Consider the following 60,948-nt stretch of genomic DNA (forward strand, 5'->3'; position numbering starts at 1 on the left):
CATCTCGTGTTATAAATCCATAGTTGTTTTTGACATTGTACCATTTCGCAGTTCCTGTGACTTTCATGGCTACAACTCCTCCTATCACGTGCTTGCATGTTCGTTGTGGCTGCTGGTCCCGCGTGGCCGCTGCCTCGCCGACTCCGATGTCTCGGCCGGGCCCCCGCGTTGTGGCTGCTCCGCGCTCTCCGAGCAGCGCTGCTCCGGCGTGTCTGGGCTCTGCGCGGCCCCGCGTTGCCATCGCCGCTGGCTCCGTGCCCTGTGAGCGGTTCCGCTCCGCAAACTCCACGCTGCTTTGAGAGCGGCCCCGTTCCGGCTCGGCGCTGCGCAGCTTCTCGTGTCGCTGTGGAAAGCGCCGCTTCTCCCTCCGCAGGGCTCTCCAAGCCGTGTGCTCAGAGCGGGCTGCCACGCCGATGCCGGTTCCTGGCTGCTCGTGGCCCACGGCACCCGCGGCGCCTGCGGCATCGCTCCCTCACTCGCGGCCGCGTGTCCGGGGACCCCGAGACAGGGATGGGGTCCGCGATAAGGCGCGTGCTCCCGAGGGGGCCGGGCACATCCAGCGCAGGCACCTCCGCCGGCATGGCTGCAGTCATGTGCTCCTGGGATGGCCGCCGTGTGGTCTCAGCCATGGCATTATGGCTATCCTCTGCTTTAGGGGTAATGGGACCATACGAATGCTCCTCAAGAGCTTCGCTGATTACAAGGGATGCATGGAGAGATTCTATCACTAGTGCATGTTTTGTTTGATCCCTTATTTCATCCCAGATCTCGTACCAAAACCACCCGTGATTGATTCCAGTAGTTCCAGGAAGATTCATATCAAAAAGTAAGTCTCTAGAAATATAAAAGAAATTTTTGAAAAGCCAGTTAAAAAAAATGTTCTAGATCTCCCGGAACAAATACTTTCTTGTTTTGTTGTTCAAGGATTCCTTTTACTTCTAGATACATTTCTTTCTGTGGTTCAGAGAGCCACATTTCCCACGATTCTTCCATAGTCCAGAGAGAATATCCAAACCAAGGTGAGAAGAGAGAGATCTAGAGTGGGTTTTACTCATGAATTTTCTGTCCTTAGGGATCGGCATCTTGTCAGCAATTCCCCACCATTTGTTACAGTGCAGATACTGCAACACGTGTATCAAACAACAAGGCCCGTGGAAAGAAATAGATCTGGACCGATTCTTGGTAGATGTTTCAGAGATGTTTATTTCTCCAGCTGCATGGCCAGAGCTCTGTCGAGGAGCTGCTCAATCACGGGACCCGAGGGTCCTTGCCCGCGCAGGGGAACACAAACCAACCAATGGGGAATGAGGCTGACCAGGGGCCAGGGAAATGCCGCGTTTGTCCCCTCAGGGTCCCTCTCCCAGGACCCCACAGCAGGGAGGAGGGCCCCAACAAGTACGAACCTGCGTTTAGCAACTTCCTGTTGCTAAAATATCTTTAATGAACATGAAAACAGCTGTTGAAGGTGTCATATGCCATCTTATTATGTTCATACAATATAATAAAGTACACAGATAGGATGGCACATTTCCCTAATTTTTGCCACCTTTATGTGACAAAATTTCTTTGGATCACCACAGCCGAAGCAACACCACAACTAAATAACTCTGGAGATCTGTCTCAGCATTCCTAATGGAGGATAAGCAGGAAAAACCTCACAGCTTCCTGAGCAGCCCTCCTGTCTGAAAGTCATGTAGGAAGGTAAAATCAAGCTGTACTTGCACACACAGACTAACCCTGGACAAAGTCACCAATAGCTCCATTTGTGCATAAGCTGTCAAATTGAAGGCCTTTGCTTAGTGTTCAGGCTTTGGAGGTCTGGATTAAGGTGTGGGCTGTGCGCCATACTTAAAATTCTATTTGAAAACCTGGTCTCCTTGAATGTTAGCATATCAAGGCAGTATGATACACCTGGATATGGAGATGTTTACAAGCTGTGGCAGAAAGCATCTGTTGGGCCATGCTTCAAGGCAGAGCTTTCTGTCCTTTTACATTTACAGCCTCAGGGGAAACAACTGCTAGCAACTGTTCCCAGTACTGTTTGAATTTCCAGTGCAAACAAAAACTAGAGGAAAAGAAAAGAAACTTTTGAAACTGCACCTTAGACTTCAGTTTTCCATTTTAAAAAATACATAAATTCAAAACTATTTTAATCAGATCTAAAACTTATCAATTTTTAACCAGTATTTTTCAAGAAATGTCTCAGTGAAAATCCAGAAGAGTACCTCTTGATCCAACTTCATAAAAAGTAGCTCTGGTAGTATGAAGGCACATGATTATTTTGGATTTTTTTTTCTAAAACAGTGATTTAGAGCTGTTGTGTTGTTTGCATCCTAGCTACTAAACTATTGTGGAAGACAGCTCACAAGATCAAGTCTTTGCTACATAGAAACAAACCAGGTGTCTCCTTCTTGTCTTTTCTATCAAGGGTTTTTTAAAAATTATTTTTGGCAACAGAAATAATGTTATTGCTGAGAGGAAAATTAGTCTTGTAATAAAAACAACTTCTCACCCATTCCACCTATAAAATTCTTCATTCTTACAATAAATTCTTCTCTGGGAACTAATTAGAAAATTCTTTAATTGATGAGCATTCTGACCATTAGGGCATTTTCAATTTCTCTCATCATCCCAGATGACACTGTTACAGAAAGGCATAACTGAAAAGGGACTAATTGGAACAATTAATTGAAACAACATACAGTTAATTTCAATTATAAGAACCCTGAGTGCTCCCTTGTCCTGTGTTGTGTGGCCTGGTGAACTGGGGTGGTGTTCCTACAGACTCCTCAGCAAAAGCTGTGTGAAGATCCCATCTGCTGCTGATTATTCCTGTATTTACTATTTGTATTATCATAACACACATCAGTGCTGTGGCTGCACACAGTTCCCAGTGTAAGGGGTTCTGTGAAAAAAAGCAGAACGGGAAGATTCGTGACTGTAGACAGGAGCATGGCCATTGCATGCTTGCATTATACATTCAGTCAGGAAAAAAGTTAAGCGACTCGCTTGAATGCTTTGGGTTTTAAATGTTCTCCCCACAAATTTCCTCAAGAAATATCAAAGAAGGCTTCTATGCAAGAAGTCTGTTTCCAGCTAAACATCTAGCTCTGATACTTAATAAGCTCTGGGAAAATGTTCCAAAATGTGCTTTTTACAGGCAAAGGTTTCATGCTCCAATTTGGAGGCTCCAATTTGAGCTACAAAGTCTTACCACCTGTTCATCCTCAAGCAAGAGGCTTCTTGCTGTCATTTTTACAAGAAACAACTGTGTATCACTGTCTGTGGCGCCCTGCAAAAGGGTGTGTACTCATACCATGTTGGCCGATCTCAAAGTGATCACACTCCCTTGCTCCACCAGTTGTTGATAACAATTGCCATAACAATTAATAAATTTAGGATTCTGTCAAATGTGTGCCAAGGGTTCCACTAATTTCTGTGGGGTTAGGATTTCCGGCTGCATCATCTAGTGGATGCAGTGGCTTTTGTGCAATGTGCACAAATACCATATTCACCTGCAGAAATTCTCCAGGCTGTAGCTTGAAACAGCACATGACTCTTTCATCTTTATATGGCTGGTTTTGACCCCAAGAATTTAGCAGTGCTACAGCTTCTTATGGTAAAATGTTTGATTTTTTTATACTAGCATTCAGTTCCTATGCCATGACTCCTAAGTCTGCTACAGGGATCTTACATAAACAGCCTACTCAGCGAGCTGTGCTGAGTATGGGACATGACTAATTATAATTTTATATGGTTGAGAGAATCAGGACTGTACCGTCAAAGAAAGGGCTGTCTGGAGAGTTACATTTATTCATAACATTCACCAATATTTTACCTCACTTTCTTACATATTGTCCTTCCTGCAACAAACTAGAGAAACCGTTCTTACTCACATCAAATTAATTTTTCCTTCTGTGTGATTCCCCATGCCCTTCTCATGGACTTTCACAGCTCCCTATAGGAAATACCATAATTTCACAGTTCCTTTTGCAGGAAATACCATCTGAAGCTTTGTTTCACACTGATAGAATCTCTTCTGCTGGTAGAGAGTGAGCAACCATCCTGATTATCAACTGTATTAACAGCTCCTGGACCTTTGAATCACTGTGAAGACATGATCTGTGGAAAGCCTGAATAATGATACTGTCTTAAATGTATGCCAAATCCTAATCTTTTATTTTGCAAACCCCAGATCACTCTCCACTGAAAAAGTAGCATTTCTTTGTAAATGCAGGCTATGCAGATAAGCTTTACACTGAAATGAACCTAGTCACGTAATGACTTTCTGAGTGAACAAAATTAACCCTAATGCCTGAGAACCTACATCAGGAATATGGTCTTGTATAATGAAATGTGGCAAACATGATTATTGAGACAGGTCATGTTGGTCTTATTGTAAAGTACAGTCTTAGGTAAGACAGTGATGGTGCACTGACGACAGCTGGCTGCCACCTGATTGCTCTCTCAGTCCCCCTCCTCAGCAGGAGAAATGACAAAAGGAAGATGAAAAAGCACCTGGGTTGAGATAAAGTCAGTTTAGTAAGCAAAGCAAAAGTTGCAGCTGGAAGCAAAGCAAGAAAAGGAATTTACTCACTACTTCCCATCACCAGGCACATGTCCAGTGCAGGGCCTTGGCACCCATAAGGATTACTTGGGATGACAAATGCCATAACTGAGAGTGTCCCTGTATCCTCCTCTTTTCCCTCAGTTTTTATTGCTAACCATGGTGCCATATGGTATGAGAGAACATCCATGTGATCAGTTTGCATCTACTATCCCAGTGGGTCACCTCCAAACCTCTTGCTCATTCCCAGCCCACGGGCCTCATGAGATGGAGGGGTGGTTTGGAGGGAAGGCCTTGACACAGAAAGACAATACACACGGGGAGTGTTCCTAGATCAACAGAAACCATATAACTGCCATGAGAACTTGTCCTAGATCCTCTGCGGGCAAAGGGAAAACCTACATTGCAGTGAACTCTGCAAAATTCCACCTGTCAGACCTTAGCAAAATTAAAAATCACAGGGAATTGAAAAATGGGATATAGGAGATTTCAGAGTTTAATTAAGCTAAGGTATCAAATAACAGGCTACACACTGCCTAGCAGGTAGCACACTGCATCTTCAAACACAAAGGGGAGCTTCTATTGCCTTGTTTCCATCATTACTTTTCCACTTTTTCACCTAGTCTACCACATTTCTATAGTTAGAGAAACCAATTGGAATGTCCAGTACAACTGGCCTATGAATGAGCTTTGCAAAAATATCCACAGCTTCTGAGCCATTAAAAACCACTAGGAAACTGACTGCAGAAAAGGAAATACATTGTGAACTGAAAAATCTAAATGAAAGAATATTTCATACTTTTGTGTTCATGAATGCTTTCAAGGGTTGATGAGAGGGTCAGTGTTCTGTAAGCTTCTTGGCTTCTCTGTTGAATACAGCCTGAAGTGCAGGATCAGAGTGGGAGATTTCAAAAATTGCTAAAAATCTGCCAGTGGCATCAGGTATGACTGAAATAGACGCCACTTATTTGTCATATGTTTATGTTCATATCCAGATACAACAGCACTAAAGATAGATTGCTTTACATTTATTTTTCTCCTACCAATGTGTTTCATGTCAGCAGGTCTCTGCTATTCAGTAGAGACAAAAGAAAATTGAGACCTTCCAGTTGTTCACACAAGAAGCAAGATAAGGACAGTAAAATCTCATTTACTGGCATAAATGGATTGATCACTCATAGAAGGAATTTGCTCTGTGATGTAGTCCTGTTGCACAGTTGGTTAGATGCAGACAAGAGCAGCTGTCTTTTAAAACTATAATAACTATTACAACTGATGATGATGAATGGAATCAATAATCTGACCTGCAAAGCCAAGCCATATGATCTTACACTTCCAAGGCAGTATTTAATGTTGCTCTATGTTTACGATACTATAATCTAGGTAATATTTCAGAAATACTGATTTTTCTTTTGAGGTTTTTTGACAATCTGAAATTTTAGGCATATATTACTTCGATTATAAATAGCCCTTCTCAAGTAAGCTAACAGAGCAGTCACTTGTATATGTGATCATGAGTACTGTGTAAATTTAAAAAATTCTATAGTAGCTAGAGTATTTTCAGGTTCTATAACAGGCTTTCATGACTTCCAGTAGTCTTAACCAAAATGGAACATTCTTAGATAGTGGAAAATATGTTGTTATTTCAGTTATTTAATCCATTTATTTTGCTTGTGGACTGTACGTACAAGAAACAGAATCCATGCTACTGGTTAAAACACAAAATATTTATGAATGATTCATTGATCCAGATGTAATGATAGAATGTCACCTAAGTGAGCAGCAAAACCAGACTGTACAGAACTGGACATCAAGTTTTGCTTTGTAAAAGATGTCTCTGGCAGAGTGCAGCACATGAAAAATGGTGGAAACCTGGTTCACTGCCAGATAGACATTGCCTGTCTTTGGTATGTGTCAACATTTTGCTCTTCATTTTTTCAGTAACTTGGTTGTTGTGGTCAGCTGCCTATCCCATTCCTCCTCTGCTGATGCAGGCATAGGCACCAAGTCCTCCGTCTCTCCTTGGCACTCTTACACTACACTGCCAACATAAAGAACCTTGATAATTCAAAAGTTGTAAACATAATTTGACAGAACTCAAGTGCATCTCTTGCCACCTTCACTATGCCACAGTGATATAAGGCGGCCTTCTTGTCAGTGAGGTTGGTTACTATGCAGCTTCTGTGCTTGTGGGTAAGACATAAATAAGAAGAGCTGAAAAACGTTACCCCCAGAGACAAGCCAATATCCAGAACACAAGGCTAATCATACCTTTTTGTTGAAACACATTATAAATATGAACATGAGTAGATCAAGAGTCATTGCAGCACTGTGTGGAAAAAGAACAGTCCAAAACCTGATGGAAGAATCTGGGGCATGGTGCAGGCACTCCCATGCATAGCATTTCATTATTTTTTGAGTTTCTATGCAGACCTATGACCCACTTCGGTTCCCGCTGAAATCCATGGCAGATTTAATAGCTGCTCTATTTCTTCATTTTAATAGGCACTCTATATATAGAAAAATGTGTAACTCAAAACTATGTGAATTCTAGTCTTGCTTCACCTCTATTTCTCAAGGGATACTTCTTACTGAAGAACTAAATACTATTCCACAGCATAACTGTGACAGTAACCATACACAGTGCCTTAAATGCCTGTCATAGTGTGTTCAGCATATTATCTTACACTGGAGAATAGATTTTATTTTCCAGCTACTAAGATACCATGATCATAGTTTGCCATTAAGGCTGTGCCTGCTTTTGAAAGACCATCCATCAAAATAAAATCAAGTTATTATATACTTCCTCACCTTCAACTTCCACCAGTCGGTATTTATCAAAGCACAACACTTTCAGAAAAGGCACTGATGACACATGAAAGCTGCAAAACGTGGAGCTGTTTCCCATTAGTGAGTCTTTCTTTTACTCTTTTCTGCAACAACAGGTCTTAAAAGTTGATTCTCTGATACACTTCACTTTTTAATTTTTTTTAATATGATTTGAAAAAAAACAAACCTTTCCTGCTACTACATCTAGGAAATATCAAGGCTATTTCCCTACAAAAGATTTCACGCTCAATATCACATAACTCAAAGTTCAGTTCCTATGATGGGCCTAATACAGCTTTCAGGACTTCAGAAAAAGTAACATCAGGCAAAAAAACTCCCAACATATGTGTTTCATAAAACTAAGTAATTATACAAGAGAAGAAAAAAAAAAAAGGCCAACAAAGAAACACCACAGAGATATTGTCAGGATAAATTGTAGTGGCACCTAAGCTTAGACTCCAGTTATTCCTATTTCTTGCAAATCAGTGCCTGGATCCACTGCAAGCTAGATTGGAATTCAGAGGCAGTGCCCACAACACCTGAGCTATGATGTACCTCAGGAGGGGTGTAATTTGATGTTGAGCCACAGAGCCATACTCTAAGAGTGTTAGGCAGTATGCAGGGATGGCTGCAGAGGCAGAAGGGTGAAAGTCGGTGGTGCACTAGAATGAGTGGTTTCATCCTCTCCTTCCTGCCCACAGCCACTTTCCCTCTCGTGCCTGTGCCATTGCTCATGTGGCCACACAGAGGGGCTGGAACTCGGAAGCTGCTCAGCTGAATGCCAGCAACAGGGAAACAGCTGGGGTTTAGCCAGGTGGTCCCCCAGCCCAGTTCTCCAAGTGCACAAAACCCATGCTTGCAATGGGAGGACATGGGGAGGAGCAGTCAGGCACAGGGACAGGCACGGTGTCATCTCTTCTGGGGCAGCCTGCACTGCAGCTGAGTCACGAGTGGGTAAAGCTATCCTGCAGGTCAGGTGTGCCTGCAAGCCCTACGCAGGACAAGGCTGGCATAGCAGTATTTTAAGTGTGAGTTAGCCAGCCTTTAAGTAAAAGCCTTTAACCCTCCTTTCCATGGCTTTTAGAAGTATATGAATGACCCAGTCTACAAGTACTGTACAAGCTTGCTTAATTAATTTTGTTCAAAAGAGCTCCAGAGCATTCTATTCATTTTTCTTAACCTCTGTGTTACTGCTGATCCTCATAAGCTCTTACGGGATGTGGATAAATGAGCTGCGAAAAGTACACAGGAGCTCCCTTTGCCTGCACACCAATCTAATGGGCCTCTAGCCAGCGCCGAACTGAAAACCCTTGTGACCTTGCTGGGGTGACACTGAGCCCAAGCTAATAAGCTATATGCAGAGGCTGACTGATCTGGGCTGGGCTTCACAAACATGCTTTTGAGCTGGAGCTGGCTGGTGTCCAGGAAGCCAAGCACACATGCAGAGGGCATTCGTGCATGAGCTCAGCCAACCACAGAGACATATTCACGGTGTCATCAGACTGCAGGCTACAGCTTCTCTCCACAGGATCTCAGTATCTGCAAAGCCTCTATTCTAGATTTCAACATATATGCAATGTATTCTGGCATTGGTTATTCCCAATAGACCATAGGATCAATTTGGCTATTCCTTGCTGCAGGGACCACCCATTTCCATGTGGTTTGAGGAATATCCCTGTTATTACCATTGTTTTGCAAGACATACAAGGCATGATGATGTCTCTTCCAGTTTGTAACTGCTGTGTCTCACAAAGCTAAAGTCTGGCCATATTTTTTATTCAAGAAAACATGCATCATGAAAGTCCTGTTCAGCTAAGATTTTATTTTTAAGACAATCAATAAACCTATACAAATTATGACCATGTAATATAGTTAATGAGTGTTTCAGTTCACATTACTTCAATCACAGTTCAACATAAATAGAGTCTAATATGTTTTCTAACTTGGCCATCATTGGTTTAAGCCAGTTCTTACTGCACACTTCAGCTGGGCTGTTGCAATTATTTACCACACCCCCACTGACACAAAGGAAAGTATTTTTACTACTTGCATTATTTTACAAATACAACTGGAACTTAGCTCTTTCGCTCCCCCCACCCCTTTTTCTCTCCTCTCCAAGACCTATTGACAAAGCTGGATCCCTAAAGCTCTATATATCTGAAAACATGTAAGGTTATGCAAACAGAACACAAAATAAATGTAGAAAAAGAAACTGAAAAGCAAGACTATTCTCTGTCTATACATAAGAATAAAAGACTATACAAAGTATAGAGCAGAAAATGGCAGCTGTAATTAAATGTTAGAGAGTACTTCCAGCAGGAACAAGCAATCTAAATGTCATAACAGGAATGGGAGGGAGAAATAGGTCTACTATTGTGTAAGTCAGGCAGAAATCAAAATGCAGTATTTCAAGTGGGGAATAGGCACACCATGTGTGTTAGGCAGCTATTCTGACAACTTAGGTGTGTCTGGAAAATAAATGCATGCTAGATTAATGCTGAAATTTCCTTTGAGAAGTAAGCCTGTACAGCTAACACATGTAATATGTGAAAAAGAAATTCAGAGATTTTTCCGAATAAGTTATGATATAATTCTGTGCCTTTATTGTGCAACATCTATCTAATGTTAAGAAAGGCCAGTTAGGACTTATTTAATTTCACGTATACTGGGTCACAAGCAGTTGCTTCATTTTCTTAGAAATCATCTGCATTATTTGCCATTATGTGTCTTGCAGCCTTCTCGGTATTCATAACACCTTATTAGATTGGAATTTGGAAATGTGATTCACAAGCTTGACACTGTGAAAACAAACTTCTATTTAAAAAGATACCATTATTTATGTGTTATTAAACAGCTGGAAAAACTCTACTGGCACCAAAAAATATGTATTTAAGCAACACAACTAGCAAAATGAAAGCAGAAACTTTCAAATTATTTAATTTAGCTGCTCTAGTTAATGGCTGAAGTTTGCCTGCACTGAAGGAAACAGCTCAGTTACCCAAAATCCAATAGCAAAAAATAAACAGTCAATATTTTTCCCCTCTGGGAATGGGAGCAAGTACCAGCTGCCACATCGTATACATAACTGAGATCTGGCTCAAGGACCAGTATTCAGATTTGCATAAGAAAGAGCAAGGAGTGCTTTTAAACTGCCTACGTGACCCAGGAGCATAAGTGCTTGTAGTGAGAGTTAAAACAAGCAAGCTAAACTCGATACTTTAAACTCCCCCTAGGTATCTTTATCCTGACTCACTTAAATACGCCTCCAGGAGATGTCTTTGACAGGAACAGAGGGAAATCTGAGCACAGTGAAGAACCCACTATATAAATGGATGGATTTCTATCCATCGGAGGACACGGAGGGCAAGAGCTGGGCTTACATGTAAACAGAAGCATTCTTGCAAGATTTGCAGTTTAGCTGCATTTGATGTTAAGAAATTCCTGCTAATGTGACTTTGTTACACGTTACACCAGTGCAGCATACTGCATTAGAAAAAAAATAGCTTGTGGCCATGTTTATAATTTGCAGTGCTGCTAACTAATCTAGTCCGTATGGGAACATGCACCAGCTCTTTACAGGGCTCCAGATGTATCACTCAGAGAGAAAGGATCTCAACTGCTGCTACCCAAATTCTTTGCTCTGTCACAGAGGTCCTGCCATGACATTGGGAAGGTTATTGAACCTCTTGTGCTTTGGGCTCCCTCAGCCTGTAAAGCTAAGGTAACAGAGCACCCCAACTCCCATCCCTGCCCTGATGGGAAATACATTAGAGACTACAAGCTTCTGAGCTTCTGATATAGGCCATGACTGATCACTGCAGTTACAACATTATCCTTAATCTAGGCCATTATGAGTAAATTAAGGCTCCTTCGTATCCTCAGTGTTTCAATGCACAATTTCGGTTCCAAATAAGGAATTATTCCTTAATTAACAAAATCTTTTCAACATCTTATGTTTTTCAAACCTTTCAACCTTTAAATAACAAAACAAACAAACCAAAACAAACAAAAACTAAATAAAATCAAGAGTGTCTAAGGTGACAAATATTAATTCAACCGAAATATTGTACCAGTTAGAAATGGCAAAGTAAATAACACTGAAACATAAATACCTGAAACATAAATACTCTGACCTTCTGTCAGAGATCAGTGTTTCTGTACCATAAAAATGCATTCAGCTATCCTACCGTACTTGATGTTAATGCGTAGGTCTTTCTTTAAACTCAAATTAGATTACAATGTTAGTAGGTCATAATGGAGGTATTGTTCTCATAACATGTGCTCTCCTGTGCAGTTCTGCTGCTGATAACTATTCAAGTCAAGGAATTTAGGTGGAAGTAGAATGTTACACCTTTTATGTCAAGCCATCTAACAAATGTGAGTGTAAAGAAACAATACATTTTACATCAGCAGGTACTCAAATAAGCACTTGCTTCTGACATTAACAGTGAAGACAACAACCTCAGGCATCTTTCTGGTGAGGCAAACTCTACAAAAACTTACCCAGTCTGACCTTTCCAGTCAGAATTGTGAGGTTCACCTCTCAAAATGAGAACAGGGGGAGAAGTAAATTTGGCCAGGAATGTTGTTTTACCACATTGCCCCTGCAAACACAGTTTTGAGATGTTCATGTTTCAATGACTGAATACTTGCATTTCTCCAAAAACATGCTGGAGTAACTGAATGGAAAAGGTGGGACTGAGAGGGAAGTGAGATGGTTATATACTGTGCCAGCTCTGCCCTGTGGCATGGAGCAGTGAGAAATTGCAGTACAGAACTCTACCTGCTACCACATGAGTCAACCACTTCAAAATAATTGCCTAGGGCTTGCAGAGGCCTCTAGTACAGGGGTAGATGTCACCTGACTTTGTTCCTGCTTTGCAATCCACAAGTGCAAAAGTACCATGTCATGGAAAACTTTGCCTCGGAAAGAGCAGAGGGCTGGAGCAGGAGACCGGGAGGGGTCTGGCTCGTTCCCCTTCACCAGAGTCAGAGGTTGAAGTGGGACAAGCTGCACACAGGAAGGAGAGCAAGCTGCTGGCTGCCATCCTGCTCTCTGCTTCCTGCCCTCTGGCTAGCAGAGGGTGGATTTCATCACCTACCTGCGTCATGACTGCTGCAAGTAAGGAGCCCAGTTGGCAGCGAGCATTTTATTCACAAGACTCAAATCCTTTTGACTTCTGGTGTGAGCTTTTGCCAAGTCACATTCAGATCAATACATCAGGTGAATCTGTGCATAACCTTAGGACAGCTTCTGCCACACACAACAACTGTAACTGAAGTTTTCACCTCTGCTAAAGAGCTCTTGAAAATTTCTTCATACATTGGACAGGCATGCTGTAAGCACCTGGCTTGTTTAACCAGGAATAAAACTATGTAATTTAAATTTGCGAAGATACCCTTACAGCCTCTCAATCTTGTCCAAAACATAACACAAATGCAGCATCCTTAGCACAGTTAACTTCCTCTCTATAAGGTTTAGTGCATCTTAAATATCAGGTGGAAAACAGTAGATAAACTAAAGAGCTGCTAAACTAATGTCCTGATGTTGCAGAAAAAGACCTGGAAGGCTGGAAGGCTTTAAGAACATGTTAAGACATGTTTTTTCCTATGTCAAGAGCACCCTAGGAATATCAGCCTTCTCTAGAGGCGGGAGTTGGATTGGATGACTTTGGAGGAGCAAGTTCTAGCCCAGTTTTTCTGTAGGTCTGTCTTGCACTACTTACCACCAGCTGCATTTAGCCAGATGTAAGTTTACAAAGGCAAATACTAACATCAGCCTTTGCTCACCCCCAAGTCTGAAAATGGTCTCACTGGAAGCCTTAAAAAATTCAGTGAAGACGTTATGATTTTATTTTTTATGTGATAAGGATTAATTATTAATAATCATTAGTAATGATGAAAACTGCTATAAAACAATAATATATGAGTTAATTCTATCATAGTGATAAGACAATTCTCTGATGATTTACATCACTATACTTTAGGTTTCTATGGAGCACTTTACCTTTACAAATACTTCTTTTTTGAAGTTTTTTCTTCACTTGGGATGATCTGTCTCCAGCTTACACACGGAATGTTATATACTACCTTCATGCAGGCAGATATGCAGTTGCTTACCAGTATGTTTACAACACTGACAGACCATTTCAATTCATGGATATTACAAATGTTTTTTGTTCAAGTAATGAACAAATTTTGTTCAAGTAAACTCTTCAAAAATAAGAGTGAAACTAATTAGTTAAGTGACCATATAAGCACCTCCCCAACTGCTAATGCAAAGCTAAATAATACAACATCCTTAGCCAAAACTGGAGCCTGGGAAGAAAGTTTGTTACTTCATTTATAGCCATACTAAAATCAGAAACACAGCAGCTAGCTATACCCAGGCAGCTGCCAGGTGTGCCTTTGGCAAGATCCTGCTTTGAGAATTGTTTCAGGCCATAGTTACATAGGGGTGGAAAGCAAAAAATGTGAAACGCTGACTGAGCCAAAGGCCTGCAGTTCAACTACATAAAAAGTCCTTAACTTTCAGAGTGAGCAGGAAGATGCTTCTACTTAAGGTCCAAATATAGAATCTGTACCCCAATAAAAAGCCCATATGTGTTGACCTTATTGAAGAATCTGGATTTGAATTGAACTAATGGGGAAAAGCACATCTAAAACCATATAGATAATACTCATATCAACATTTCCTTAAAAAGGTTGAGATAGGATCTCAGTTAGAAAGTGTCACCCATTTGGCACAGGAGAAATTCAGCACTTCACTACCCAGGGAGGGTTGGCCCTGAAACGAAGAGATGTTCCTGCTTGACAAGCCTCAGGATGTCTGGGAAGATTTAGGTGCTTACACTTTTTCAAACCCAAGGCTTTCTCCCTCAGGTACACTGCTCCTGGTGATCACTAGTCCAGAACCACCTCCTGAGACAGTAACTGCACTGAGAAGTGAAACTGAATTAAACAGGGCTAAGGACTCCATGGCGCAGTGAGGCAGCAAGAAGTGGATAAACAACCAGGGCAGCTTAACATGGCAACTGCCTGCCTGCTGAACCAGTCCTGTGGCTGTCCCTCAGGCTCATATGCACAGGTTCCTTCACAGAACTGTCACAAAGCTTAAATTATTGATATCTGTAGAGAACAGCCTGTCAGTGGGTACCAAAGAACGCTCTCCCTGCAAAATAAATATGAGAGAGAGTAGATCCTGCAGCCACTTAAAGCCTGCTGACAAAGGGCTGAATCTTGCTCTGATCTTAACCCTGCAGATGGGCCTTCCAGCTCCAGCTGAAAAGCAGCATGCAGCACCAAGCCTGGTCATATTCCCATTTTGCAGTTAAACAGTCATGCTCCCATGCTGTAGTTTCTCGCTGGCATCGTTTATTTGGAGCCTAACACCATTTCTGAGCTAATTTCAGGTTAAAAGCAGGAAGTCTCATTGCTTGTTACTTGCTCAGAGCAGTGTAACAACCATGAGCAAGGGCAAACTATCAAGTACTAGTTGTTGAAACCAGTGGACAGCCTGGAGACCAGTACATGACACAGGAGACCTTGGAAACTCACACACTTCGAAAGATACACTTCCTGCTCTTTCCCATCACAGGAATGACTACCTAGCAAAACCACCAACGACAAAACAGGTGTGGTTTTTCTTGGCAATTTGCACTAATGAGGACCCAGAATTTCTAATTCCCAACAGGAGAGGAAAAGGGATCAGGAATTTTCCCAAGATTTCTTTGGTGTTTTTTCCTGGAATGGGTTAACACCACAAGGGCTTCTGCTATATCCAAGCCAAATGCAAGTAGACTTTGACTCTCTTTTTTTTTTCTCCAAATAACCCGAGTAAAGCCTAGATAAGCCCCACAGCTGTATTCACCTGCTGAAATTAGTCAGAAATAGATGGTGTCATGAGCATAGCAACAGAGTGAGATACATAGGAAGAAGAAACGGGTTAGGGTCACACTGGACCTTTCTTGCATTCTTTTGCTGATGCTTACACAATAGATAAGCACTGCAGTCCACTTGAACACGACAATGAAGATGATGATGAGAACTTACTCACTGAGCAAACAACAGTGAGAGAAAGATGGGGCATGCTGGGAAAACCAGAGCAGAATGCACACTTCATTTCAATAGAAAATTAGATGAGATAGACCCTTATCTCACTGAAGCCACTGGGGTTCACGATCCTGGCTGCAAAGAAAGCATTTCAGTATGATAGCCTACCGGAACAACATGAATGGCAGCTGTAGAAGGATTTATGAAGATGATGTAAAGAAACAGATTGACTTTTGTAAGCTCTTGAAATAGCTAGCAGCTGGAGAAGCTCATCTACATCACCTAATCTGTCCAGCTCCACTTTGCAGGAATGCTCATGGTCTCCGTAATCCATCTGCAGTGCCACTGCACTGCCCTCTAGTTCATTGCACAATTACTCTCATTGTAAGAAACATTCTCTTACGACTTGAGATTTTCGTCTTTCAGCTTCAGGCCATTGCACCTTGTCTTTCTTTCTTCTGAGAATGTGGGTAATTCCCTTCTTTCATTTACACTATTATCTCTGCAATTATTTATAGTCTGTAACTGTAAATCTCCTGAGTCCTCCATTTAACACAGTTCTTTCAGTGCCTTTTTCTGCGGTCTTACCTTTCTATCATCATCCATTACTGGCTTTGTATCATCTCTATTTTTAATAATTGTTATGATATGGGGACTTGGGTGAATTCACCATTCTAACTGTAAGAAAATCACAGCTATATGAACCAGAGACTCATTATTTGAATACTATTACTTGAGAAAAGGTAGTGTGTTTTATGTGACAATGAGACTCGAAAAGCACAGGCAACATCATTTTCAAATGGCAAATCACACACCCTAAACTTGGAGTGTAGAAGCAAAGCTCTGAGAATTCTCAGAATGAAAGTCCAAAATACTACCGTTTCCTCCAACCATATGCTAAGAAATACAACAGCAAGCAATTTTTTGCTAAATTAAAAAATAGTAACGAGAACATCAGTCTGACAGCTGGCTCTGGTAACAGAAGTTATCAACAAAACCTTTTCTCTTGGTGATAGTGATTCCCTTTTACATATATCAATAAAAATTTAAAATTTGAATAGTAGTGTGTATTTACCTGAAAATAAGCCAAGAGCTGCAATAATAACAATAACCACTATTGGGAAAGGCACAGGTAGTGTTTATTCTACAAAATGGTTGATGTATTTGGAAATTTTCCTAAGCTTTCACGTTTGAAAAAAAAAAAATCTGACAATGTATTAACTGCTATTCTAAGGATTGAACCATCCAGTCACCATTTTTACTGTATTTACTACTAAATTACTTGAGCCCTTGCCAAGCATTGATAAATATACCCCCTCAAAGTGCTTTCTGAAACAGGGGGACATGTTTTCCGTCATTTTTCTGGGCAAAAATGCATCGAAAAACTGATCTGCACAAGAACACTTGAAAAAAATTTCTACAAAGCCAAGCCATAAGCTGAACCTAGATATCCTGAGCAATATTCTTACAAAAAACCAAACAAGGTAAGTGCAGTTGAAAAGCCTAAAGAATCACTTGTTATATGCAATGAAGATTTCTCTCCTTGTAACAGGAGATGCTATGCAGTATTGACACTGAAACTACCTGCAGAGGTCATGATAAAATGGATCTCCAAGGAAAAACAGATACATGATAAAATTGCAACCATGACAAAAATGCAGCTTCGAAAAGGTACTTACCTATATTTTAAAGAATTCAGGTAAAATGAAGTAATGGTTATGACAGTGCAGTAGTTTTGCACACTAATAATGTGACAGACTTCACGAGAAAAGATCAAAATCAATCTGGAATAGAAAGATTCTAATGGGATAGACTTGGAGTCTGATATGGGCTAACAGACAGGATGGCAGGCACAGCTCTGCAGTGTTACATGGGGGAAAGATATGTCAGGGCCTTGTATTTTTACCTGAACTTTCCATATGCAGAAAAAAATACTACTGATTGCTGTCAGTTCTGGCTACTTCAGCACATGAATGATGGGTGTATCTTCACCAGGTAGCAAATGGACCAACACTACTGTGGGTGAGTTCTGTTTTCTATTAAGATTTCCACATCAGATCTGGTAAAATCTGATTTGAATGATAACCAGCCAGCTCTAAATCAAATGAAACAATACACAGAATTAAGTTGTCTATTGTAAAAGACCAAATTTTAAAAACTTGAGAGAACTAGAAAGTTCAAGAGTTTGCAATTCCTTCAAATGCTCATTAAATACATCAATAAATAAAAAAAGAAAAGTCCATTGCACACATATTGAATAAGATACTAAGACTAAAAATCCTCTAAGTATAGCTCTGTAACTAAATTAATACTTGATTCACTTTTCAACAGAACAATGACAATGCTGTCAAGTGCAGGATAGTTAAAAGAAAAATAAGGAAACAGAACAAATGGAACAGAGGTGAAACTCCAAAGATCTTGCAGTGGCATAGACAGTCTCTGTCCTAAGATGTGCTTTGGAAGAACAGAATGAACATTGTTTATATTTAAGAAAGACAATAGGAAAAGTTTCTCCAACTGCTAGCCAGTCACCTACAGTCTCAACTTCAATAATACACTAAGTTTTAGAACAAATGCAGACTAGAAAACTTGATAAACTTCATGTGTGCTTGGAAAACGGGAGAAAGCAATTGGGATTTACCAGAATTTGATTGTACCCAGATAACTCCAGTCTGTCTTTCAATAAGCCATCTGATTTTTCAACTAATCAAGTTAGCTAGATCAAGTCCACGTGTCACTCAGTAAAGAATCTAAATGAGATGAATATGGGAAACTATTAGTCAAGCAGCAAATACTGGCAATTTGTACAAGAGTTGCCAGATGGCATAACATATATAGCTTAAAGAATATATGAGGAGTAATGGTGAAAGAAAACTTTAGGGCAAAGGAGGTTACTAAGAGGTGATCAACCATGGGACCTATCACACAGTATTATCCCCAATCTTAAATATCATCACCAACAATCTAGCCACAGAAATTAGGAAGAAGGTTAACAAAATTAAGGACATGAATTTGGACAGCACACTTTAATAGACAATTGACATATAAACTAAATAATAGAATTTGCATGAAAGTCTCTGAGTGGCCATGCAGAAGTGTCCATTTCTCCCCTTTGATTATAAAGGTAAACTTGCTCCTCAGGGTAAATAGTTAAGGCAGGTGGATATGTACAGCAGAGACCACAACACCACCTGATGCAGTCAGAGGGAGAGCACAGGATGTCAGTCAAGGTACTTCCAGCAAGCAAAATTATCAGTGTCAGCTTAAAGTCAGCAGAGAAGACTTTCTCAAGTCCTCCTGTGGAGCTCTGTGAGCCCTGGAGCACCACCTACCTTTCTGTTCAGTCAAGCCCAGGAAAGGTGGATTCAAGCTGGGAGAGGGTTTGATGATCCCAATCACAGTGGTTAGAGGAATGGTCTATCAACAGTACAGAGCCCAAGAGTTTGGCTAGTTTAGCTTGGAAAAGAGAGATCTAAGAGAGGACAGGGAAGAACATCAGGCACAGTCACTGAACACAAACAAATGTCAATCTCAGAAACAGCAGGAACAAAACTTACAGAATAAATAAATTCTGTGTGGAAATCAGAAAGAAACTAGGTAATGCAGAAACAAGACACCAGAGTACTCTAGATAAGGTTTAAAGTAAATGTAATTGTAAAGAAAAAATAATCAAGAAACCTTCCTTTTCCTTTTGAAATCAGTTGTAACAAGGAAACATTGACCTTACAAGGATAGAATATCCTTATATCTGTCCTATCTGGGTATGTCCTAAGATGGCCCAGGCCTAAGAAAGCTGATTTTCATCCTGCAGAATTAAAGTTGGAGTCTATGTACTGCTATAGGCAGACACATTTTATTATACACATTATACTACTGAAATAGATTCAGAAACTGTATTTCATGGCATCATTTAATTTCACAGAAGCAATTTCCTTGTAAGCAAAATCTAACAATATTTCAGTATGCAGAACAATATTATCTTGCATATAGATGCAAAGGCATCAGTACTGATCAATTTCAATGTAAGTTAAAATTTAAGGGAGTGCTGTTGTATCGCATTTCCTCAGTTTGTAAATCTGTCTACCACTTCTTGCCAAACACCACCTGCATCAGAGACAAAGTTGACCATTTGCCTGTCAAATATTACACCTCTTCCCTAACAAGAGTATCCAAAAAAAGACTGTGAAACTTAAACATATGGGAAAGAGGAAGGGCTAATGAATGAAAATGGCAAGAGTTTACAACACCCTTAGTGATGAAAAATGACATTTGCATTTAAAATGTGAGTAGGCAATGCAGAGTGTAACAACAGATCATTTCTGCAAGAACTATGGGACATGGAAAACACAATCCACTCTTAAGTCCAAATAACTGATGAGTACAGGGCAGTTCTCCTACCACGTCCTTAGTTTGTTCTTATTTTGATCAGCAAGTCCCACAGTCTACCTGCAAAGAACAGTGGGAATTTCCCTAGCATGGTTCTCTGCTGCTTATCCTTATACAGAGGTACACACTGGCTTTCTGCAACATCCGCTTATGTATGAACCAAGAACATATTCAGGGAATTTTACATTCAGGTTAATACACTGTATTCTGTTTCCACATTATCCTCCAAATCTAAACATTCCCAAAATAATGCAAGAACATCATGGCCCACTCCAAGCTTGCCAGTAATGTCTTGCTCCCGCTTTCTATTTCCTATGCTCTACAAGCACAACACTGCAATCCTAAATTTTAACCCACTTAATTAATCACATTTCCTATTTTTAACACACACCACATCATTTTTCATCCTTAGTAAAGAAGAAAACAAATTTTAATATCCTTCTCCACTTACTGTAGAGTTTTTTTGGAACACAAATGTCAGATTTCTCATGTGCATGCATGTGTACTTCCACAAAGGTGAAAGTATAGACTGTTAATCACTGCACATTAAAGAAAAATAAACTCCAAATTCCTCTTCTTCCACTGGAAAACTTTACAAACACACACTTCTGGTGGAATTTTAATATGTGTGCATACTAGCAGGTTTTCTCACAGGAAAATCTGATCAGAATATACTCCAGTTTATGTATAAGTCTTGCAGTATCAGCAAGATCAAGTTTTATCTGGTTTATTACTAAGCATACAGAATTGGTGTCACATGAGGGCATGATATTTTAAAGAGTTTCTCATTTCTAAAGATAAATATAAAAAGTGTACAGCTGAAAAATCGGTAAGAGTGTACTTCGAAGCCACATTCTCTGCCACAACTAAACTTTTATCATATCTTACTATTAAAAAAAAAAAAAAAAAAAAAAAAGATAATGGAAATTTTGGTTCCAAAGCATGACTTACAATTCTCTCATTTCCAGGCTTACATACTGCACAGTGCCACCAATGAAATAAGAACTCAGGTTTTGAAAACAAATTAAATACTTCCAAGGTTCTGTTCCCAACATGGCATGTTCCTTCCTATTATGAAGTCTCTAATACTATAACACTAAGCAAAATGCATTTGTGTTCATATAACACATGCTCACAAACAAGGGATGCCCATTAATAAGTGACCATACAAAGAAAACTGACCAGTTTGTAGCACAGAGGAGGAAATCCTGTCCTCACAGAAATCAGCAGCAAATTCCAATTGATGCTTATATTGGGAATTGTATCCATTGTTTTAGCCATTGTGAAAAATACAGCCAAAAGAAGTAAGTATTTCCTAGCCTCCTTCAGAGATGAACTGTACATTTCTTGTACCACTAATGATTAAAAAAAATTTTAAAAGTGGATTAAAATCACCAGTGAAACTTAAGTTCTGCCTCATTTTTACAGCTCAGATGATGACGGTGGGAAGGGCAAAGGGGACTTTTCTGTGAGTCCTGATTTACTCCTAGGCATCCTGAGAACACAGGAATGGTGCATTTTTACTGCAAAGTTGTATATGTGTTTCTTTGTTCCCCTTCTTTTTGCATAAAGCTGCAGACAAAACGCAGAACATGGACATGAGCAGGACTTTTTAACAAGAGTGTAAACCTTCATCTAGTTTGCAGAGAAGCCTTCAAAAAAAAGAAAAAAAGGAAAAAGAAAAAATAGGCCAATTTATCCCTTAGATACAGACACGAAATCACATGAATCAGGATTCATGCACATACCTATTTTAAATTATTCCCAAAGGATGCATTCTCTCTCTCTCATCCTCTGCACAACTCCTCTGAAGTCAGTAATACAGATCCCGGCTCTGCACCTCCAAAATATAGCCATGGACACACCTCCTTCATTTACTGTCATTTCAGGCATGCAATCTCTTAAGCAGTTAATGTCTTTCATGCCAGCACACAATGAAAAAAATATTTCTGCAACTGATCCTAATGCAAGATACTATCCCATAATACATAGCTTCTGCTTTTTCTACCCATGAAGCCTTCCTTTTCTTTGTTAGATTAGGCTGAATATTGTAGACACATCCTCACTTCATGTCTTTCACCAAAGGAGCCGAAGGCAAAAGTCCCATTGATTTAAGACCTGAGGCTGAATTAGTAATCCCAGTGCTTCAGGAATTCATTTAGAAATGGAGACGATATGGTCTTTAAGGCAAAAAGAGAAAGGAACAAAACACACTGAATTAATATTACGTGTACTCCAGAAGGTCCTTTTCGTTCTTTATTTTTTCTTGTAAGTTGACTTTACACTCTATAACCAATAGGGTAAATTAATTACCCCAAAATATCCAAACTAAAGGATGGAACCACTTATCCGTTTTTTCGTAAGTCCAAATGCATTAACAGCTGAATTGATGTTGAAAAGTCTCAGGGAGCCAATATCTGCCACAATTCCCAAAAGGAAAGGTAATATGATGCCTTTTCTTGTTGTGTCATATTTTAAGGTAAAGGCAATGCCTAACTGGTTCACTTAGCTTCTTGGCAATATTTTCCAGCTTTTTCCAGGAAACATCACATGTTCAAAAATATTCACCAGTTATGGCCAGAAAACAAGGTGGAGACTTTGCTAAAAAAAATTAGCTGTAATAAAACAATTACGCATAATATTTAATACCATAAACCACTTGACTATGGGAACTTGCTTAAGTGAGGTGGCAATGCCAGCTTTCCCTTCACACTCCCTCTCTGTACTGAGGTTGTGCACTTTCTTACCTGCCTACTGTCTGCAGCTTCCTGACTTCCCCAAAGCTGAAGTTCAACTCAAACACATATGGCAAAAAACAGAGACTGCAGGTCACGAATGGAAACAAAGCAAATGTTAACGTGTTTTCCCCGACATGATGCAAAAAGGCGTTTCAAGAGCCAGCTCACATTCCCTACAAAATTCAGCACCCTTCCTAAGCCTTAGACCATCCTGGGTGCTTTGCTCCTATGTTATCACTAGCACAGTAGGGCTATTCCCCCATGTGCATGTATTTTCAGCAGACAGAAACCCACAATTTTATTCTATTCTCCTGTACAGATACATTCTGGCTTGTATCCTTGTATGAACAAGTGACTCTCTATTTCATTATATATGCTGCAGACCCCCAGATACCTTCCATTCCCACATGAAGCAAGCCTTTTAAAAGACTATAAATGCTGCAAAGACATGAAACCTCAGTGCAGATAGCTCCCATCTCGCAAATCATCTCACAGCATCCAGCAGGATTCTTGCCCCTTTCTTGAACAGAGTTTCCATAAGGATGGTACTAAGGATGGAGAAAACTTTTCTGTCTGAGATTCTTTTATGGAGATTCCACCAAAATCTGTGGATTACAGGATTCATGCACTAACTTACTCAAGTACTTTAATATAGTTGAAACAATAAAAATTATTTTACAGGAAGTTCTGCTTTAGAGTCCAAACTCTGGGGTGTACAAAGAGCTAGGTACATCCCAGATAGAAAGCTGGATCCCCATCACAAAGCCAGATGCAGATGCTCATAGATCAGGAATAATGCAGGGCACAAAGAATAATTTTTCTCCCCCCAGTAAACCTGTATCCTCCACAGACAAACAAGGAAGGCCATCAGCTAGCAGTATACACCAAGGCATGTCCAGCTCTATATTCCTGCATGACTGGAGTCTTCTTGTGTATTGCAGCTCTCAGTATATGGCTTGTAAAATATTTCTGTAATGACAGCAGGACATTTCTGAAAATGCTGTTCGGCTCAAAGCGCAGCAGGCTATGCAGCAGTGAGCATCCGACTGAAGGCAGTACGTTGTGCTGAAGATCTGCAAGAAGAATGATGTTTTCAACATACTATTTACACTAAGCCATCTTCCTGAGGACCCCAGTCAACCCCCTTGTACACAATAGATTTTTCTTGCTTGCAGCAGCATATGTTTGCAAGAACAAGGCTGTAGCATCTAATGGCACATACCAGGCAGGCTGGGAAAGCAGTCTTTGCCCCTGAGGCCATGAGGTGGAAGGGCTGTAGGGAGGCAAACACTAGGAACTGCTCTCTTCACATTTACACACATATGAGAAATATAATCACCAGATGACTTTCAGCTATATAATATCAAATCTTGACTTTTTAAACAAGTCTTTGATGCATCAACTATTTGCCCATTTGGATGATGTGGACAGTCATTCATTACATGAACTGCAAGAGATAATGCAAAGTTATTCATGCAGTAGTATGGTTTGTCTTTAGTGTAGTCATGATACAACTGGATGTGAATCAAAAAGGGCTTCACTCTGCAAATAACATACAAAGAAATATGTTATGACATTGAGGAAACATGGAAAATGAAAGATACTTGCTTCAATGGAGGAACCATTCACGTTGCTAGAAAAGACTAAAAGTATTAAGCTAATAAATCAAGACTTCATTTCCAAGGAAAGAAACAGTAACCAGCTTTTTCATCGTTTTTGGATGGAGCTGCTTGCTGAGGTTTGTATCTGCACAACGGTATTAAAAGCACAGCACGCAGTACCACCATAAACTAGCGAGTCTATAAAAATACTTATTTTTTTTAAAAAAGCAGAGGATTTTAGAAAGCACAATTTAGAATTCTAAGAGTGCCGTGTACAACCCCAGCTTTGCATTTTACCAGCCCTTCTGTATTTCACGAGATGTAATTGGATGTATAAAACGCTACAAACGTGGAATAAAACTACCAATTCTCCTCCTTGAAATAAAAGGTTAAGCTTGTAATTACACGACTTTGACATATCGTTTTGTAAAATTACTAATTAACTACGATCCCTCGATCGGGTAACGCAGAAGTGCTTTTCTTCCTCGAGAGCCGCGCCTGCTTCATTTTAAATCAAGTTCCGCTACAGAGGGAGAGAAAACCCCACAAACACGCGAGCATGTGCGCATGGGGCGGCGGGCACCGCGTGGAAGAAACGCTTCTTCGGAGGCAGCCAGGGCGCAGCGCGGGTTTCGGCACGCCTTGCAGTGGCGCCCGGGCAGGGGGAGCCGCATCCCCCCTCCCCGCGGCCGGCGGCAGTGGCGCTGGGGAGACGCAGGGGAAACAAAGCCGCCGCTGCCGCCGCGCCTCCCGACCCTCTCCCGCCGGGACTGCCGCGCTCCGCCGCCCCGGTGCGGGGTCTGGCAGCAGGGTCGCACCGTGCCCGTGCCCGTCCCCGCCCCGCGGAAGGAGGGCCGGACAAGGGGGCGCGGGGGGTTCTGCCCGCAGCACCGCTCCGCTCCGCGCCGCCGCAGCGCCACTCACCGCGCCGCCCGTGCCCCGCCGAGCCGCGCCGAGCGGTGTGCAGGCGCAACGAGCGGTGTGCAGGCGCGCCGCGGCGACCGCAGGTGCCGCGGAGGAGGTAGCGGGGGCGGGCGGCGTTGGCGAGCCAACCGCGGCCCGGCGCGGCGCCGTGAGTCACCAGCGGGCGCGCAGGGCGGCCGGGCGGCTCCTATAAGAGCGCCGCGGGGACGGCCTCCCCCCGTGCATGTCTCCGGCTGCCGCCTCTGCTACACGCCTCTCCGCCCGCGGCGCCTGCCTGCCCGCGCACCCTGTCCCCGGCGCGGCGATGCGGCTGGACCGGCAGCGCGGAGACTCGAGCGCCTCGGCCGACGGAGCCGGGCGCGGCGCGGGACGGCGGGCGGTCCCGCGCTGCTGGGCGCTGCTGCTGCTGCTCGCCCTCGGCTGCCTGCGCGCCGCCGCCGACGGTGAGTGCGGGGCCGGGGGAGTGGGCTGGGGTCCGCACCGCCGGGGCAGCTCCCGCCGTTGCCCCCCGCGGCGATTTCGTCTCCCACCGCCCTCTCCTTTTCCCTCGCTCTCTTATTATTTTCTCCCGCTCTCTCGGGCTGCCTGCCCGCTGCCCCGGGGAGAGCGGGGCGGGCCCGGGCTCCCGGGTAGGCAGGGGGGCGCTGCCGCTGCGCCTGCCCCGCCGTCCCTCGTGCCGGGCGAGGCGCCGCCTTCCCCCCGGGGCCCCGGGCGGCCGGAGCCGTGAGGGGGTACCGAGCCCGGGGCAGCACATCTCCCGGGGACCACGCGCCGCTGCGGTAAGGGCCCGGCCCCCTGATCGATGCTAAGGGGGAAGGTCTGGGTGGCTGAGGCCAACGCGGGAGGGTCGGGGAGGATTGGGGCTCTCTTGTGGGGTAGGAAAGAGGAGCACTTGGGAAGCTTGCGGCGTTAAAGGTGCTGTCAAACTGCGGGGCAACTTAGGCTTTGTATTATCCAGCGGTGTTGGCATGGCTCTATTTCAGGGCCCAGGGTAACTACCATGAGCGATCTCCACCTGGTGGCACGGCTGAGTCCTGCTGGCGCCGGGTCCCTGCTCCTGGCGCTGGGCGCTCGCCAGTAGCGCTGCTCGTGGCCAGCTGCAGGGCTGCCTCCCGGCTTAGAAGCTGTTGCCCCTGTGGCAGGGGTCCTGCATACCGAGCCAGTGGATGGTCATTTAAAAATATTTTACTCTGAAGTGGAGGTAGTAATAATTTGGCTGACTGCTTTCTTCTTTGAGGAGCTGAGCTCCATCCTACTCTCCCAGGTAAGAGGTGGGCAGTTGAGGTGTCTGCATTGTCCTATGGCTCGTAAATCTCCCGACTATTGGCCTAAAGTAGGCCTAAGTGTCTGATCTTGGCGGTGTTTCCTATAACTGTGTGCAGTAGTTCAGACACCAGGTCTGTCGGGTAGAACCCTGCCAGCACCTTGTTGTACCTAGTCCTCATATAAAGAGAGACGGGAGAAATGTCTGCCTAATTACCTCTCATCTCCCAGTCATGTAGGTTGCTCCTATGTTTGGTGCACGACATGGTAAACAGCTGTAGAATGAAGGAACAAGCTGGCACTGAAACTGCTACTGCACTGTGCTCAGAAATCATCACAGAAGATACGCAGTGGAGGGTAATTAGTAGACTAGCTAACCAAGTTATTCTGATTGTTCCTTCAGTGTGAGTTAGTGGCCCCATCAGCTCTCTTCTACTAGTAGTTGCAGGGTCTGGGAGAAGTCTAAGCTAGTTCCTGTGTGAGCTCTCGAAAGGTTTCCCAATCACGGTTGGAAGCTTTTCTGGGACTTGGTGTCAGATGACAGTACACAAGTATCACATGTTTGAAGCTGCCCAGACAAGTAATCTGGCAATTTGCTTAAGGGGCTGAGACTAACAGTGATAGCAGAGATATGGAGAAAGGTAGTTTAACTTGGGTAGTCAGTGTAACTGTGCTTCACCCTACACCCATTGCTGCTTATGAGCCAACCCCTAGAATGTAGTTACCTGGAGAACAGTAAAATAATGTGTTAGCAGTCACAGGCTCTGATGTTACTGGTACTCTACATTTTTTAGCCTAAGCCTGATCCAAAAATCATTAGGTGTCTAGTGACTGAAGGGGCAACTGAGGTATGACTCCGTTGCTCAAGTAGCAGTGGATTAGACTGGTAGTGCCTAACTAAGTGGTTACCGGGTGTTGTAGAACTGTGCTTGGTGTAAAACAGGGGATCAAAGTTACTGGCTGTAACTAAACTTCATCTTAACTGGAGCTCGTTTCAAGTGGCCATCAGAGTCTGACAGACATCTTCAGAAGTGGTCAGATGGTGACCTTTACCTTTGTGTGCCTGTGTGGGTGTTAGGTCTTGTTGATTTGATTTTTTTTTTTCTTTTTTTTTTCTTTTTTTTTTTTTTTTTACTTTGTGGGCTATCAAAAGTACTTGGTATCAGCTCCAGAAGCAATGATATGGTCTTGGAATGGCATGTTGTTAGGATAGTAGTTGTAAAGTTATAGCCGTTAGTACCAAGTTCAGCTATGGTTTCTGTTAGCCTTGTGTGTAGCTTCCCTGTAGCATTTGGTCAAAATGATGTTACATTTGTAAGTCACAATGTACCAGGCAGCCTTAGCAAGCCTTTTCTGGTTATTCTAGCTTGAAATACAGTAACTAAGCACCGTGGAGTTATTTTGGGATCTCCTTAGTGGCAGGCTTAGTCTAATATCTCTGTATGCTATTTTGAGAAAGGTTGACTGTTCTCACTTTTGAACGCCTGGATGAGCAAGTCCTGAAACTAGCAGGAGTCAGTTGTTTCATATTTTATGTTGTAGTACAGTAAAACCTGAAATATGTAACTAGGGCCCACCTTCTTTTAGAGCTTGCTGGACAAGAAGGTGTCAGGCTTAGAACAAGCTAATTGTGGCATCTACTCCCACTCTCAGGTGGCTGTGGTGTGCCATCTAGCACAAGGCAAGCTAATTGATTGACAGCTCATGACCAAGTAGTAGTAGCTTTACAAAACCACACTATTAGAAAGCACATGCTGATATAATTCCCAACGAGAAAAGGAAACGGGATGGAAACAGTAAACACAGGAGCTGATGTTCTGATTTTTGGTACTTTTTGAACACAGTTCCCATTGAAAAAGTTGTTACCTTTGCTCTTACAAGCAGGCTACTGCTTTAGTCTGCCAGTAAGGCTCCTAAAACATTAGCAGACGTCAGTAAGATGCTGTTTCATCTCTTTGAGCATGAATTTATGTGAGACATTCAGCAGATAGAATTGCTCATGTTGTTCTTGCTTGTACTGTCCAGCATTTGTGAGTGCCTCATGCATGATGGCTAGCCAATATAATGTAAAATGGCTGAGTACCTTCCTTCTACTTGGAAACTGTCTTGCATTTTGTGCATCATACAGAGAGGCTGTAAAATAACAAATAATACTCTACTAAAGTTTGTTGCCCTTTGAGGTCTGGAATGCCAGGACAAAGCACCCTCACTAAATGATGCAATAAACCAAGAAGGATGAGGAGTCTTGCATCATGCTCTAGTCATGTGCAGCCAGTACTGATGCACGGTGTTACACACTTGCCTGTGTGCATTCAGTGGAACAGCTCTGGCTTAGCTGCTGAAGATGCAGGCTGCTGCTTTTAGTGACAGTTATAACAGGGCTTCCAGGACAAAGCATGTTCCCTTAAGGGATGGGGTCATGCAGTTGCAGAGCTGAAGGTACTCTGGAACATGCACTCTTAAGGATCTTGCAGAAAGCAATACCTTACTCAAGCGTACTAACAAATCAAGACTTACCAGTTGTGAGACAATGGACTTAATTCCAGAAGGAAGTGATAAATTACTTTGCTCTTTTAGCATCACACTTCTTTTAGTGTATACCAAGGAATGTCTCTGGGTGCCACTGTTTGAGGAGTAACATGAAGCATGAAATCTTGCTCAGATACAACGCAGTTATCTAAGCTACCTTTACAGATGTCTTGGGGATTCTGCTGTAATATGTTAGCAGCAGAACATTGAAATGCTAATCCAGCTTGACATTAATCAAATATAAACCTGGTTTGCTTAAAGTTTGAAGAGTTTTGAGAATGCAGCGCTAGGCGCAAGACAGCGGAGTCATTGTGGGCACACGCTTTTGCAGACTTGACCCTGTCTTGAAGAGGAAAACTGAGTAAAAATAACATTGAGACTGTTTGCTGCTGTTTGGCAGGTGGACTGTTATGGTGCTTAAACCCTGGCCTTGTACTGTGAAGGAAAGCTTTTGGCTCTATTTTCATGATTGAATAAGGTGGCTGCAAAGATTTGGAGCTCAGATCTGGTTTCATGTTGATGTTAAGCTGTTTATTAAGCTGGGTAGCTTCTTGATCAGTGGGGAAAGCAAGAAAGTATTGCTTAACAGTATTGAGGCTTAGGTTCCTTTTTTCATTGAAGGCGCGAGAGCAAAATGTGAGGAATCCCAATTTGCATGTGGTAACGGACGCTGTATTCCTCAAATCTGGAGATGTGACGGTGATGAAGACTGTTTAGATGGCAGTGATGAGAGTGCTTGTGGTAAGTAATCAAAGTAATACCTCTATAGTAGTACTTGCTAGTTGGAAGTGGGGACTTAAGAGTAGATAGCAGGAGAGATGCTTATCCTGTCCCACACTTCTGGCAGTCAGAATACAAAGAAAAATTCCTTAGAACAATCACTTTTGATTCCTTGTATCCATCTGAGGCAGTTGAATTTTCCCGAGTGTTATCTAACTCTCCTGAAATTGGCAACTGAGACAAAGCTTGTGACCAAAATTCTTCACTTGTGAGAGTGATGACTGACAACAGAATATAAGCCTGTTCTCAGTTGTTTCTTCAATACACAATAGAAAATGTTTGCTATTAGCACTCTGCTGTTGGCTTTTCCATAGTTAAAAGCCCTGTTTTATATCTGAAAGTGAGTCTGCTGAGTCTCCTATAAACATTGTCTAGCTTTGGCTGCCAACCCTTGCTTTAAGCAGACATAGAAGCCAAGATAGATGATTAGATTTACTTGGAGACGAGGCAAAACATACTCTATAGCCAGCGCTGGTGTGGTTGAACTGCCAGTCTCCTCAAGTAGACCTAAACTGTTACCCTAGAGTTACATAGTGCCATGCTTCTGTAATGACAAATCAAATGCCTTGACTATAAACTCCGAGTTCAAAACCTAAATGTTAATATCAATAAACCTTATTTTAACTCAAGTCTGTTCAAAGCAGCAGCTAATATAGACTAACCTGCTTAGTCTCCTTAGCCATAGTGGTCCTTCAGTGCCTGATTAGATGAGTATAAATGTTTCTCTGTACACAGAGTAACTCTGTAGGAAGTGTTCAACAGCACTGTTTTCTAGGTTGGTGGGGGATGACACCAGACATCCACGAACCAAGGATACTGAATAACTTTCCTAGGGCAACAAAGTTGATCCCTGTCAGTGATAAACAAGCTAAGTTCTGGTCCCTAAAAAAAAGTCTTTTTCTCCCTTGCAGTGAAGAAGACATGTGCTGAATCTGATTTTGTGTGCCTCAGTGGTCAGTGTTTGCCTAACAGATGGCAGTGTGATGGGGATCCGGACTGTGAGGATGGGTCTGATGAGAGTTCTGAACTGTGCCGTAAGTGAACCTGCTGGCATGGTGGTATAGGCAAGCCTGTGGGGAGGAGCATTTTGACTTCTTGCATGCTTGCAGTCTGACTCTCCTCCTAAAGGAAGGATGAACTTGTCTTGGGGAGCACCTTCCTAAGTGCTTGGCCATGTCAGGATCTTGAGAATTTTCACTGCTTTAAAAGATACAGAACTGAGTGGGCATTCTGCACTTGTACTGGTAAGAGATAGCAAGTACAAGGTTTTACTTACAGTCAGAAGCAGCAAGCAGAACACGGCAGGCCTGACCACCACTGTGGCTTGTCCGCCAAGTGATTGTTGTTCTCCAAGGCAGCTACTTTGCATGTGCCATCCCAATACTACCAGAGCTAGTGTAAGGACTGAGTATCTGACTACATGCTGGGTGTGGGAAGCAGTAGTGCAGAGGCTTGACTGTGAGGTCTCAGAATTAGCAGCTCTGGTCTGAAGTGTCATAACCCATCAAGGAATATCGATCCTGGAAGTGTCATTTCCTTGTATCAATAGGATCCACAGTGGGGAATACTTCAGCCCCCAAGTCCTAGTGCACTTTGGCATTACTCCTCCCTACTACTACATATTGTAGCTCAAGCTGCTACAGTGTAACTGGTGTGCAATCACAAAACTACCACTGCAAAGGTATCCTTAAAGTAGTAATCTATCAGGAATTGGAAGCATCTTTTTACTGAACACCGCAGAATAGTATAGCATTTTCCATTAATTTATACAGATGTTGGCATCTAAATAACTGCAACTTTGTCCAGACCTGAAGCCTTTCAGTCTCAGTTTTCAGGACAAATGCTGAAACCGAAGATCAGTAGCTCTTAGATTGAATGTAAACTTTTTTTTTTTCAATAGATACACGAACATGCCGGGTAAATGAAATTAGCTGTGGTCCTCAGTCAACTCAGTGTATCCCAGTGTCCTGGAAATGTGATGGTGAAAAAGACTGTGACAGTGAAGAAGATGAACAGAATTGTGGTAAGGAGGAAAATGGTGGCTGCATAACTCTATTTGAAATTGACTTGTCTGGAAAGGAGCTAGCTGGGCAGTACACCTGGGAAGATAAATTTTTCGTAGTATCAATATTTCTCCTACATTCATCTTGTTTTGCAGCCACTTAAAGCAAACTTTTTCTAGTGCTCCTCTATCCTGCTAAGTTAAGAGTTGCAATAATGTAAGCTATTTAATGTGTGTCTTTCTTCTCTGCTAATTTTGGCAGTAGCCATAGGCAGGCTTAATCACCTGGCAAGCCAACTGTCAGACCTTGTTCTCTGGGGAGTTTCTGAAATTGCTGCTTACATCAACAAATTGTCTCCTGAAAGTGTAGTAGCAACTTTTAGCTAAGGGCATAGTTGATCTACTTGATAGGTCTATCCTGAAATATCTGTGAAGCAGGGTTTCTGGTGTTTTGGTGGCAAAGGGGGGGAAACTTCAGGCTGGTACACAAGTAGAGCTGCCACTACAGCATTAGCTGCCACTCACTGGCACATTCCTGGCTTGTTCAGAAGAACTTGCATACATATGAGTTGCCTGAGCTGTCCTGAGACATATTTACTGTAACCAAAGCCACAGGGCTGGCTTCCATCAGAACCACCTTACCTGGATGCCCTAGTGAGACAGATCTTTAGACTTTTGGTATGTGTCTGTGGAGTCCCCATCTTACTCAGCAAACAAATGCCTTAGTCTACAATTAAATCTCCAGACAGTGTTTCTAATGAAGCTGATAAAACTATCAGCCTAGGTGTACTGAGCTGAGCTGCTAGCTACATTGCTATTGAACCAGCATAATTTGTACTGACATAAATTGCATGGGTATGCTTAACCACAGGATCAACTTGGGAAAGATCTTTGTCTGTTATCCCCACTGGCAAATGGGCCACTGCTGTCCTGGGGACCAGCACAAAACACTTCAGTTTCAAACTATAGTACATGCTGACCATCAGACTGCCTTAATCTTAGTCCATACTCTTGAGTTAGCAATTATCTTGACTTCTGTCTTTGGCTCACAGGGTTAGAGCCTGCTTTCTGAAAGGCTTGCAATCTGAAGTGCAGGACAGCCTAGCTACTTCAGAAGATTATTTTCTCTCAGTTCGAATCTGGTGCCTATCACTTACAATGTCCAGTGCCAAGGAGGATGGTCTGTGGAACCTAAGTGGTCCTGTAGGTGGCCATTTAGGCTTCCCTATTGCCTTATACAGGATGCTGATCTGTCAGCTAACAGCTGATAAAAAACCTGCAAAACAAAATACCTTTACATGAAAGTCAGCCTTCCTGTGATAATATACTAATCTCTCTTACTCCTGTTACCCTAGGTAATGTGACTTGTAGTCCAGCAGACTTCACATGCAGCAGTGGGCAATGCATTTCCAAGAGCTTTGTCTGCAATGGTCAAGATGACTGCAGTGATGGTAGTGATGAGCTGGAGTGTGCACCTCCTACCTGTGGAGTTCATGAGTTCCAGTGCAAGAGCTCGATTTGCATCCCCCTCAACTGGGTGTGTGATAATGATGCTGACTGCTCTGACCACTCAGATGAGTCTCTAGAGCAATGTGGCCGCCAGCCTGCACCTCCTGTGAAGTGCTCTGCCAATGAGGTGCAGTGTGGCTCAGGTGAATGTATCCACAAAAAGTGGCGCTGTGATGGGGACCCTGACTGCAAGGACGGAAGTGATGAAATCAACTGCCGTAAGTTCGTTTGGTCCTTCTGTAGGAGGTACTACTTGACTCTTCTTTTATTTCCTTTGCTTCAGTAAACCTCAGGAGTAAAAGTCTGTAATGACTGTATCCTCAGCTTCTCGGACCTGCAGACCAGACCAGTTCAGATGTGAAGATGGGAACTGCATCCATGGGAGCAGGCAGTGCAATGGCGTGAGAGATTGTCTGGATGGCACAGATGAAGCAAACTGTAACAACGGTAAGTGTGGAACTAAGCAAGAATAAAGTCTTTGCAGAATATCTGTTGAAGCTGGTAGTGACCCACACAACTTTCATTATGTCAGTTATTCAGTGCTCCGGACCTGGCAAATTCAAGTGCAGAAGTGGAGAATGCATAGATATCAATAAAGTGTGTAACCAGCAGAGAGACTGCAAGGATTGGAGTGATGAGCCCCTCAAGGAGTGTAGTAAGTGAATAAACTATTTGTATGATGCTGACTACTGGATATACTTAGATATAGCCTCTGAGTTGTTAGATGTCAGCAGGAATCCCCATTGGCACTTCTTGGTGGCATCCTTAAAACTGAGTTGTAACTAGTTAATAGGCTAGTTTTATCCTAGCCAAACTGGCTGCTAGGATGATTTCTCTGTGGCCAGAAGGCACTTGAATGCATTAGAAACACTGAAACTTCAGGAGCCTTGATCTTTGCTGCTGCCTGCTTGTAGCATAGAGAAGGTGCTGGTAGCTGAGCAAACATGAATTTGAGGGGTGTCTCTTGCATATGACTTTGAGTACCAGAATGGTTTAGCAGATGTGGCAGGCATCATCAGAAAATGCATGACTAAGACTGTAAGACTAAATATATGCATGCCTTTTCAGAAGTGGCTAATTCTCTCTTCTAGACATAAATGAATGTCTGGTGAACAACGGTGGATGCTCTCATATTTGCAGAGATCTCATTATTGGCTATGAATGTGACTGTCCAGCTGGGTTTGAGCTTCTGGACAGGAGAACCTGTGGAGGCAAGTATCTAGTAGTTTAACATGGACTCTACTGGTGGTATTGGAGGTGAGCATAAACTGTGTTGTTGTTCTTACAGATATTGATGAATGTCAGAACCCTGGCATCTGTAGTCAGATCTGTATCAACCTGAAGGGGGGCTACAAATGTGAATGTAGCCGTGGCTATCAGATGGATCTTGCTACTGGGGTGTGCAAGGCAGTTGGTGAGTGTTGACATAAGACTTTTATATCCCCACTTCAAAATGAGTTGGCAAGTGATGCAATGTTTATACTACTGGGGTTTTTTCACTAGCTGTTGTGGTGTGTTACTGATATGACTTGTACAGATCTGATCACTACTAACACTTTGAATGATGCCATGATACAGTACTTCAAGCTGTGACATGAACTGCTTGTGTCTGCTCCCTCCTGGGCAGGAGGATCCTCCCCATCAGGTTGTGGAGGGAAAAAATGATGAGGTATGGTACAGCCAAGACCTCTGTCAGCATCTGCTAGCAACTGTGGAATGGCAAATACTAAATATGATGACTCTTAAAACTTTTTGTAAAAGAAAATTATGTGACTGGATATCTAGACATACAGATAACACTTAAACTCTTTTCACAGGGAAAGAACCAAGTCTAATTTTCACCAACCGCCGGGATATTAGGAAGATTGGCCTTGAGAGGAAAGAATATATTCAGCTTGTAGAGCAGCTAAGAAACTCTGTAGGTCTAGATGCAGATATTGCTGAGCAAAAGCTTTACTGGGCAGACTTCAGCCAAAAAGCAATCTTCAGGTAAATGAGCTTAGCTTCTGAACCTAGTGTGCTTCCCTGAACCATCCCATGCTTTATTCAAGCTCTTTCTCTGGTCATGACAAGATTCCTGGTGTCCTAAAGACAAAGTACAGTTGATGCAAGTTCCCACAGCTAGCAATGTGTATGCCTATTGCACTTCATAGTAGCTGCTGCTGCAGTTGTACGAAAGGCACTCTGTGGAATGTCCCACGTGTATCTTCTGCCTGAAATCTTGTGCAGTATTTGCTGAGGTATGCCAAGGGATAGTATCTGTGGAGGAAGTGGTTGAAAGCAAGTAATTCTTGTCTTCCAGTGCCTCTATTGATACCCGTGATAAAGTTGGAATGCACATCAGAATCCTGGACAACATACCCAGCCCTGCAGGCATTGCCGTTGACTGGGTTTATAAGAACATCTACTGGTCTGACTCAGCTGCAAAGACCATTTCAGTGGCTAGCCTAGATGGCACAAAAAGAAAGGTTTTGTTTTTCTCTGAGCTGAGAGAGCCAGCTTCTATTGCTGTAGATCCTATCTCTGGGTGAGTATTTGTCCTGGTTCTTTTAAAAGAGCAGACCTACCAACTACATGTTCTGATAACTGACTTAGGTAGTCTTTGTTAGTTATTGGTCATAATAAAGAGTGATACTACACAGTAATATAGTGCATCATACAACATAAATTCTGCTTCACAGCTTTATGTACTGGTCAGACTGGGGTGAGCCAGCAAAAATTGAAAAAGCAGGAATGAATGGATTTGACAGACAACAGCTTGTGACAACAGAAATCCAATGGCCTAATGGAATTGCTCTAGGTATGTTGAACTTGTCTCTGTGCCAGAGGTATTCTGGAGCTTTAGCAATTTTTTTGCTACAAGAGCTAAGGTCATTCTTCAGAGAACTACTTTCAGCTTCTGAGAAAGGGAAGTTTCTGCATGCCTGAAGACACTGCAACAGGCATTATCACTTCTCAGATACTGAAATAGTAACTTCTTGAACTGCTCTGTGTTATACTTGAGGCACAGGCCACATAGGCATCACTGCAGCAGCCCTCTGTATGCTGGAATGGTAAGAAACTAGGGCAACACTGCCACCATTCTCAAACCTGTGGGTGTTTCAATTCTTGCAGCAAGCTTTGGAGGTTTCCTCCATGTGGACACTAACTAAGTTTGCTGTTTTCCCCCTCCTAGATCTTGTAAAAAGCCGCTTGTACTGGCTTGATTCTAAACTACACATGTTGTCAAGCGTGGACTTGAATGGCCAGGATCGTAGAATTGTGCTGAAGTCATATATGTTCCTTCCTCATCCTCTTGCTCTAACCATTTTTGAGGTAAGAATGACTTCCTATAATCATTGTCAAAGATCCTCTTCTTGCAGGTATGTGGCAGGAATGATGGGCATGATAGCATCATGGTGATAATGGGATGCAATGACATTGTCTTCTAGGACCGTGTGTACTGGATTGATGGAGAGAATGAGGCAGTCTATGGTGCCAACAAATTTACTGGAACAGAGTTGGTTACCCTAGTGAACAACCTCAATGATGCACAGGACATCATTGTGTATCATGAACTTGTTCAGCCTTCAGGTAATTTCAGTACAGTTTATAGTTAAGTCAGTGTATACTTGTAAGAAGCCTGCCCTGCCTGGATGGTGGTAAATGGTATCCCTTCACTGTACAGCAGTCCATTTCTACTTCTGCTTGGAGCTTCTAACATAGACAGCCCCATGGGGGTTGAGAGGTCTAGTGGCAATTCCTCTTTCTTGGCCAGAGCAGCTATAAATCTATAAGCAGCTCAGGCAAGTAATTGTACTGAAACAAACAATTACTGAGCAAATGCTTCTGCTACACACCTGGAGCATGAAGGCTCACTCCTGTTCATGCCTTAATTGCTTTACCAACAGGTAGAAACTGGTGTGAAGAGAACATGGCAAACGGAGGCTGTAGCTACCTGTGCCTGCCTGCACCTCAGATAAATGAACATTCTCCAAAGTACACCTGTGCATGTCCTGCTGGGTACTTCTTGCAGGAGGATGGTCTGAGATGTACAGGTACTGTAACACAACTGAGATCTTTCCCAGGATGGATGGGGAAGGGGTAGGGGAGTATTGAACCTGTTAGTGGGAAGGAAATACAGTGGTATCGGCTGACAGCTTTGCTAGAATTAATCTGATGTACTTAATCTTGAAGGGGAGGGTCTTATGCATTAATATGGCCCTCAAAGTCTGCAGATGCTGTTCAATGTCCATGCTTTGCTTCTGCGTCATCATTGTCATTTGCAACAAGAGTTTGTACCTCCATGGCTTTCTGCAGACAGCAAGCACAAGGACAAAACATACTCAGCCTCTTATAAAACAGGGGTATAAACTAACATGGCTGTACTTATATATACAGTGTTCTAAAGGTTATCAGCTAATGTTGCTGTCCAAGGAAGTTTGTACCTCCTTTTTGGTTCAGATGAACATGCTGCTGTGCTACTGTTGTCAGCACTGACTATGCAGCAAGCTTGCTTTGTCCAGTGGAGTGGAACTAGAAACTCCAAGGTGACACCTACTGTATTGTGTGTTGGCTCTGACTGCCACAGAGTGCTGAATGCAAGGATGCTGGCCTCAGCTGGCTGCTCTGAAAGGTTGCTATGGGTATCAAAGGCTGTACCTAACCAGTAAACTTGTAAAACTAAAACCTCACTCAGAAAACCTTATACGAGGGATGGGATGGCTTACGATTATTGTGACTTTAAATACCTGTAATGCATTCCTGGTTAACTGTCTGGCCTTGTTCTTGGAACTACTCTTCATCAAGAACTCTCTGCTGAAGGTGTGCTAGTGAAATAGCTAATGTCAGTGTCCCCAGTGAAGCTAACAAGCTGCATGATCATTTTTGCCATCTGCTAAACCTTCACTACCATAGCTCTCATAGCAAAGCCAATGCAGAACTTCAGGATTAACTGATCTATAATTAGTTCTTGATCTATAATTAGTTTCAGGTACTGGAACAACTGTGGCTTACACTGAGGCTAAAGATACCAGCACAACAGAAAAATCTCCAACTGTTGGACTAGTTCCTGGAGGTACTGGTCCCAATAACTAACACTGCTAAACATTAGAGAAATGAAATGCAAGCTGACCAACTAGCCTACTTGGAATTTTTCTCCTTTGCATGCAAGTAGAGAACACAGGCCAGATCATTTGTGTAGTGTAACAGCTGGAGCATGTGTTAAACAGAATTAGTTTACATGTGACAGTGTGGAACCTATGGGTTCCGTGAAATCCCAGGAGTGCTCATAGAAGGCAAGCAATAAAGACAGATTCCAACTAACGCAGGATGAAGCATGTTAGGCTATTCTAGCAGTGTGCTACTGAGAAGCTAATCAAACAGGAGCTTCTGGGTTTGGGAAATGCTTGCATATGACAATCTGCCAGCCTGTTAGTACACAAGCTCACTGCATCGATTTCTTGTGCAGGATTCAACACTAGTGGTACAACCTCTGAAGTAACTGCAGCTGGAAGAACATCAGCAGCTTGGGTCATTCTTCCTGCTGGTGAGTACAGCATTTACTAGCCTTTTGGACCCCTTGTGGTGGGACAGGCCACTCTTGAGAGCTTGACCTGACTCTACTCCATGTGTGCAATCTCTTTGTCTCCCTGCAGTATTGCTGATGATGGCTGCAGCAGCTGGCTACTTCATGTGGCGTAACTGGCAGCACAAAAACATGAAAAGCATGAATTTTGATAATCCTGTTTACCTAAAAACCACAGAAGAGGACCTCACAATTGATATTGGAAGACACAGCGGTTCAGTAGGACACACCTACCCTGCAGTAAGTAAACCTATTAACATGTCTGAGACCCCAGGTTAATAACTGGAGTAGAAAGACTGCTAAATGATACCGGAGTTGAATTTAGGAGAGGTCTCTGCTTTTGAAAGCTGCTGGCTGCATGTAAACTACTGGGTTGAATCAACTGACAACTTTACCCTATAATCAAGGTTAAAGTTGTAGTAGGTAACTAGTGTCTGTACCTGGGATGGAGTAATCTGTACTGAATGTGGTCACTAGCCTGCAGGATTAGCAATGATGTGTGTTGTTTTATGTCTTTTGTTAGTGCAACTGTAGCTAACTTGTACTTACTTTTTTACAGATATCTGTTGTCAGCACCGATGATGATATGGCGTGAGCACTGGATCAGGAATCACTTTCAGTTTACTAGTGTCTTACACTCTTTGGGGATAGTAACCAGGTTTGTGGCTGAAGGACTTCCTCCATTCTTGGAAGAAAGAAGATACTTTCTGTATTTATGGAACACTTGTGTAAATAGCTATTTTATACAGCTTAACAACTCTGTAAATACCTGTCCACAACAATTCAGCTGTTAGTGGTTACAGTTTTATCAGTAACCCTTGGGTTGGTTAGTCAGTAACATCACTGACCAAATATAAAGCACTTTCCATAGAAAGCCATATTCCAGCCACAACTTGTAACACCTGTACATATGTCTATAGGCCACTTGTAAATAATTATTGGAAAATCACTATCAAGCACTTTGAAATACTTCAGATGTAAATTATTGTACACACTTTTTCAATGATTGGGGCAATGGCAATAGGAAAAAACGGGTTACTGTGATTGCCAAAAATTTGTAAACATAAGTAATTTTGTATGTATGATTGAAACAATCTTGTCTGTTACCTCTTAGAGGTCTACAAAAATGAATGATCTTTAAGAAACCACTGTAAAACTCAAATGCAGCCGAGGGGATAAAAATAAAATGAGTCAAGCAGCTAAAGTATTTTCTCGATTATTATGTTAGCACTGAATAAAATGGTGTATCTCAAGTTGAAGGCTTTAGTAGGCTGTGCTACCACTGCCAGCCAAATCATGAAGTATTTCTTCAGTTATTTCAGCAGTATTCTAGGCAGCTAAGACACTTGCCAGGTTACGTGTTTGTTCTTGAGACTAATAGTCTGCACAGAGTAATGTACAGAGTGGGTCTCCTATCACAGAAGTCCAGCTGATCTCTTAAGTTAGGACTAACAGTGGCTGAAATTACTCAACTACTACTGCAAGGTTTTGAGAGGCAGCATTAGCAGACATGGGAGATGGAGACAGGTCAGAGCATGGTCTGCCAGGTGAGTGTGAGGTCCTTGCAGTGTCTGCCTGGTGGCAGTTACTCCCCATAACTTCTGTAGTATGAGGTACTACTTGACTCTTGCTAATCCTTCCCCCTGTGAGGTAAGAAGTTGCTTATGGTGGGAGGGATGCAGTTTCAAGGCTACGGCATAGTTTGGAAGAAGCTATAATCTTTAGTGATGACTTGTTAAATAATTTTCAATCAATCCTGTCTCTAAAATAGGAACAATGAAAATCCTCGAGTCAGATTTTGGATCAGTTCCTGGGCTTGCTTCTAATGCCTGTTCTCATTGCAGTTACAGCTGGGGTCTCTTCTCTTAATGGTCTTCTTGTATTGTGGGCTCCTTTATTAACAGATGAGGACAGCTGTGAAGTTGTGCAGATTTAAAATAAGTTGTTTCTAGCAAGTTCACAACTCTTTGGGGAGTTGAAGCTTCTAACCAACTATCCCTGGAAACTCAACTGCAGACATATAAGATATCTGAAACTCATGTGGGCTAAATTGTCTTGCGAAGATTAGGATGTAAAGGGGCCTCTAAAGTTTGTGGCTAGCAATACTGTATCTATTTTACCAAGTAGCTTTTGGGGTAAAGTGCATTTCATAGCTGCCTAATATGTGAGGTTCATAAGTTGTGGGATAGAATTCAACTTTTTCAGTTAGACGTCTAACTCTGGATACTCTGAAGTATTTGTGTTCAAATGTGACAAAACAAAACATAATTCTCAGTCAGAAGGTGATTATAAAGTCACATGGCACCTAATTATGGGAAAATGCTCTGCCTTCCCAGTCTTTTTAAAGAACAGCTCTACTTTTTTGCTGAAGTTCGTTGCTCTTACCAGTATTGTATGAAGTGGCGTAAGGAGAGACCAGTAAGACCAATAAAGACATTTCTTTCTGAGGGTAATATTTATTTGAAGTAGCAACTTAAATCTGTTTTGGGAACCTGAGGTAGTTTTGACAGACAGTGTGGGCTCTAGGAATTTTTCTGAGTTTACTCCAATGTGCTGAACAAAGAATAGTGCCTTGACATAAAAAATTAGTTCCTATAGTCTAGAGAAGACTTAACACTTTACCAGATAGAACTTCTATGGTTTCATATAGCAGGAGGGAGGACTGGGAAATATAAGGCAGTAGCAGGAGCTGATATGAGATGGCCTGTACTTATTTGCAAATGTTGTTTGGTTTTTAGTCTCACTAGGTTTATTCTTTCCTGCCCCTCTTCATTTTTGTGTTATGAAATCATTGTTTACTTCCACAGCAGGCTTGGAGAGTAGTCAGGGATTCCTTCTGTAAAAACAGATCCAACTTGCATTGACAAATACCTTCCTCTCTTTGAACAGTTTTTTTTTTTCCCCTGCCATCTTGAAGTGTTTGACTGTTTTACTCCTTGTCATAAGACTCTTTTGGCATCTAATGAAGGTGGTATAGCTGTACTGAGCACTCCTGCAGCAGCCCCCTGTGGCTGTGCTGGTGTCCACTAAAGTAATTCTCTGCAATCATCCCTTCTCAGCTCCTGTGCTGCAGTCTTGTGGTATCCCAGAGCAATGGGACATTACTAACATCTTTGCTAAGATTTCAGTGTTGAGTTGACTTTATATTCCACCTGAAGAATTTTCTGCTTACAGCTACAAAAATATGGCTTTAGTTGGTTATTGAGCATTCAAGGTAATGGTATGTTTTTGCTTCACAGAATATTTAAGGCCTCTGGTTCTAAATACTGCCTATTTCTGTTCAGTGTCTGCTAGCCAGTGTGAGTGCAAAGCTAAATTTGAATCTGGCTCTTTCTTCCCTTATAAACATGCAAATTTCTCTTAATACACTCCCTCTGTTCCCACATAATTTTCTGTCTCCTATTTGATCTGCCTGTGTTTTTACAGCACTGTAAATACTTTACATTATTGCTCAGAGGGAAATTAACATAAAGGGAATTGATGCTGCTCATGTGATTTTTCTTCCCCTTTGCACCTTGTTCCTCTACAGCTAGCTACAATATGCCTTTTCCAACCCAACTTGTATTTGTCTACATTTTTGATTTTAATGAACATACCTTTTTTCCAATCAGATCTTTCCTGAAACAGTGAAGATCCATTTATCTATTTTTATGTAAGTGCTGAATCTTGCTAGATAAGAGAAAAAGTACAAAAACTAAGACCTAGGCTGGAAGAAATATTGTGGGAACCCTCAGAAAAAGGAAAAAAAGCATACAGCTACAGAAGCACTCTTCACTTCACAACCTAGATGTAAGTGGAGGCCTTCCAGTACTTTCTGTAGATATGGCACAGCATGTCTGTGGAGAACTGTGCTCTTCTTCCTTCTTTGAGCTGGCTCATAACAGTAGTTGGTATTGTCACCTACTGGAAGAAGGTGTTTGGAGAGGTCTGCTTGCTCTGTTGAAGCGCAAAAGCCAACTTAATACATTCTTGGCTTGCTGGTTTTTGCTTTTCCTCACCTGAAGGAGATTTGAAATTTGCCCATATCAAATGAAAAATTCTGACAGACAGGCTGTGCAATCAGTTAGGCTGCTGACTATCTAGGCTGTTGAACATCTGAAGTAAAGACCGCCTGTGGAAAGAATGATTGATGGTCTTAATTCTCCTTGCACAGCCCTGGTTGGAACACTTCCACACCAATGTGAAGCAGTGGAAAATGCTTCATGTCATACATGAAACTTCTCCCCACCCCAACAACCTAAACAGGTAACTGAAGGCTAACTTCACTAACATACTCTTTGGTATGTAATAAATTGCTTGGACATAGGAAACACTAAGCATTAAATCAAGACAAATGACTGGGGAAAACACATTTCATATAAATGGTTTTTTGCTGTAGAGATGTCCTCTGCAGAAAAATAAACAGTTTTTAGGTAATTTTTTCCCTCCTTCCTAGACATCCTTTCCTGTAGTCAAACTTCAAAATACATGGAAATGTTTTATTGTACTGTCAGTGCATAGATTTAAGGTTGGTAGTTGGATAGCAATGAAAAAAATATTAACATTCAGCAGACTTGTTTCTTTCCAGTGGAAAGTATTTTTGAAAGGCCTCTTGGAAAGGCTGATCCTTGAATGCAGTCAACACCACAACCCTCTAGAAACAGTGCTGCATCTTCTAATGTCCCCTTTGTGGATATGTGCTGCTGAGAAGTGGTGGTTTGGTTTAAACAGCTTATTCCTTTTTTGGGCCCTTAAATATATAAGAGCTCATATGTGCATTTAAATGAAGGCTTTCAAGAAAGTTAGATTGTGGTTTGGTAATTCCACAGTGTGTTGTGGCTGCTGGTCTCTTAAGTGACAAATACTGTGAATTTCCAACTTTTTGGCTGGTGCCTCTAGTGGTAAAAGAAGTTAATTCCATGAACTTTCTTCAAACAATGATCCTTCATAAAGCCTCAGTACAAAATTCAAGTTACATGCGCTGTATTCATGCAGGAGCATCCTGGTTTTACCAGGAGAAATGTTGATTATTCTTTTATTAGACAGCATTCAACCCACTGCCCCTCTCCCCCAACTTTTTTTGGTGGAAGAATAGGTCGAAGTCATTTTGGGGGCAGAGGGAGTAGGAGGATGGTGTCTCTAGAACCTATGTGTAAGTTGTGTGTTGTGATCCATACACATTATCAGGTAAAACCTGGCAGTTTTGTAAATGTAGTATACCTATATCTCGTCTCAGAAACAGAGTTTGAACAGTTGCTTGGACTGAAGTGGGTAGGTACCAGATTGTAGCATATAGAAAGAGTTATTTCTTCCTAGCTAATGCAGAGAATGAAAAGCTGTAAAACTGCTTGCTTAGAGAGCGTAATTCAAATGGTGGCAGGAGAGCTGCATTTCAGTATTTGATACAGTCCATCCATTTGAGAGAAAAACCACTCAAGCCATTTTTCACCATCTTAGGTTTCAGATGCAAATAGCCACTGACTACTGAAAACTAACATTTTGTTAGCTGTCTTTGTAATTCAAATGTCCCAGGCAAGCAGTGGGCATTTCCAGTTACATGATACCATCTAAAGGTCCCGTGTTGACCATCAAGAATCTCTAGCAGAAGACTGTTTAGTGCTCCCTGTATAAACATGACATGTGACTTTCACTAGGAACTACCCCAACACTTTCTTTTAGTGTTCAGCAGTTACAAGGATCCACTCCAGAGTATGGCCTCTGCAAGTGGCTGTGAAGTATAGCATTAATAATTAGACCTGACATTCATTTTGTTCCTCTCCTCATCTGACACTTCAGGAGCAGTTAGTTAATTTAACAAACATTAAGTGGCAGTTTTTTACGTGGTACTGTAGGGGCAACTGAGAAAGTGAGTCTGTCTTTAAATTACCTCAGAATGGAAGGAAGTCAAGCAGCCAGCCTGGTCATTAGGAGCCTAACAATCACATTAACGAATCAGTGAGGAATTGAAATAATCACAACTTGTGTAAACCAGTTAATTATTTTCAGAGCCTCTTGTCCCTGTAGGGAAGAAGTGAAACTTCACTTTCTGCCTCAAGAGACAGGGCTGAACCAGGGGTCTGCTGTGAGGAAGCCAAACCCCAACAGAGAAGATACCTCCGGTGCATTTGGATATGTGGCAACTTCCCCTTTGCCTGCACTTCCTCTTTTAGTTGTTTTTTAGAAGACTCTTGATGATGTAAAACGAGGTCTTTAGTGTTAGCCATAGATCGCAGGAGGGAACCTGACCTAAATTCATAGCAATCAGAAGCAACTGCATGGGTAAATCCCAACAACAAAAGCAAGATATGCAAAACCCCCACTGCTCACGTTGCAAAAGGTAGGGCAACCAAAATAGCACAGATTTTAGGAGGCCTCCATTAGGCCTGCAGCAACATCCTTAGGTGCTCTTTGAAAGAGAAGTGACTGCCAGCAAGTCTGGGTCTTATGGAAATGCTCCAGTCATCTTCTGAGGGCAGTGTGCCATGCCTCATCCATCTGTTGAAACAAAGCATCAAGGACTAATAATCAGGCCGAAGGATGTCCTGTGTTAGTTAAGATTTTCAGAAATTAATATTAGAAGCGGAACAATACATTGAAAACAAGAGCATAAAATCAATTTAAGTCAAAGGTGAAGCTGGCATATTAATTCTTCTTGCAGGTAATCCTCAGTACAAGCTGTTAATTTATGAGCTGCATTAAATACCGTTCTCTAGTTTGACTATATATGAAAGTCCAGAAGGCCAACTAGGCACAGCTCAGCTCTTAAAATGATGAGGATTAAAAGGGCCATAACCAGGCAGTAACAGGGAATATACATTAACAATTACTTTATTTTGGTTCATAGTATTTGTTACAAATAGGAAGGAAATCAAATCAGTGTCTTTTCAGCTTGGCAAATTTATAGCTTGATATGCTAGGAACTTACAGCTTGCTTTTAAAAGGAGTACACAGAGAAGTGTACTGACAAAGAGCCCAGTTTACTTAGTACAACGTTCTTGAGAGAAGAAAGAAAACTAGGAGAAATCCTCAGCTTGGCACAGGAGAAAATGCCTCACTCAGCAATTTATCTTAAGCGCACAAGCTGACACAGTTAGCTACAAGGAGGAATTGTCACAGGACCCCTTGGCACTCCAGAGTTACTGTGTGCTGGTCCATCATGTTTGAGTGTTTAAGCTTTGTGGACCTTAGAAGTATGACTAGACAATATAGTCCTGTGCTTTGTAAGGAGTTGCAGCTGCCTTTGGATTAGGGATGTATGAAAGGCTATTAAAGAGCTCATGTGGTAAGTAAGTGGAAAGTGTGTTGCACTCATTCTGCTATTTGTTTCCTGCATCATTTAAAGCAAATCTCTTCTATGCCTCAGCTTTCCCACTGTACCAAGTCACGGGGCTATTGCAAATATAAACCAGAGCCTGTTAAGCTCTAGGGGAATGATGGGTGCACACTCATCTACAGAAGCACATGTGTATAAGCAGATTTCATTTAAAGATGCCCAATGCCATCAGTTAACCAAATTTTAGCAAAGACCTGAGGTGAGTTGTTCTAGCGTTCTGCTGCTGTGGTTTTTCTGGTTGGCAGTGTAGGTGATTGTCCTGGTTTTGGCCAAGGACAAGGTTAATCTTTGGCAATAGCCGAGAAGGGGCATGGCCAAACCCTAATGTTATTCCGTATCACCTCAGATCGCTGCCAGGCACAGGCAAAGGGACTCTTGCTTCTAAGAAGGGTGAGATTTCTGCCTGGGAGAAAGCATGGTAGGGAAGAGCTGGTTGGGATTACTCATGGGATTTCTGTGTAAATTGTTTCTTTGTCTTACACATTTTGTTATTAATATTGTTGTTACTGTTCATTTTCTTATCTCATTGCTGTTTCCAGTAAATTGTTCTTACTTCAGCCTAGGATTTTCATCTTTTGTGCCTCTGATTCTCCTCTCTATCCTGCTGGACTGAGAAGCAGGAGGAGGGGGAAGGAGGAAGGCAAGGAGTGAGTGAGTGGCAGTGTGGTTTGGGGTCTCAGGGGGGACACTGAATTGGGGAGTACCCTTCCTAAACCACAGATGTGCACCATAAGGACATTTACTTCTCTATTAATTGTAAGATTTTGCATTAAACATGCTGAGCTAAAGGAGACAGAAAAGTTTAATCCAACCACAGAAACTGTGCATATGTTCGTTCTGCAAGACATACTGCACTAGTCTGAGATGCAAACAGCATGTTTGAAAGAAACAGAGTAAGCACCAAATATTGTGTCATTAACTGGATTTCAAATGGCCATGGAAAAATCCTTGGAGGTCATTTTGTACATCCTACTGCTCAGAGCAGGGCTTCTTTCAAAGTTAATCAGGTTGCTTGTCTGGGCAAGTTTTGAGTTTGCAACTTAGATCAGACTTCATTACTCATTTTGATTAACATATCTTTATGATGCTAGTTTCTTTTAGCAATGAGTTGACACGGCTTTCTGGTACAAGGACACAAAACAAGGAATTGTTCTTTGAAAAGAGAAATGGACCCAAATGCAGATGTCAGCCATCAGAGTGAGTAAGAGGGAGTTCTTTGGCAAAACTAGCATGATGTTTTCAATGAAAATAAATGTATTTCAGGACTTGACTGAGTGAGCCTTATATGTTGACATGCTTAAGACTGAATTTTTTTGTTAACTCACAGCTTCAGTCCGTAGCTCCAAGACTCATGCTGTTCATATGTTCCAGTTACATGGGAAGTTCAGCAATAATCTGGATTTACTTCATGTTGTTTGGAAGTCTCATACACGTGCCTACTGTACTGGTCATGCATTAACAGCATAAATACATTTTCTAAAGCATTGAGCTAATAGTGTAAGAAAAGGCCTTAAGGATGTAGTGTTGTTTACCTTCAGATGTTTCTATTCAGTTTTATAGGATTATGCCACTAAGAATATTTTTAATCAGTATTTCTCTTAAACATAACAAAATGATGATACACTGCTGTGATTGCAACATTTATATTGTGGTAGTGCTAAACCATCTATGTCCTAAGGAACTGGAGAATTTATCAAAAGTGTAAGTTAAAGGGAAGGAAAAGGAAAGTGTCTTGGGCTGATTAGTTTATTCATCCCAAAGACAAAAATTAAAAATCAACTTAATCCAGCTTGCAAACAATACCATTTTATCTTTAGGACAGAGGACTGGCATAGAAGCTGGATGTACTGCACCAATCTGCCCATCCTTTACTGCATTAAAGGAGGACAGTTGAATAAAATGTGCTATTTAGAAAACTGCCTGGTGGCATTAAAAAAAAAAAATCAGTAATTTGTTAGATCTTTGCTAAAGCTGTAGTACTGAACATGTGAATTATTCCCTGACTTTGCCTGTTTTAGTTCCAATTCTACACTGCCTGCTCCCTTGAAGTAGGCATTTTTCCACTGCAATTGGTCTTTTTTAAAACAGCCACAAAGAAGTGTTTAATTTCTGTGTCTCATACTTTCATTTTTAGTTTCTACAGTGCTGATCTTCCTTCTCAACAGATTCCTGAAGTCATTAGCAAACATGAGCAGTCTGGATAATCAGTTACACAGGAAGCAAGACATCAGAGTCAGTAAGTAGGAAGAGAGACATCTTTCTGCTGGAGGCTATGTCACCCCTGTACTGCTATGATATCAAAGCAACCAAAGGCTTTTTTTTTTTTTTTTCTGCTCTGCAAACAGTGCTGAGCATTCAGGTTAGTGTGCTGAAGAAATAAATTTCAGTGGTAAGCTGGCAGACCACTCCCCACCTGACTTCTATACCCTGGCCCTTCTGCAGTAACAAAAAAGAAGCACAGATGTGTCTGCAGAGAACTGAACAAATTTGGAGTGTGATGTGGCCGAAGATCACACTTAACCAGAGCACTGCTGCAGCCTGGCAGACCCTTTGCTGTGTGGTCCCATGTGGGACTGATCCTGTTCGTACTGGGGGATTGTGACAGCCCTGAAGAAGTGAAGGAGCCCAAAAGTTGTACGGTTGCTCAGTTCCTTCCCTTACAGCTGGGACCTGTGCCAAGCACAGGCGAGCCCTGAGGATGTGTGCTGTCTCTCCCCCTCCTCCATGCAGCAGCTGTGCACTCCAGCACCCAAATAAATCTTAATCACTCCATGGTGGCTCTTTTGTTCAACTGTTTTTAAACTTGGAGACCCATTTATGCCGTCAAGTTAACACAAGACTCAGGCCTTGAATCTGCATTGTTGTCTGCTTTGTGCAGTAATTTAATGGGCATGCCAAATGGTAGTTGAACAGCACTAAACCCTTGACCAGCTTTTTTTTTATCTTTTGTGTACAGACAGTCGATTATACAAGAGGCAAAAGAGCTTGTTTGATGTAAAACAAGCTGCAAATTTTGCTGTATTGTTATTCCCATCCTCACCACAATTAATTAAAATTCCCTTCATGCAACTAAAGGAGAGGGCCATACTGAGATATATCCCTGACTGTACCCAGGCATAACAATCGATATTAGGTGCATTGTGCACACATTAGGTGGAACAGTTTTTTTCTTCTGAATGTTTATGAAAGTTTGCCCTGTTTTCAACACAACCAAAACAAAATTATTAGCTTTAGATAAAGGGGGAAAAGGAATGGCACAGATTACAACAATAAATACCATGTATTAGGAATTTTTTTTCTTGGTTACTGCTTCAGAGTTAGATATTGCTTCCATTATAACAGTATAAGAATATAATTTTCTGTGTCTGAGACCCTACATGTGAGATATGACTGCGTAGAATCTGTGGGACAGTCCTTCCTCAAACATCCACAAGAAGCTGGCACCCTGGGACTGAAAGTTGGTTTCCTCAAAGTAGCATCTTCATAGCCAAAGCAACAGCCTGAAAGTAACAGTCAACTAAGTTCAGCACGACACATTTTACAGGAGAAAAATCTCCAGCATCAGAATAGCCTAGATGGTGGTGGTAATGAAGATATTACTGAGATGGCTTGGTTAGATTTTACAGCAAAAGTCTTCTATCTCAATTGTCATGTAGCTTGCTGACTGCTCTGTGCAGCAAACCGCAATCTTTGCACAAGGGGAAAATGTCTGTGATGCTGTAATGGTCTGGAGTGTATATTTATTGCATAACAATTTAATTTTTTTGAGTCTATAGGGTTTGCCACAATTACATCAGCTTAAGAAACGAATGAAGCTTTAAGGACACACCCTGAGTTTAGAATAACCCTTCTCTTCAAGAATAATTTTGATCTTTAAGAAACAAAGAGAGTTTTCTTCAGTTTTTTGTGTTGAGAAATCTATTTTTACCACATGGTGTCAAATGCCAGAAGGAGTTCTCTTGCTTGAAATTATTTGAAGATAACATATATGACATATTTCAATAGTGACATTCTAAGATTCAAACTGCCCTGAGTGAAAAAGGACATCTTCATAGGTTTAAATATTTGAATGGGTAGAATTATCTGTGTTACTTAAAAAAAAGAAAAAATACCCCTAACAAAATAATTGGAAGCAACATTTTATCTTCTGATGTATTCAGATGCACATGTAGATCCTGTACTATTGTGAAACATGAACTGATTTGGGTGATATGTCTATTTAACAAGCAGAAAGAACCATGTTAGCTCAGGGCTTCCAAAAAAAACCCTGTACTTGAATATGAAGACCTGTGAAACAGAGCAAATGATTGGTTTAAGAAAAGAATATTATTTAATTTTTGGTATGTAACAAAGTAATATGTTTTAATGGAAGAAAATAATAAATATAACAATGTCAGCCACCAGCAGGAGCAAGGAAATTTGCACAGAGAAATAGCTGCCTTATAGCTTTTATTTTTTTGTGCTGTACATCTACCAGAGTCTAAAACCATGAAATCATGGATACTTTCCTCATGACACGTTGTTGTGTCCACCATGGAGGGCAACATGATAAATTTTCATCAGGCAGTCTGTCACCCAGCTGGCAGACAGTGAAATATACTACTGTCAGAGGGCAAGCCAATAAAGAAAAGAAGACAAAGACACAATGTTTTCCTGGCCTATGACCACCATTTTAGTTATGCTAATCCAGCAAATTAAATGCAAGAAAATCTACTTAAAAGGCAATGCTATGCTCCAGCTGCCCAAAGACCCAAGAAATTGCAGTGTGATGCTGCTGCCAAAATGTGCCCTCTCCACGTGCACATGCTCACGCACACATACACACACACACACAGAGCGTGGTTATGTCACACTCAGAAGTAATGCTGAGTGTTCCATTTAAGGGGAGCCAAGCAGACAAGTGAGTAAATTAGTGTTGTTAGAACAGCTGGAAATAGGTTTTTCTGTCTGGCCCTTTTCAATTTGTTCTCTTATATTGCATTAATATTCTGTTTTCAGCCTTAAGAAAAAGGGGAAAGAAAATCAGGAGATAATAAATTCCTAGTTTAGCATTTCCATTGTCTTTCATGTTAATGGCTTTTCCCAGGCTCAGGGCTGTACCTTAGCTATGGGGCAGCCTGAAATAATTCCTCTGAACAACCAGCTCTTACCCTCGCGTATTGATCTGTAGGCTTAATTCTGCATCTGAGGATAGATCCTTGTTAGACCATTTTCAACTCCTTTTTCATCACAGATCATGTGTACAAACATACTTTATCCATACAGAAATTAATATGTAGGTTTTCTTTTCTGTGATTTAAATAAACATTTGTTTCTGTGGCATAGGATTCACCAAGAGTTATAATAAGGAGACAGTCTTACTTTGGTTTCTACTATTTTAATTTTAGATTATGTTTTAAATATAATGTTATTGTTTTATTGAATTAAAATAGGACTGTTGTTCCTATATTTGCAGGTTCTTTTTCAAGCGCTTGTTCTGTACCAGCTCAAATGTCTTGTGATTACATGTCTTTCTTAGACAAGCTGAAAGGGGGTCAATCTCACTAAACTGAGATTTTACTTTCTTAAGAAGAGGGGGTTGGGTCCTGTAACTGGTAATGATGGAGGCCAAACACTGTACCATTAAGCTGAAAAAAACCCCAAGCTTTCCACGCAGTTTCCATGTCAAGGAATTCAAAGATGGTAAGTAGGACCTTGAAGCAGAAAGTCTATGAGCTGTTTTGCTACTGCAAATCTGAATCCCTCAAGGAGGCACTTTCCTCCTCACTTAGTAGGGTGGGCATCCCCTGACAGGTGGAAAAGCGTGTGAGGGGTTTCTGTGACACCAGGGAGCAATGAGGAGTCCCCAGGCAGGTAAAAAGAAGGAACTTTATTTACAAAAAACCTGACCTTTTTATGTCGTTAGTTGGTTGTTAGTTTACATAGTTTAAGGCAAAACAGACCAAATTTAATCAACCACCATACACTACGGTGCAAGCACGAGGCATTCACGCAGCAAGCCTCACTTCCTCTATTCTAGCTGAGTCATTCTCCCACAGTCCATTTCTACTTAGGCTACATAACAGGCTGGAGCCATGATTTTACCAGGCCTTCCCTTTACAAAACTTTACCTATCAGTCACAGGTTTCCACATACAAAACCATTTGTCCACCTAATTACAGACAGAAAGAAGAAAATAGACAGAAAGAATCCAATAAACTATCATGAGAGAAAGGTTAGAGAGAACATACAGATCTTTGGCTCATTGCAGTATTGACTACACACAACCTGTTTTGTGGCTTCAGTGGCCCTCAGCCCTTCAGCAGCAGCCTGGGAAAAGTCTGAAAAGGGGTTGTAACTATTATTGACCTCAGGAGCCATAAATCTTCCAGCTTTATTATTTCTTAATTACCAAGACACCTGGTGAAAAATTGCAGTTCCTGAACAACCATCCAAGCATGCCATTAAAGACACAAGCATGATGGCAGCACTGGCTGTGTTGGCATCCCACTCTGTGGCTTGGTGCCCAAGAAGGTGTGAAACACAGACCTTCATGGCTGGCTCCACGCAGCAAGTGCAATTTCAAGTGACTTCATTAGGTTCCCCTAAATCAACCCCAGCATACTGAGTAGGTGTAATAAGGGCTTGGAGCTTGGCCCACTTCAAGGCAGAGGCAGGTGATGCTCCACCATGGGACCTCCTTGTGAGGCCTAGGGCTCTCCATGCTGCTTCCACCTGCAGGCAGGGGGCTTGGGAATGGCTCTTTGGTCTCTCACTTCTGCCTGGAGAAAAGCAGCATTCCCCAGAGGGACTCCCCTGAGAAAGCACGGTACAAGGGGCAAGGTTTAAAACCTCTGCCATGGCTCTCTCAATGAGACCCAGGGAATATTACACTTAGCAGGGGGATGTAACACACCTGCCTTTGGTGGCTGTCTTTCTGTCTGGCAGGCAGTTGACTGGGGGAAGTTACACTTTTGTATACCCAGGATAGCTTTTATGTTGTTTGTGTCTTAATGAATTAAACTTCCTCAGGTTACTAAAAATGAAGTGCCTCCGATTTTTTTGGCCTATTGCTGCACCATGGCTTGTTCAAGTATGTCCAGGCCTCTCAAAAACCTTTACTATCATGAATTATATCTACCATTTATTATATCCCCCAGCCTTTCAGCCATACTTTCTATATTCAGTTATTTCCAGTTTGACTGACACGACAGTTGCTTTCAGGGAATGTAGTCTTTAATTAATCAACTTACTAGCAGATGTTTTCTGCAGGCTATAATTTCTTGTCTAGAAAGACATTTTTCTACCAAGAAAATATAAGGCTGGTAAAAAAAAAAAAAACCAAAATAAATTGTAGCTGCAAAAAGTAGTTATTTCCTCTGTTGTAAACTTCATCTCATCACTCCAGTGATGTGATTTGGCAGCCAAATCTTTAGGGTCTCTGCTGTCAGTGCCCGTTATTGCACCTTCTGGTGAATGCTGGAGTGTTGAAGCACCATCACAAATAAAAGGAATGATGCTGCTGACTTGTTTTTTCACAGTGATGGCTGAACCACAATAGTAGCAATAATAACATTTTTTACTCCACAATTGACCATAGAGCAGAAAATAGGAAAAGAGATTCCAAAGCTTATATCAAGTAATCTAAATTGTTCATCCTCCTCTACAGATCACAGTTTTACAGCTACTTACATATAAAACTGAGACGTATCCCTAACCAAAGGTTTATAAATGCTAAGAAAGCACAGTGAGCCCCTATTCCTTAGCTGAGTTTCATCCAGCTGCTATTACAGTACAAAAGCTGATCACTGACAATTCTTCTGGTGTGGAAACTTAATTTTATGGATGCATCACATGCAAGAACATCTAGGGTCCTGAAGAATGTTATGATTGACTATTAGTCAAAGGTTGCAGCCTGTGGCTGTCAAAGAAAGGAAAGGAAAACTATAGAGCATTTGTACAGAGCTATTTTTAAAGTTATTGAGCCATTTTTCCTACCACATATTTATGTAGCTAAAGTCAATATCTATCTTTCTCACAGAACTCAATCAATCCAATTTATCTATAGCTATCAGACTTTCTTGTGTAGCATTGCAATTTTAGCCTTTTGTTGCCTTGTAAATATAATAATAAATAATATTTGGTAATCTGCGCCACATCTCCAGCACCTGTAGCCTCCGAAAGGCAAGGCCCAGTGCCTTCACACACTTTTGTCTGTCTGCAAGAGCAGCAGAACTGGGCACCAGGAATGGGGGTTGAACTACATGTTTCAGACTGCAGAAACAGCAGCAAGAATCTGAGCACCAGTGGCTGCATGAAATCTTAGGTGCTAATGTCATGAGTCAGGATAGATCTGCTTCAGTGATACAACCTAAAACAGAACTTGTGGACTGTACAGTCTGTCTGTTTGGGGTACTGTCTAATCACTGAAGAGCCAGCAGCCATTTCCATTCCTACTAACAGCTAACAGAACCAGAAAACACAGGATGTACTTTTTCCTCTCATTCATTTCCCTGTCTTGCCAGTCCTTTTATGCTTTAATTAGACTCAATAACATGTCCAAACAGCTACTGAATGAGAGATCTCACATGAGAAATTCACATGTGACAAAGTTATGCAGAGGGCAAGCCAGCAGGGAACTCCTGTCACAGTGACCAGGGTCAGAGTACATCTTTTACTCCCACCGCAAGTAGAAAAAAATCTCAGTCTGAGCTGGGAAATCACACAGGAATTCCTCTTAATACAAAATGAAGTTATATCACTGAGAATTTTGTAGCAGGGCACAGTTGCTTTTCCTACCCAATTCAGCATTAACCGTTACAATCTGCCTCAATAAAAATGATTGGTGTTTTGTCACCTCCTATCCCATTAATGTTGCTGTGTGCTGTGGGGCCATTGTACATTTTTATTTGGGGCATATCTGAAGTCTCTGAATTTGAAGAGGCTCACTCCAAGACAGAAATCAGCAATTAGGTAGTTAGGACATGTAGACAACTGAGTGTGCAACTTATTGCACAATAGCAGGGAAAATAAATATAGGAAAATCTCCTTTATTTTAATGTTACTGACATTTTAGCATAACCCAAATCCACTGTAAAAGTAGGGGCTGCATTGTACTAAATAATGAATAGAAACAGGAAAATTATCCTACCCTAAAGAATTTCTAGTCCATTGGGAACAGAGTATAATATAAAAAATAACATTCAGATAAAATATACAGTCATAACATTCTTGAATGCTTTTCATTATCATAATAGTCATGTTTTCCATACTCAGGATTAGATCTGTTAACTGAACTGCATATCACAATCCTTAGAGCCACAAAGTGAAGCCTTCAGGCATCATTCCAAACACCAGAGCCCTGAGCAATATTAAAATACTTCCTCCTGAAACAGGAGGGGAGGGGGAGAGCTGGGTATCCATGTTAGGATTTCCCCAAGCTGCTTTCCCCCAACAAAAACATGAAAATAGTGAAGTTTTGCACATTTCTGGTAATTTTTGAAGAGTTCATAGGTTAGCATACTTTTGGTCAAAATGTAACAGGCAAAATGGGAACCAAAGCAGCCACAGTATTGAAGGAATCATCAAAAACTAAAGTTGGAAAATAATTTTTCAGCACCAGGCCAAAAGAGTCCATAGCACAGTCAAATAATGGATTATCCATATTTGTATTGATGCAGCTGTATTTTAATGAACAGAAGTGGTCATGAGCTAACGACTAAGAATATTTCTCACAGTCATTTGCTGTTCTAGCAGGAAATCTACCTGCAGGTGCAGCAAGATCCTCTCTTTCCTTTTGTGATGGAATCTCTGGGGCTTAGAATAGATTTGCCCCTTGAGGACAGTCCGCCTACTGGTGTTAGACTTAAGAGCCTGAGATTTGTTGCTAAGCTTCCTGGGGATACAGTAAGGTCACAGATGCTGTATGCCACACAGTATTTTCTTAATGGATTATTTTTGTTGCATTATTCCTTATAAGTTTTCTGTCTTCCCTGCTACTATCATCTGTAAGGTGCTTTTAGTCCCTCTGTCGAAAACCTTGGTTTTGTAGATACCAACCACTCTACTTTTTCATTCTTCAAAGAACTGCCTAGTAGGAGCTCTACACGTAGATATGTCTTACACCCTCCCCACCCCTTTGTCAGGATTCACCTTTTTTTCTGCTCACAAATCTCAGCCTTCAAAACTCTTCAAATATTGGACAACTTTTTTCTGTTGCTGCCTTTAAAAAAAGAAAAAAAAAGAGTGGAAGAAATAGTTCTTTCTTCCTCACAGCCTGAACCTTTCCTTATTCTCTTAACTAACTTCCCAATAGTTGGGTTATTTGCATTCTATGTAACCAATACCAAGGACAGGGCCAAAGAGGCTCAGTGTATTAATTTTTTTGCCTACTTAGAGTACTTCCCATCCAGGTTCTCACAGATGACCAAAGCAGCAGGTACCAGCTCTTCTGGAAAGCTGAGAATGGGTACAGAAGTATCAACAGCTCTCTTAGGAACTGGTTTCTGAAACTTAGGCAGAGCGGAAGAAAAACCAAATTTTTGGTTGGCCAATGTGTATATTTGTATTCTTTCACAGGTGTTTAAGTGGTCTAAACAAAGACTTCTAAACTCCATTAAGGCTTTCTCTTTCAGTGTAGAGCTGCTGATCTTTAAAAGCAGGAGTCCCACTAAAGGCTAGAAAGCAGAAAAATTTACTATCTAAGGTAGAAATGCCCTAATTCAGTAGAAATAATTGTTATTTATATAAATTTGGAATTATTCCTTGTTTCTCTTCTGAGCATAACTAAATTACTCTGAAAAAGCTACAGGAGAACAAAAAGCCCAATGAAAAACGCTTTCTCATTCAGCTACAGTTTTAATATGATTCTTCGTTTTCAGGTTTACAACAGCCAGAAAAGTTGTGATACTGCATTTTAAAATCTTTTATACTTTATACTAAACTTCTGACAGATTTCAAAGACTGCACAAATGGACTAGCATTGTATCTACTGTCCTATAATTATGTTAGATATATAATGCATTATATATAACTTAATATCCTACAGAGATTTTAATCTCTTTTACCCCGTCCACATTCAGTGCAGTAGCTGAATCATGAGCACCCTGACCAAAGGACGTATGATGTTCAGAAAATATACATGCACCATACAGTCCCACAAGAGCCTCATGTTCTTACTAATTTCCTGCTTTACTGTGCTTTATTGTGCAGCATTAAGGATCTGAATAGGTGCTCTCTGCCAGCTGGAGACAGCTGTGATTCTGTGATGAATGAAGCAACCCGTACACTGTGGGAGCGCAAGTTTACAGCATGATATCCTCAGTTGGTATAAATTATCTGGAGCCCTTTAAAATTAATGGAGTAGTGGTGATTTACTGCCTGGGAAAATGGAGATGTTGGTTACTGTGGAGTGTGGCTCTCAGCAGCTCATTAATGAGATCTAATGGCATCATATTTTTATACCTCACAGAAACCAGACTGAACAACTCTCAGTCACTTAGCTGCCCTGAGAGGAAAAGGCTGTAAAGTGTGTTGTAATTCCTGTACTGACCTGTTGTCTATGGAACTGTTGATTAAAACTTGGATGCTGCAGATAAAGAAAGCCTGGTAATGTCAAATTCTGCATATCCATCCAGTTCTCAAGGGAGTTAAAATAATGTACACACTTTCAAGGACTTTCCACCTGCCAGCTGACAAGGTGATAATCAGTCAAAGGTTAGACTTGACCTTAGAGGTCTTTTCCAACTTAAATGATTCTGCGATTCACAGCCAAAAAAATCCTTTCTCAAATGACAGGATACTTGAGGAAAACATGTCAGCTGAACTCCTCTGGCCGATACATCAACATTTACTGGAATCCTTGTTCTCTTCAACTGGTTTATCATTCACCTTTAATGATTTGTCGGAAGATTGCTCAGTGCTATACCAGCCATAAACATTCTTCAGGTTATCTTATGCCCTGCAGGCCCTGTCATTATCCACTCTCCTGATTCCAAATTACATTAGGAACGTCATATTTTGGCCCAAGTAAATGAATTGTTCATGAAACATTTTACCTCAAGAATTGCTGCATTCAAAATCCTGTGCCAAACAGACAATTGTAGCAGGCTATTGTGAGTACACTGATAGGAAAAGTACTGTATTGTTCTCTTCTCCAAATCTTTCATGAATGCAAACCCAAAATCTGACATACTTCCAGCGTCACAGTTTGAGTCCCTGAACAGATTGTTACTCTCAGAAGTGAAATCAAATACAGTAAATTGAAAGCACTTCTGACTCCCTCTTACCCTGAGGCACACAAACGACAAGTGTGCACCTGCAGTGGGAGGCACTGATCACTCCACTTTTTTCAGTTTTGCTTTTTGAAATGCCTTCTGCCTTTTCTCCCATATCTCATCAGCCAAAAAATCTGAAGATTATTTTATGTTATTTAATAGCATTCAGTGGATAAAGATGACCTTATGGCAGGAGGGAAGGCTGATTTTCACTCTTTCCACAAGTGAAAATTTCTTTCCTGAACAGTGGCCTCTATTATTTTTAAGGTGTAGAATGATGAAGGCACATCCTCCTGTGAATTACTTATTTCATACCATGAGACATGCTGAAATAAAACCTTTTTCTTTTTGAGAGCCTGAAATTCAGAGGGGAACATTATGCAAAAGCCCCCAAACTGCCTTTTGTTTCCCCAGCAATCGTGTCACTCTAGTAACAGATTCTCGGTGTGATGGTGAATGAGTTGTTACGTATTTAGGTTATGTGCTGCAAGAAGGAGGAAGGGCCATATGGAGCCTCACGACAGCCAGCTCCTATGAGGTTACTTCAGCTTGGCTGTTGAATTGGTGGTACACATAGCAACTGACAGGATGGCGCAGGAGGATAATGCAAGACATTGTGCCTTCATTTTTCTGGACTGCTGCATGGTTTAGGTTTTACACACCTGGAGATGTTTTACCTAGTCACTTTAGTGTTTTAAAACCATTTGAGAGAACTGTGTTCTCAATACAACAGGTGAAAATGCCGTAAGAAGCACAAGTCACATTATCACAATTACATTCTGTAGTTCTGATTCCAGATGTGCCTGCAAAACATCCCCTCTGATCCAGGGAGCAACCTTTGGGTATAAACCAGTTTTATCAGGCAAGGGCAAAGGCAAAGGGTTTCCCTTACCATTTCTCAAGCAGTTGCAGCAGCAGATTAACAGTCCTAGGAAAAAATTAAATCCTGTAGGCTAAGAAGAGGAATATGCTCTGCTTTCTGTTTAAATTAATCCTTTAAAACACTGTTGCTGAGTATGGGACCACAGCATACTGTACATTTGAAAGTCATTTACACAGAAAGGGAGCTGGCACCACTATAGGAGCACCAACTACAAAAGAGCGTGTGTGCTGCAACACTTACGCACTTATCATTTCTCTCAACATTGTTATTTGTTATTGTATTTGTATGCCCAGGAATTTCAAATATTTAATCAAATTGCCTTGATTTTATAAATACAGAATACCAAGACTTTTCTGCACTCATGACTTCCTGTCAGTGGGCAGATTAGAAACAAGAGTTACAGCAGATGGCCAAGGTCATCACACGAGGAGAAAATACCCGTTGTGCCGGGGCATATCAGAGATCTTTCTCTGTCTGCTCCCTGGCAGTAGCCATCTGTGGGTGCCTAGGGAGAATTTAAGGATATCATACAGTGATACTTTGACAGAACACTTTGACAGAATACTTTATCACTTAAGTGCAGTTGTCTTCCTTCACAACTGTCTTTCATACTTGATTCTAAGAATTTGCCGAGTCTCATTTGTGAGCCATGAAAGCTTTAGCATACACAGTGTCTTTGTGTGAGGGGCTTCACAGATGATCTGGTTTTGGCTGGAGTAGAGTTGCTTTTCTTAACAGCAGCTAGCATGGGCCTGTGACTTGGATTTTTGCTAAAACCTGTGTTGATAAAATGGAGATATTTTCATTATTGCTGAGCAGCATTTACACAGCATCAAGGCCTTTTCTGCTCTTCACCCCATGCCATCAGAGAGCAGGCTGGGCATGCAGAAGGACAGCTGACCCCAACTGACCACAGACACACACCATACCATATGGTGTCATGCTCAGCATACAAAGCTGGGGGAAGGTTAACCAGGGAAGGCCACAGCTTCAGGCTGTGCATTTCTCCACAGAAGCTGACAGGAGGGGATTAGGAGCACAGCAATTTGGATTTCTGAGCTCAGTGTGCTTGCACTCAGCGACCTGGCTCAGCCTTTGCTCAGCTGCACTGCCAACACACAGACCTGTCCCACAACTGAACCATGCCAAGTCATGTCCAAAGCTGTCTGTTTCCTACCTATCCACACCTACAGATGTGCTTTCACATACTGGCTGGGGACACTGGAAGCTCTTGCATTTTAATCGCCTTGCTGAATTCACTAAGGCAGGGAGCAAGGCTCTGTCTGGTCTCATCGCATACCAAGTATTATACTTAGCACACAGAGAGCAGCAATAGCACCAGGGTAATTAATTACCTAAGGTACTCCAGCTCCCAGAAACACAGTAAAAAATTAATACAATTTAACTTTACAGCTAACACAACACCACTGGCAAATTAAAATAGAGAAATAAGCCCTTTTTTTTTTTTCGGTTCACTAGACAGGACATAAACTCTCCTGTGAACAGGCCTGATAAGTGGAATTTCCCTTTAGGGCATTACTGATGGAAAATGACAAGTGTAATATTTCTATCTAGCACTTTGCTGAGATTCTGTCAGCAAATTCCAAAACCTTGCAGTTCCAAACTACTCTAAAGAAAATTTCATCCTTAAAGTCTCTTAGGAGATCCTTCCTTTCCAAAGTATGTTGGGGTTCTGACATTATGGTGTCATCCCTGGAAATGCTTTAAAACCTCCAAGGTATTGCTCCTCCCC

General features: G+C 41.6%; 1 protein-coding gene and 1 long non-coding RNA gene across 3 annotated transcripts; both read left to right on the top strand.

The window, feature by feature from the left end:
• Positions 1 to 25,320: 25,320 nt before the first annotated feature.
• On the top strand, positions 25,321 to 40,114 carry VLDLR (very low density lipoprotein receptor; the record flags this gene model as incomplete). Its single annotated transcript, XM_082302077.1, has 19 exons — positions 25,321 to 25,540; positions 29,511 to 29,630; positions 30,581 to 30,703; positions 31,570 to 31,692; positions 33,027 to 33,398; positions 33,505 to 33,627; positions 33,713 to 33,835; positions 34,272 to 34,391; positions 34,469 to 34,594; positions 34,998 to 35,169; positions 35,483 to 35,707; positions 35,862 to 35,980; positions 36,356 to 36,495; positions 36,612 to 36,753; positions 37,071 to 37,217; positions 38,147 to 38,236; positions 38,630 to 38,707; positions 38,817 to 38,986; positions 39,306 to 40,114. 19 exons carry the CDS (start codon positions 25,321 to 25,323, stop codon positions 39,339 to 39,341), a joined length of 2,769 nt encoding a protein of 922 aa, XP_082158203.1. The 3' UTR covers positions 39,342 to 40,114.
• A 2,695-nt stretch (positions 40,115 to 42,809) lies between these two features.
• On the top strand, positions 42,810 to 48,705 carry LOC309585311. Of its 2 annotated transcripts, none has more exons than XR_014227287.1 (3): positions 42,810 to 47,255; positions 48,193 to 48,294; positions 48,404 to 48,705. It is a non-coding gene; the product is annotated as an uncharacterized lncRNA (long non-coding RNA). The 2 variants fall into 2 exon arrangements; XR_014227288.1 differs by having other exon boundaries at positions 48,224 to 48,294.
• Positions 48,706 to 60,948: the final 12,243 nt, after the last annotated feature.

This window comes from Coloeus monedula (genome assembly GCF_965178545.1).
Source record: "Coloeus monedula genome assembly, chromosome: Z".
Lineage (NCBI taxonomy): Eukaryota > Metazoa > Chordata > Aves > Passeriformes > Corvidae > Coloeus > Coloeus monedula.